We start from the raw sequence: 72,089 nt of genomic DNA, 5'->3' as shown, positions 1-72,089 counted from the left end.
TGTAGATACTCAGATCCACCTTGGGATCCCACTAGGGGTATCTTTGATAGAAAAAGATTTCATTGGATCGTGGACAAAATTAAGAGCAAGATGAGAATATGGGAGTATGTGCTTCTTCTCTTTTACAGAACAGAGTAAAGGTAATCAATTCATTCATAATCCTGTACTTATCCTTCTTCTTGACAATCTTGAAACTAACCAAATGCAATTGGAAAGAGTTCTTGAAACCAATGAAATGCTTTTTATGGAAACAATTCGAAGGATACGATACATGGCAATGGGGAAAATGGAAGTGGGTTGACAACCCGACACTATATGCTAAAGCTCGATGTGTTAAGTTTGTGGCATCAATAGCAAACCAAGATTCGGCCTATGCCATTATGACATGAGATATGATTGACAAGGTAAAACTCTCCTCCCAAGGTGGCCCATGGAAAGAGGTAGGAGCTCATGGCAAATTTCTAGCCCCACTATGGCCAAGTGTTGTGAGTGCAAAAATGTGGTGCATGTGTGGAGAGGCAGAAGGGGGGAGAGAGAGAGAGAGAGAGAGAGAGAGAGAGAGAGAGAGAGAGGGAGGATGTGGGTGGAGAAATCCACCACAGTGTGTAAGAGAGAGCCCCTTATTCTTCTATCTAGTAAAGAATAAGGTGTGTACACGTGATGAGCGGTCGGACGACTTTGATGCATCCAACCGGGGTAAGAGGAACACTACCTCTACCCCAAGAATCTCCCACTTAAAGGCAAATGGGATGATAAATGGTACTATTATAGGATCTAGTAGTATGTACAATTGCTATAGGGAGGAATCTCGTCTCAACCTAATACCCACTAGCTCTTTCAAATTTGATGCATGCCGTCGTATAGGCTCTAGGGATGTATGGAAGCATATATCCTTGCTAGAGTCAACACTCATACCCTACAGGTATCCTCCATGATGCATAATGCTAGTGTCGGTCATTGCAAGACTAACAATCCCAACTGTAAATGCTCCCACTCCAACTTCTACTATGCGAGGTCTTGACACTAAAAGATCGTACATGAGAGTCTCAAAAGCTGATGATAAACACGTAATCTCTACCATTATATTTGTGCCAATCACGTCAATGCCATGTGCAATGACCTGTGCCATCATATCCATGCCAATCACATCAATGCCATGTACAGTGACCTTTGCCAATCTATCTGCAGTAGGTATCTCAAAACTCACTGTATCACCACCAGAAGTAGTCACAAATAGACGTATCAATCATACTTTAGGGTAGTCGTCACTCCCTCATCCTCCATAGGGACTGTATCGACATGTCCTAGCTTCACCATATCAACCTCTAGCATGAGTATGTCAAAGAACTCCATGTCGTTCATCTCGAAGTAGGAGGCATCTATGTCTTGAGAGGATCAATTTATTGTGTCTCGCTAGAGCATGGCCACTGTAACTCTGCATCTACAAACATGTCGTGCACAACACTCTAAATCTTATCCATGAAAGATATGTGTCTTTCATTGACATGACTGTAATGTAATCGGAGACTATGTCAGCTTGCACCTTAGATACATGCATAGGGTAGAACAAGCCAATTTTAGCTCCCTGTGCAATGACTAGCGATCCACATTGAATTTAGAAAAATTGCTCTCTAAGCAGTACCTGACATCCACTGTCTCTCAACTCTCACTGAGATCAAACAATGTCTCATTTGAGGAACGTATCGCACATGACAAAGTGTATATAATGTGCCGCTAGGCAATGACAAACATACGTCTCTTGCACCCTCTATGTCAAACATTGAACCGTTAGCAAGATGCTTACAAACAAGGCTCCCACTAGCAAAAGTGCTAAACCACTCACAACATGATGTGAGAGGTAAACGTGACATCGCCATCACTAGCATACAAAGCCACTCTCTAGTATGTGTCAAAATCGTCGTTGCATCATGTATACATCTGCACCACTACTTCATGCATCTAAAGCAACATGATCTAATGTGTCGTGGGTGACCACAATGCCAACATCTTAAGTGTCGATGTGAACGAGACCGCTACCTCACATGAGTCATCCTCGTGGACTTAGAATTGTCACACATATCAATTACAATAAGTGAATGTCAACGTGGGAAATCAACTCAATCACTACACAATCATAACTATGATCAACGCATATGCAACTTCTAGCTCAACATAGCTCTATCAAAGGAACCCATAAAACCTGTAAGATGTGACCACCTATAATGTGCAAGCAGTAGACTCACGATCAGAATATACATCAATCAAAAATAGTGCATAACCCATAACCTATAGCCACATTGAGCATTTTCTATAACTCAACCACTATCACAAAAAAAAATGATGTCAAAATGGGATACACATGACCTATGGCTCTACAACATGTACAAGGGCAGTGTACATAAACCAATGCCGAAGAGAAATGCACCAAAGTTGGATTGAGAGGAGCTCCCTATGGAGAGAAAATGCTATGAAAAGCTCACCAACACTTGTAGTGCTCAAGCGTTTTAACACACAAAATCTCCTCCATTAGTGTAACCATAGTGTGGTTTGAAATTGTGACACTTATGCAATGTACTTGGAACCTATAGAGCAAGTGGGAGAACAAACTCAACCACTACCAAAGCTCAAATTTGGCAACCTATAGCTCGTAGCCACACATGCATACATCTCATATGCACTCTAGTGAGTGTGGGTACGTAAACACCTATCTTGTCCAACAACAATTGTATGCTTGTCAATGTGAGTGTATGGCAATCAAGCCAATACTATGGTGAGAAAACTATGGAAATTGAACAAAGTCTCCCCTATAAACAAAGAAAAATTTGAATGAAAACCGCTTTGAAAGATGCCAAAGAGGCTCCACGATGTGACATACAATGTAAATCCACACTCAAAGTACATCAATGGAGTGACCGTGCATAAACAAACACCAAAATATATGCAAACCGGAAAAATTGATCAATGTGAAAACAATGCACTCAAGAGAGCTCACATGCACTCAAAGTGCTTGACAATATGCATGTACAATGGGCATGAACCATGCACCATAACCATATGCAAATCAATCTCCAAAGACCATGAACCAAGGCACAAAATCGTTGCCAAAGTGTCTTGTGCAAACCTATGAAAGAAGCTCCACTTGTAGTGCCAATGCTGACAATTTCACCTCGACCAAAAATGGGTATCCGTTGTCGGCCAAAACTACCTGCTTTTTCTTTACCCAAATCTATAACCTCAAGCTCTGCACAAGTTGAAATTTCATCTTCAGCTCAAAATTTATGCACTCAACTTCAAGCACGTGCCATGCTTCCAAAAGTTCATCAAACTCGCACAGTGGCATGAAAATAGAGAACTTGTAATTTCTTGCATATAGACAGTCTGAGCTAAATATCAGAAAATCAGTGAGAAATTTGCAAAAGGTTTCTTTTCCAAAGTTGTATACCACATCAATATAGATAGTGGGTGAAATTTCAGATGCATTCTACAAGGAGGAAAACGACATGCAAAATAGTGTTGCTATGCACATACAATTTTTTAGGGTAGCACCTTCACTTACACACTATCTTCCACGTTCTCTTCTAAGCTTTCACAAGAGCATACATCACTCTCAACTGATCTCACAAGCTCCCATTGCGTTCTCATAGAGCTTCCAAGATTTCTCGATCTCTCCATCATCGAGAGCGAGCCATCTATTGCCTCAAAGATCTTGACACCACCATGCTCCCCACCATCAACGACGAGCCGTAGTTGTGATACCAATTGTGAGTGCACAAATGCGGGGTGTGTGTGTGTGTGTGTGTGCATGCACACACACACACATAGCAGGATGTGGGTGGAGCAACTCACCACATTGTGTGTGAGAGAGCCCCTTATTTTTCTATCTATTGAAAAATAAGGTGTGTACAAGTGATGGGCGGTCAAACGTTTGGTGCATCCAGACCGGGGTAAGAGACACACCACCTTTACCCCAATAAGTGTGAAGATAGGTAGCACACGAGTTGGTACTAAAATCTGTCAAAGCATCAGAATCACTTGAATGGGGGGAAATGTTAGCAATGGCTAACATCTATACCCATTATGGACTAAGCAAGGAATGTGCACAATCTTTCCTACTTATAATGTATAGGGTCTTGGGCTCATTGGGATTCATTCAAATGTGTTGTAAAGAGGCTTGGAGTACATGCCTATAAAAGAGCCCTAAGCTAAGAGATAAGGCATTCTTGGGTGAGCTATGCTCTTTGTATATGTGATGGTCATAAGGTTTTTAGGATTTCCATGGCCTAATAACTCTTGATTTTTTAAAATCAAATTCTCTTTCTTTTTTGTTAATTTACATTGTGCTTTGATTATGTGCAGGTGAAGTGATTTTAGATCTCTAATCTCTCTTAAATTAATCTTTCCACAAAGTAAGAGCGAAGTGATTCTAGATCTCTAATCTCTCTTAAATTAATCTTTCCACAAAGTAAGAGCGATGCCTTCCTACTCTCTCTCTCTCTCTCTTTCCACAAAGTGTGTGTGTTAGTGTTTGTGCATGCAATTAGCATTGAGTGTTTGGACCCTTGTGTCAACACTATTGCAATTAGCATTGAGTTTTTGGGCCCTTGTGTTAACATTATTGCAAAAAGTAGACATGTTGTAAGTTGAAAAGTAGATTTGTGTGCTTGATTAGAGGAAGCTCCATGGATTCTTTTTATAATGGTAAAGTGATCCCTCAAATCCTCTTATTCTATCAATCTGAATCTCATGACACTCATGCCACCAAGCAGTAGTCTCTAAGATTGACATTTTTGTTTTTCTTGGGTTATGCCATTGCCTATGCTACAACCACCCCCCATAGGGTACTACCAGATACTTCAAGAAATCTACCATCAATTGGTCCCTCTGGATGTCTTAGGTTGGAGGTGCTCTTCTAAGCCCATTTTGGAGAATAATAGCCAGAAAAGTCAACAACAAAGGATTCATACATTTTAACTCAACTTTTGGATAGAAGCAACCTGAGCAAGAAAGAAGCCAACTTGTTGGCTTCCCACTACAACCTCAATGGATATAAAAGACTTATGATCAACAAAGTAGTCAAAGATCTAAGCAAGGTTCCAACGCCCATTACTAAGGCGGAATTTGGATGGATTTTGGGGCCCCTTGGGATTGTTCATGCAATGTTTTGAAATTCTCACATATATGTGTGCAAGGTACGTTCACATAGAAATGACCTTTATGTATTTTCATCAACTAATATTCAAAACTGTCATTTGATCCAAAACACCAAGAAATGTCCGCAAATCCTTGAAATTTTGACCTCAAAAGTTAGAAGAGCCCTAAGTCGATCGTTTTTCTCCTTGATTTGAAAAATGTCATTTTGGTGTGTGGGTGTGCATGCGCATGTTTGTGCGTGTGTATACACACACTCAATTTCAAGTCATAGGAATTTATAATAACTCTTCTATCTCCCAAGTGTTATCCCAACTGCCTCTCGAGAAAGAGGTCTAGAGATCAAGGTTCATTGGAGATCTTTCTATTTTCTTGGGACTGTTCCTACTATGTTAAAGCTTCTTCATTTTATTCCTCTCTCTCTCTCTCTCTCTTAAAAATAGAAGGTGAAAGTCTTTGACTCTGTGTGTCTGTGTGCACGCGCGTGTCTATGGAGTGCCAAGTGCATGCTTTGGCTCTTCAGCTACCCCTCCAATTCAAATCTCAACTCCATATCCAATTCTCTTGCTCCTTCATGTTCACTTCTTGACTCTAGCACTCCTACTCGTTGGTCCCCCTCCACCTCTCGCTTGCAATTGCTACCATGTGGCAAGCCTGAAAATGGCTCACCATAATAGGATAGATGCTTGATAGATGGTTGACACCATGCCTGCAACCTCCATACTAAAAAATAGCAGCAACATGTAGGGAACACACGTTTCCTAAGTCCACTTATTGAAGAGGCCTTGAGTTCGAGACCTATTAGGATGGATTTTTGAGGCCCCTTGGATTGTTCACGAAATGTTTAAAGCTCTCACATATTTGTGTGCAAGGTATGTTCACATAGAAATACCTTTATGTGTTTTCATCAACTAACATTCAAAATTGTCATTTGTTCCAAGCTTGCCTTGAAAAAAACCAACAAATGGCCGCAAATCCTTGAAATTTTGACCTCAAAAGTTAGAAGAGTCATAAGTCAATCCTTTTTCTCAATGATTTGAAAAATGATTTTTGGTGTGTGGATGTGCACGCATGTGTGTGCGTATACACACACTCAATATCGAGTCATAGGAATTTATAATAACTTTTCTATGTCCCAAGTGTTATCCAAGCTCCCTCTTGAGGAAAAAGTCTAGAGATCAAGGTTCATTGGAGATCTTTCTATTCTCTTGGGACTATTCCTACTATGTTACATCTTTGTCTTCTTCTTCTTCCCCCCCCTCTCTCTCTCTCTCTCTCTCTCTCTCTCTCTCACACACACACACACACGCAAACTCTTATCTTTCTCTCTCTCGAATAGAAGGTGAGAGTCTCTGAATGTGTGTGTGGGAGATGATTTGGATCTTCATCTACCCCTCCAATTCAAATCTCAACTCCATATCCAATTCTCTTGCTCCTTCATGTTCACTTCATGACTCTAGCGCTCCTACTCATTGTCCCCCTCCACCTCTTGCTTGCAATTGCTACCATGTGGCAAGCCTTAAAATGGCTCACCATAATAGGATAGATGATTGATAGATGGTTGACACCATGCCTGCAACCTCCATACTAAAAAATAGTAGCAACATGAAGGGAACACACCTTTCCTAAGTCCACTTATTGAAGAGGCCTTGAGTTGGTTGGAGACCCGTCCGGATGGATTTTTGAGGCCCCTTGGGGTTGTTCATGCAATGTTTTAAAGTTCACACATATATATGTGCAAGGTACATTCACATACAATTGACCTTTATATATTTTCATCGACTAACATTCAAAATTGTCATTTGATCCAAGCTTGCCTTGAAAAAACCAACAAATGTCCGCAAATCCTCAAAATTTTGACCTCAAAAGTTAGAAGAGTCCTAAGTTGATCCTTTTTCTCCCTGATTTGAAAAATGTTTTTTGGTGTGTGGGTGTACATGTGCACTTATGCACATGTGTATACACACACTCAATTTCGAGTCATAGGAATTTATAATAACTTTTCTATGTCCCAAGTGTTATCCTAACTCCCTCTTGAGGAAGAGGTCTAGGGATCAAGGTTCATTGGAGATCTTTCTATTCTCTTGGGACTATTACTACTACATTAAAGCTTTGTCTTCTTCTTCTCTTCTCTCTCTCTCTCTCTCTCTCTCTCTCACACACACACACTCACACACACACACACACACACACAAGTACCCTGTCTTGAGCTCAAGCCGCACTTGACACATCACTGAGAGCTCGTGATTGTTCGAACCTATGACATTAAAAACTTGATTTTCCTTCCTTTTCTTCTATTGCAGCTTTTTGTTCTGTGTGTGTGTGTGTGTGCCCCCATCCCCATGTCAACCCTCAAGTACCACTTTGTGAGCTCAATACTCATTTGACAAATTCATAAGTTCTTGTGCGCTTGTTCTAGCTACTGCATTGAAAGGTCTCTTTTCTATTGTTGCTTATTCTTCTTCTTCTTCTCCTCTTTCTCTCTCTCCCTCTCTCCAATCACGTCAACTTACCATTCATGCCACCCCCTCGGATGTCCATGTACTAAACCATCGACAACGTCAAAAGGTTATAGGAGAACTATCTCTAGAATTTTGCCCACCAATTTACCGCCTTGAATAGCATTCGACTGTGACTTGTTGCGAGAAAGTTAGTCAAAGCTTGTCGAAGACTTGCCATCAATAATGAGCAATGACAACACGTGATATTGCATGGCCTATGGATGGAGAGAGAGAGAGAGAGAGAGAGAGAGAGAGAGAGGCTTTTCCTCTCCCCCAATGCGAATGGCAAGCAATTATGTACACCCTCAAGCCTTTTGAGAAAAACTGAAAGAACTCTTTCTCTCTATATAAGTTCACCTAATCATCAAGCAAGCAAGTGGAAGGGTTAATGGCAATGCTAATAAGTTGTGCACACAATGGAGCTACAAGTAAGCGAAAGAAATAGCTTAGGCTAGGGTTAATAGGTTATCCATTATTGTAAGCAGATAAAAGTTGGTTGCCTGGTGCAAGGTATTCAAAGCAAAATTTAAATGAGTAGAGTGTTGGCTATGGAGTCTCTTTATCATGTTGCCATTTTTCAAACCCTCATCACTCTTTTTGGCATGGAGAAGGCCATGGGGGAGTGATGGAGCAAAGGGTACACTTTTCTAGCCATTGATGCAGAGCTTGCTAATGATGGACATGCCTCTTTGGAAAATGAAGGCTTTGTAAATATTATATATTCTTTTTATATTATGAATGGATCTTTCGATCATTGTAACTTGGTCCCTTCATTTAAGTTCATTCAAGGACCTACTGACTTTCTCTTTCAACTTTTTGGTTTCAATTGTACTTCTTTGATTGCAAATAGTCCTTTCATTTATGGGCCTCAAACTTTTTTGAACTTTTCGTTTTTATTATGCAGACGTAAACCTTCTCCTTGTTACCTCAATCCCACATGTATCATCATTCTAGGGATAAGGTTTGAACCTTTCCAATATAGATAAAATTGTAAAGTAACATTTCAAAGGGGAAACTCATATATATATATATATATATATATGTGTGTGTGTGTGTGTGTGTGTGTGTCACAAGTAACACTTGATTGGGAGAATGCTGCAAGAAGGAAAATGGCAATAATTAAAGCTCTTTTCATGAAATATTATTGTTGTTGATTCAGGATTTTGCACAAAATTACTTAGTATCATCATTTTTTATTAAAAAAATTACAATTTTGTGATCAATGTCATTCAATCATACTTCAAAGTCATTTCAATGCCGATATTAATTCTAAAATCCCAAATTATACTGAAATAATAAATTAGTTTCTTTACATAGTTTATTGCAACATTTATCTCTAAAAGCAACAAATCACAACTTCAATTTGCACCAAATTTGATAAATAAGAAACTTCTTCATGATTACCACTAAAACAAAGACCTAGTAAGTCTCCTCAATGTTCATTTCGGGCTTTATTAGGAGGTATCTCCAAAGATGCTTTTGTTTGAATGGCTTTTCAGGAATAAAGAGGAAGGGATGGCGTGTGGAGGAGAGAAATATATATTTTTCCTCTGCGAACATGAAGGCTGGGGGACAGAGAGGCATGTCGTACATCAACAAGCAAAGGGAGAAGGAAATTGTCAGGTGGCCGAGGTTCCATCTCTCTCTCTCTCTCTCCCCCCCCCTCACACACACACAGTGACATACACACAATTTATTACAGCTAAAAACATTGCCTTCTTGAGGCCAACGTAAAAACTTTACCTTGTTTTAGAGAGAGAGAGAGAGAGAGAGAGAGGGAGGTAGTGTTAGAAAAAAACGAGGTCCAATATATTTCAATCGACTAAAATTATAAAATCCCTATTAGATTTTGAGCTTGCTTTTAAGAAAGCCAAAAAATTTACACAAGTTTTTGTATTATTACCGGCAAAAGCTTCAATGTTTGACCTAAAAATCGAAAGAATTTCAAGTTTACCGTTATTTTAATCGGTTAGGGAGAATTTATTTTTCTAGCCGTGGTGAGGGAGAGGGAGAGGATCTTTTTTATACATTTTTAATGCCTCACATAAGCACCAACATAGAGACATCTTTTAAAAACACTAAAATGAAAAAAAGTCATATTGTATCTAATTTGACATTGATAGAAAGACTAAAGTGCAAACAAAGTTATATTACATTTAATGTGATAGTGAACCTTTTGATGGTGAGAGATTTGCACGTTTTCTCCACCACCCCTCTAGGGCCTTCTTGGACCAGCAATCCTTAGAGAAGATTAGTATGTGACCAGCGTGATGCTGCGGCCAAGAAAAGCATATCAATTGGATATCCCTCTCTCTCACACACACACACACGTATATGAAGTCATATAGAGGTAGGTGTGTGTGTGTATCTACACATCCACATGTGAGGAGAATGGAACTCTAGTCCTTGGAATCACTCTAAAAAGATAATAATGCGTAGGTTTTCCTTCTCTCTCTCTTTATCTCTCTCATATTAGATCTTGAGATCAAGACTCATCGAGTAGATCTTTACTATCTCTTTCTCCACCTTCTTTTCTCCCTTCCTCTATTCTTTTGAGTTAAAGACTTGCTAGCTCTCTCTCTCTCTCTCTCTCTCTCTCTCTCTCTCTCTCTCATAATGAGCACATGGAGTGCTTTTAGCTGACTGGTTGCAACCGACTCATCCTTCACCACGACTTCTAATAAATTCAAACTACCCATATCTCCCTACTCATCAACCATTGACAACATACCAGATTTTTACCAGCTTGCTATTGTTGCACAATGCAAATTATGGCTTGCCCAAAGATGGGCTTCTCACGACCCTGAGCTGTTTGAATCAAGACATGTTTTGGTTAGTGCCACGCTCCATGGTCACTTTTGAAGGGCTACCAAGTTGCCAAGGAAAGTCTCTCTCTCTCTCTCTCTCTCTCTCTCTCTCTCTCTCTCTCTCTCTCACACACACACACACACACACACACACACACACATACCAAGTCTTGAGTTCAAGACTTTCTTGTTAGATTTTCAATGTTCATTTGGATTTTTCCTATGCTGTTAAAAATTATGCTCTCTCTCTCTCTCTCTCTCTCTCACACACACACACACACACACACACACATGTGTATGCATGCGTGCACGCACACACATACCTTGGAATAGATGTAAAACATCTACATGTTCTTCAAATATGTGCATCTCAAGTAGTCAGAGGCAGTGTCTCCAGAATATAAAACAACACTGCTAGCCACAGAAAAAGCCCAAATGCATCAAATGCTAGGACACTCTGCACCGTTGCATCCCCATTAAAATCTTTTCGTATTCAGCATTATAGGAAAAGAACCCATTTTGACTTTTCACTTCAATTGCATCCCTGATGATGTGAGGATGGGAGATGGCATGTAGAAGAATGTGTCCCTAGGTTCGGATAGGCGAATGGAATTTTCTCTCTCTCTCTCTCTCTCTCTCTCTCTCTCTCTCTCACACACACACACACACACACACACACACACATAAGCACAGTCTGTTGAGTCACGGCTAGAGCTATTTCCACCCAAGCCATTATCTTTTTATCCTCTCATTACCAGCCCCAACACTGAATGGCTCGAGCAAACCCATGTACACAACACCCATCTACTACTACCAAGTGCTCCCCACCAGCGAACGATGCCTATCCCCTGTTTGCCTCTGCTTCACAACTGAGTTATTGTTGCTGAACGTTGCACGCCATTGCTTGGCCAAACATAAAAAAATACAATATCTCCATGCTCCAAAAGAGCCATGGTAGCAAAAAAATTCTACAAAGTGCAAAGAATTTTAGTGCAAAAACTTTCAAATATAGTAAATTTGCCTCTAAATGTTTTGGAAAAAAGCAAAGTATAACCAAATTGTTTAGTGTAATCCCACCTACAAATTTTAAAGATTATTTTGAGATTCTAGATTTGAAGGTGAGGCAACCTACAACGTATAGAGAAATTGAGTGTAAACACCATCATAAAGTTGCCCCTAAAATTTCTCATATATAAGTTTTTGAGAGAAGCATTCTGCCTCAATTTGATTTAGTGTAGCCCCCCTTACAATAATTGAGATTTGCCTCGAAAATTCTAATTTTCCTTTAAGCGCTCAAAAAAACTTAGATTTAGAATAAACCCACCTATGAATTTTGACATTCACCTTTAAATTCCAAGTCAATTCCATTCGAAGGCAAGATCACACGCCAAAGAAATCTAGCATAAAAACCTTCAAAAATAGCCGAGTGTTATAAGAGTTGCCTCCCATTGTCCACCTTTTCCATCGCTTGAGCTCCGCTCAAACCTTGGGCTTGCCTACCTTCTACCTTGGATTAGTCGGATCAAACTTTTTCAATTACGTCAATTCTCGATTTTGTCGACTCTGGTTTCTATAGATGTCACTTTGTCGATTGCTAATTGTAAGACCAATGCTTATTCTCCCTGTTAGGTAAAGGCGATGTGCCTGATCATGCTTTGCCCTGTGTCTGTCGGTCAGTGTCCGGCCGCCCACATTTATCTCCTTATTCTTTATACATACAAAGAATAAGGAGCTCTCACTCATTCTCACATTGTGCTCATACAGTGAGATTTGGGAGCTCCACCCACATCCTGTGTACTCTCTCTCTCTCTCTCTCTCTCTCTCTCTCTCTCTCTCTCTCTCTCTCTCTCTCTCTCTCTCTCTGTGCACAACACCGCATTTGGACACTCACATCTAGTATCAGAGCTTAGGGATTGGGAACACCATTGGAGCTTAGCGGGGAAGCAGATGGAAGTTTTCGCATTTTCGTGTTTTCGCATGGTCTACAACTTTGTAGAAGGAAGTTTCTGCAAATTTTGAACGGTTTTGAACATATGAGATGATCGACTGCGGGGTGTTTGGAAAGTTGAGGATACGATGTATGGTTTATGTGGTTTGATGCTCATGGAGACTCATGTGATTGCAGTTTGAGCTATGCAATGTATGCCTCGAGCATGTTTTTTGGTAGTCACAGGTAGAGCAGGTATCTGTGTACTAGATTTGCAAGTGTTTGCAATGATGTATGCAAAGTGTGGAGATTGGTGCATGCATTTGGAGTGTGTTTTGATGTGATTTTGCTCATGGTTTTGAGTGTGCAGTCACTTTGGTTAATGGTTCGGTAGTCGTTTTGCTTACGAAACTCTGGTGAAATTTTTCCAGTAGTTTTATGCGCATCGTTGGTGCGATCGAGATTGCGATTGCTTGTAGCACTCAAGATTTGTGGACAGTGTTTTCCTTTTTTAGTGGTGCATCGGGAGCATGTTTCGCTTTGCATTTTTTGTCTTGAGCTGTGAGTGCTCGGCCATTTGGAGCTTCCAGTTTTGACTCCCATCTATAGGTTGAGTCTAGTACTCCCATAGGAGTTGCCACTTGCAGTTGAGGACATCTTCTGCAGTGTTTTGACTTGCATACCAATTTCAACACAGCAGGTGTCTTGAGCTTTTGCTTTGTGTATGCTTTTGTGGGATAGTGGCTGGAGTTTACTCGCCATAGTTTGTGATCGAGCTTAGCTCTCACATTGACAGGTTTTGTCAGTTTGGTGTTCTTGTACCCACTCTCGCAAGAGTGAGGAGTTGTGTATGCTACGGTTTTCTAGCACATTGTTCATTCATTGACACATTTTGGCAACAGTTTTTCACTCACATATGTATGTCATTTGTGGCGCCGTTGAGTGCTACTCCGGCTAGAGCGGTTTGGCTCAGTGTGTGACTTTGTGAGGTGATTCTGGATGAGTACATTCCCGGATTGGCCATTTGGGCATTTGTTGTTGCCTCCATTGCGATTTACTGTTGAGTTTTTTGCTCCAGTTCAGGGGAGACTCTGCCGAAATTTTGCCAAATATGTGCGCTTATTGCAAAGCCTAGTGAGCTTGACCATTTGCTCACCTTCTTTGCTTGAGATAGTGGTTTGCTCTCCGGTGGGAGAGTCTTGTGATCTTGAGCATTGTTTACCATAGTTTTGGCATGGATATGGAGACACTTCAAGTTAGAGGTGATTCTCGCTCACAATTGCGACTGACATGTTGGCATTGCGGCCACGATGGGCATATTAGGTGTCATTGCTTCAGGCGTATGAGGCAACGAAAGAGGCAGACGCGTGGTGCTACTATGAGGATAGATGCTAGAGAGTATGCATGTGACGGGCATGTCACTTTTGAGTTTAGCTTGCCTTTAGACTACTTTATGTCTTGGGATAGCACATTGTCTACGCATTTTCTACTAGATGAGCATGTAGTTTTTCAAGTGATCCCACGTCAAGATTTGTTTTGCTCTTTCTCTAGTGGGAGACTTGGTTGTGTTTAGTTTGCTGATGGTTCAACATATGACATAGAGGGTGCTAGAGATGTATGCATGTCTTTACCTAGCGGTGCATTGCTTACTCTACAAGATGTACATTATGTACCAAGACTCAGCCAGAGTCTCGTTTCAGTGCGTCACTTGCAGAGTAGTGGACATTGTGTACTGCTCGGAGAGCGGTCATTTCACATGCATAGGGGATCACTGGTGATAGCCAGAGGTGCCAAGTGTGGTCTGGTATACCCTTTGCATATATTTGACACATGAGGCGGTGTAGTCTCTATGTATTTACAACCATGTTTGGAGCGAGAGACGAGGCGTGTCTCTTTTGCAGATATGCTGCATGGAGAGCAGGTTGTGCATTTGTCTTGTGGTGACGTTTACGCATACAGTGGTACCTCTGGAAATGCATAGCTTGGTCAGTCATCAGTTGAGATGACATCAATTCAGCCAGAGATCGATGCATTGTTCTATGATGCATTTGATACGTTTGAGGGCGACACTGTCCTTCAAACAGTTGTGTGTGATTGCAGTGGTGCTGATTTTTTGATTCTGCAGTCATTCTCAGCAGATATACCTTTGCCAGACGATGTTGACATGGTGATGCATAGTAGGGTGGTTCCTGATTAGGATGCATATGGCACTGAGGTTGCTGACAGGGATAGGTTGGCACACATGATGCATGTTTCGTCAGCTTTTGGGTCTCTCATGTCTGACCTTTTGGCCTTGAGACCTGATCTTGCTTATGCGGTTGGTGCATTTGCAGTGGGAGTTGTCAGTCGTGCGATGACCGACACTGTCATTGTCCATTGTGGAGAGACATGCAAGTCATCACTCAATACCTACATCAGGAGTGTCACCGTAGCTCTAGCCCTAGTGTTATGCATGTTGCATCTACACTAGAGCGGTTACAGAGTGAGCCAGTGGACATAGGTTGAGAGCCGTCTTCTCTCACCTCTTGTATATACTAGTTGTAGGCTAGTCTTCTCGCTACTTATTGGCACACAACCTTTAGTGGGAGAATGTTAGGTAAAGGCGGTATGCCTCACCGTGCTTTGCCCGTGTCTGACCGCCCACATTTATCTCCTTATTCTTTATACATACAAAGAATAAAGAGCTCTCACTCATTCTCACATTGTGCTCATATAGTGAGATTTGGGATCTCCACCCACATCCTGTGTACTCTCTCTCTCTCTCCCCTTCTCACTCTCCGCACATGCACCGCATTCGTGCACTCACACTCCCTCCCCTCTCTCTATTGTAGGTGTGAGAACCCTCTTACCCCCCTCCCCTCTCTCTCTCTCTCACACACACATACACACACACACACACTCGCATATGTTAGCGAATGGCGCTCTCTCTTACTCACTCACACATGCTCTCTCTCTCTCTCTCTCTCTCTCTCTCTCTCTCTCTCTCACACACACACACACACACACACACACACACACACAGAGGTTGAATTGAATGGACCATTCTCTATTTCTCAACAATCTCACTCACACACAAGAGCTTGTAATCAGCAACATCGCATTCTCTCTCTCTCTCTCTCTCTCTCTCTCTCTCTCTCTCTCACACGCGCACGCATGCACGCATGCACGCAATGTGTGCACCACAACAAATCACTAGACTTCCATCATTGAGCCGTCGAGCTCATTGTGCTTCATTAATGCAATGTAAAAGTGGAAGGCCTTCATGCAATGCTCTAACACCTCAACGAATGGCACGTCGACTCTGTTTCTCATACATATTAATCGCTAGACTTCCATCGTTGAATCGTCGATCTCGTTGTGCTTCATTAATGCAATGCAAAAGTGAAAGGACTTTGTGCAACGCTCTAACATCTTAACGAATGGCACGTCGACTCCGTCTCTCATACACACACACACACACACACACACACACAAAGGTAGCGGGTCTCTCTCTCTCTCTCTCTCTCACACACACACACACACACACACACACACACACACACACATAAACACAAACATGTGTATGCAAGTGTTGGCATCCAAGCATTGTGATCGAAGATCACTTACAACATGGAAGATTCGTGCAAGCTTCCAAAGAGAGGTTTATTGGGTGACGTAGAGGGAAGTTCTTTATAACCTTCAAAATTGAATTGAAGCCACCCCTCAAATGGCTTTTATAAGTAAAAGTAGTCAGAGTGATCTGTGTTGAAATTTGAGGGCTCGAGTGAAACTCCATGGCCTCTCCATAAGTATGATAAATGTAGTACTAAGCTCACTTTACTTTACATTGGCATGACTTGAAAAGCCTTTTCATTTTCTACCATCTTAGTACTTACCCTTCACTTTTAGATTTCAAATTAAATTTTTCAAAAGGATCTCTTTGAAATGAAATGAAGAAGAGTGTGACATGTGGAGGGTCTCTCATTTCTTGAAAATTTAAAGCTCCATTATAAAGAGTATAGAAGTCAGTGAGACATAGATTTGAAGATCTATAATCTCTTAGAATGATTGGAAATATCTTTTCATGTGAAACATTAAAATCTTATTTACTTGTTAGCTTTTTAAAAAACGCCTTAGAGGAGAGTTCAATTAGGCATACTTTCAATGTTTTCAGTCATGATTGAGACCTACCTTAAATGCTATTTCTTTTCAAATAAATTAAGTAGATCTTTTTATTTCACCTTTCATTTTGCATCCTCGTATGGCTTAGACTTTTCTTGCATTCTATTCTTTGAAAACACTAAAGTGAAGCTTTACCTTGCATAATTCTAGTAAATTTTTATAAATACACACACATACATACATACATACACACACACATTAATGAGAAAACCATGAAAAATCAGTCGCTTAATAAGAGAGACACTCTCAAACAATTCTCCACCTTATATAATTGAGATCAAACTTAACCTAATGATTTTATCTCTCTCTTATTGTTTTAGAAAGCTATCCTTTGCAACAAGAAACGAGGGCGTGCATTGATCTCTGGATCTATAGCTTCGAGGCCAATAGTATAACCAGCTGATCAATATAATATCACTCACTATTGTGAGTTCAATGAGAAAAAACAAGGTGAAAATTCAATATGGCCTACATAAGGCCATGAGAAGAATTTAATAACAAAAGGTTTCTTTGTGAAAGAAAACAAGAAAGTGATATTAACTTTTTAAAACATTTATTATTACAATAGAATATTATATTTTTTGAAAAAAATGTAATAATAAACTATTTTAACTACAATATATTCAAAATACATAAAGAGTAATGCTTGAAAAAAAACGCTTGGAAGCATTGTAACAAATAAGAAGCAAAAAAAGTGAAAGGGTCATGGTGGCTTTCTAAGAAAGTGATAAAGTCATTAGGTTGAGTTTAAGTAGAATCAATATTTGGGAAAGGATTGTCACAACTTAGCCTTGAGCCGGTTGAAAACCGAGACTAGCCGGTTGCAAACCATGGTAAAGGCAATATAAGGGAAGTATGTGCCACTTCCCCCAACTTGCGAGCCCCGTTTTCATGTGATTCTTCGCGTCTTTTGTATTCGGCACTTTCTTATGATATTGATCATTCGTTCGCGTCCCTCACTCTCGTGTCCCTCCTGCGTTCAGTTTTCAAGTTGCGTTCTTGTGTATGCGTTTGCTTGCCTGCAGGTCCCATTTGCAACGCAGGTGAGCCGATGCGGCCCCTTTTCACCGACGCCCCGAACGAGGACGTCACACTTGGTATCAGAGCTTCGGCTCGAGTCCCCGCCGACCCGACGTCGACCTGTGGCCCGTGGTTGTCACCACATTCTCGGCCCGTTTGCCCCGTTTGGCCACGTTCCTCCGCGTTCTTGGCCCATCCCTTGCGTTTTCTCCACGTTCCCCACCGTTTTTTGCCGTTTTGCCCCGTTTGACCCGCGTTCTCCGCGTTCTTGGCCCTTTTTGCCCCGTTCCTTGCGTTTTCTCCATGTTCCCCATCGTTTTTCGTCGTTTTGCCTCGTTTGACCTGCGTTCTTTGCCGTTTTGCCCTGTTTTGCCCCGTTTCTCCACGTTGTTCACCGTTTTTCAACGTTTTACCTCGTTTTGCCCCGTCTTACACCGGTTTTCATCGTGTTTGAACCGTTTTTCACGGTTTTCGTCGTTTTGGACCCCGTTTTGCGCTGTTTCATAGTTTTCGACGTTTTCAAGCCGTTTTCTCGCAGTTTCTCAGTTTTCGACATTTTTGAGTTTTCTTTTCGGCTTCGGCCACAAAAGTACAGGAATGGCTGGAGATCAAGAATATGACGACGAATACAGGACCGAGCCTGATTTGAATAAGAAGGAGAAGAAGAAGAAGGAAACGAAGACACGACAAGATGCCCAAGACACAATAGAAAAGAGACTGGAGGCACGCATCATGGCCTCCGTGGAACAACAGATCAACTTGATGTCAGCTAACCTGGGCGACCTGATTCAAACACAGCTAGGCCAGCGATACGAAGACCGCCTAGACACCAGTAATGTCAACACACGACGTAACACACAAAGACGACCGCGGCCCGAAGACGAAGATTATCAGGATGATCAAAGTGAAACACGCTACTACAACCCTGACAGACATCTAAAAGATGAAAACAGACTGGAAAAATTCAAACCCATTCCCCCAGAGAAATACAAAGGCCACCACACCTCACTGTAACTCAACAAGTGGTTCAGCGAGGTCGAAGACTACATGCAGTGGAACAACATAGGCAGACGCAGATGGGTGCAAGTGGCCAAAACCTTCCTGGCCGATGACGCCTATGTATGGTTCCTCAAGGAACAGCTATCAAAGCACTGGGAGGACCTACAAAGAGACATGCTCAGCTACTTTGTCCAAGAGAATGAGGGCAACAAAGTCAGAGATTCGTGGCGCGATCTACGCCAGGACGGCCACATATCAGAATACATTGTCAAATACCGTCAACTCATGCTCCAACTCCCATTAATGCACACAACAGACAGGCTACATGGGTTCCTGTACGGCCTTAAGCCCTGGGCCCGTCGAGAGGTAGAAAAACAGAATCCCAACACCTGGGAAGTGGCCGCCAATATGGCAGAAAAGCTACGCGACACAAACCCCACACCAGGTTTGCCTCCAAATAACCCTCGCCCCAACAATTTTGCCCCCAACAACTGGTCTAACCCACTCGTCGGGCGAGGTCGCGGATTTGTACACAATAACAGAAGCAATGAACCACGCCCACCACCACCCAATTCCAACCCGGGATTAGGCCGCGAAAATGGAGCCTTAGCCCCCCGTAGCTATTTTGCTAACAATTCTTACAGCACCACATCCACCAGTTTTGCCCCCAACACTTACCACGGCAATAATAACAATCCGCACCACGATCGCATCTGGTGCAGTGACTGTCGAATTGCTCATGGCCCCAACTACGCTTGTGTGCGCAAGCGCAATCATGCCTCATCATCATCTAGCAGGGCCAACACCATCCAAATTGAAGAACCACCCTCCCCCCCCCAAAGAAGAATCGAAGAAATGGATGACCCTGCGGCTGACCAACAACTTCGGATTGGAGCAGTATCCCTCCATCCTCAATGCATGGCAGCAGCTATCACGGACATTCAGAACTTATATGTCCAGGCAACAATTGAGTCCCAGCAGCAATGGATCATGGTAGACTCAGGCGCTACACACAACTTTCTATCCCCGCAGTGCGCCGCTCGCCTGGGCCTACGCCTCACCACCGTAAATGAAACCACTGTCAAGTTTGCCCAAGGAAAGGATAGCAATGTCAAGGCAGCCCGTCAAGTCAGGATTGAGATGGGTGAATTCACATGTCGACTTGACTTCATAGTGGTACCAATGGACGACTTTGAGGCAATTATTGGTCTCTCCTTCAATGATAAGTATCTCATTGCACTCCTAGGCATGAAGGTGGATCAATTACTGCTGAATAATCAAGGCAAAGCAGTGACAGTACAAGGCGCCAGACTCACAACGAAGCAGGCATTCACACGTCAGGCGCATCTTCAAACCAACCCCCCCCCCCCCCCCCCCCCCCCCCCCCATCAACCGCCAAGACCCTGCGCAGTTAGCAGCGATGAAAGGTAAATAGAAAGTCCCAGAACACTCGTCCCCCAAACTCAACCTCATGAGTGCAAAGCAAGCAGAGCGGGCTCTCAAGAAAGGAGCTCAGGTTCACCTCTGCATCATGCAAGCAAAGGAGCAGCCCACAGCAAGGCTCAACTCTATCACCATCGAGCAGGCCAAAGTGGGTGATCCCTCACTTACCCCCATCCTCCAGAAGTACAAGGATGTCATGCCCCCAGAACTCCCCCCTGGCCTACCCCCTCCCCGTCAAATTCAACACGAAATTGATCTCATCCCAGGGAGCACACCCCCGGCCAAGGCCCCCTACCGCATGAATGACATCGAGCTAAAAGAGCTCAAGAAGCAACTCCAGGAATTGGAGGATCAAGGTTTCATCCGGCCCAGCAGCTCTCCTTTTGGGGTCCCAGTCCTATTTGTCAAGAAGAAAGACGGCTCGATGCGACTATGCGTGGATTATCGGGCCCTCAACAAGATAACTATCAAGAACAGGTACCCAGTTCCCCTCATGGAAGATCTTCTGGACAGACTACAGGGTGCCCAATACTTCACTCGCATCGACCTCCGCTCAGGCTATCACCAAGTCCGCATTGCCTCTAAAGACATCCCGAAGACCGCCTTCCGCACACGCTACGGCTCCTGGGAATGGATGGTCCTGGGGTTCGATCTCACCGACGGTCCTGGCACTTTCTGCAGAATAATCCATGACAGTTTCCGCGACATGATAGATGATTTCCTCATTACTTACATTGACAATCTACTCATCTACAGCAAGACTTTAGAAGAGCACCAGAAGCATGTTGCCGCAGTCCTCCAACGCCTCCGCGAACACCAGTTGTATGCCAAGCTGGAGAAGTGTGAGTTTGCTGTCCAGAAAATCGAGTTCCTTGGCTTCATCGTCACGTCAGAAGGTATTATGGTGGATCCCAAGAAAGTCGACGCCGTCATCAAGTGGGCTCTCCCGACATCCATCAAAGAAATCCGAGAGTTTGTGGGCTTCTGTCAGTACACACGTCGCTTCATCCGCGACTTCAGCAAGATCGCTGCATCACTCACAGAGATAACCAAAGGCCACAAACCCTTTCAGTGGACCTCCACAGAAGAAGAAGCTTTTGAGAACGTGAAGATAGCCATGTGTAGTACACTCGTCCTCCGACTACCCAACTTCACCAAACCCTTTGAGAGCTCTTTAAGCTGCTAGGCACCCAGCTACGCTTCTCCTTCGCCTACCACCCCGAAACAGATAGGCAAACTGAAAGAGTCAACCAAGGCATCAAAGACTACATCCGCAGCTACATCAAGGTAGATCAGAAGGACTGGTCCGAATACATGGACGTCCTGGAATTCCACTACAACAACTCCATCCACAGCAGCACTGGCTATACCCCATTCGAGCTCTCCACAGATAAAGAAGTCATCACCCCTCTAGCACTGGCAATCGGCGACGTGCATGCCCAAGATCTAGAATGTGAGGAATTTCTTCAACAATGGCAAACGCGCATGCAACGCGCAAAGAAAAGCCTCGAGCAAAGCAAGGTTCGAATCACCAAATACGCCAACCAAAAACAACGGCCTGCCGAACTCTTCCAAGAAGGCGACCTGGTCCTCGTCAGCTCCCAGAATATCACCCTCCCTCAAGGCCTCTCCCCGAAGTTCAACCACCGCTACTATGGGCCATACCAAGTGCTCAAGTCCTACAACGATATCACCTACAAGCTGGATCTCCCATCACACATCAACATCCACAACGCCTTCCATGTAAGTCTACTCAAAAGGTTTGTGCCGGATAACACCTATGGTAGAAACCTCCCCGAATATGTAAAGGATGGCCCGCCACATGAGCCGGAGGCCATCCTAAAGTCGCGTTTTGGGCGCCGGGGACAACTCTTCTATGTCAAATGGCGCAATCGCCCCATGACGGAATGCACTTGGGTACCTGAAGAAATCATGCTTCGACTCGGAAGACCCCTTGTGCTGTGCTTCTACAACTTGCCAACTGAAGAGGAGGACAACACACCACATGAAAACAACATAGAGTAGTCCTCCCCCCTCCACTTGTAACTAGCATCACCCTAGGTAGCTAGACATTTTTGGCAACACTTCACTCCCCCCTTGTAAATATCCGCCCCAAAACCTCGGCATCAACTTTTGTATCGGCACCTCTCAAAACCCTGGCTTGACATGGGCGTCAAGCACTCTCAACCCGGGGGTGTATATAAGGGAAGTATGTGCCACTTCCCCCAACTTGCGAGCCCCGTTTTCATGTGATTCTTCGCGTCCCTTGTATTCGGCACTTTCTTATGATATTGATCATTCGTTCGCGTCCCTCACTCTCGTGTCCCTCTTACATTCAGTTTTCAAGTTGCGTTCTTGTGTATGCGTTTGCTTGCCTGCAGGTCCCGTTTGCAACGCAGGTGAGCCGACGCGGCCCCTTTTCACCGACGCCCCGAACGAGGGCGTCACAGGCAAGAAAAACACAAAAAATATGTGAGAAAATAGTTCAAATTTCTTGCAAATTTTAAATTTATGGTAGTAGTTTCGGTTTGCTTCTTTGTGAGGAGGAAACTTGGCCAACAGCTACTTAATAAAAGAGACTTTCTTATATATTGACTAGACTTAATTTATAGAATGCAAGAAAATCAAGTCATGTGAAGCTGTGAAATGAAAAGAACTCATCAATATATATGTGTGTGTGTGTATAGAATTTACTAGAATTACGCAAGGTACAGCTTCACTTTAACATTCTAAATTAGTAGAAAGCAAGAAAAGTCAAGACATGTCAAATGTGAAATGAAAGGTGAAATATAAAGATCCATTTACTATTTTAAAATTGAAATAACATTTAAGGTAAGTCTCAATCAACACTGAAAACATTGAAAGTATACCTAGCCCAGCTCTCCTCCAAGGCTTCTTTTAGAAAGCCAAAAAAGTGAAAGAGGACAAAAAAGATTATGTATTACCCAATATTCATTGGCCCTCTTTAAACAGAGAAGTACACAAATGTCAACACCTCTCATAAACACCTAAAACACTATTAAAAAAGTATAGCTTTTACCATGTGACACTAATCTTTAAATTTTATCGAATGATCAATAATTGCACCAAAAATCCAATGCTTTATTAAGGACTCCTTATAGTGTCACAAAGAAGTCTTTTATTATTGAATTTCTCATAGTGAACTTTTACCTTGTTTTAAGTTTGTCAAAAGATCGCTTCATTTCATGGTCTTACAACATTACTCGATTTCCTTTCCATACAATTGTTTTAGAATGCCCGAGTGAACCTTCATCTTAAGTAATTCCTTTTTGTATGATTGTTCTAGAATGCCCGAGTAAAAGTTCACCTTGTTTCACTTTTTCAATGTATCCCTTCATGACTTGCTTTTCATTATAATGTTTTAGAATGTCAACGTGAATCCTTTTTTTTGCTTTCTAAAAGAAACCTTAGTGTTGTGTTGGGTTAGGGAGACTTTCATTGTTTTCTGCATGATGGACACTTACTTTAAATGTTTATTTCACTTTCATTTCATATCCTGACATGTCTTGACTTTTTTTGCATTCTATTGTTTTAGAATGTTAAAGTGAAACTTACTTGCATAATTCTAGTAAATTCTATGAATACACACACACATATATTAATGAGTTTTTTTAATTTCACATTTCATTTCACAGTCTCACATGGCTTGCCTTTTCTTACATTCTATAACTTAATTCTAGTCAATATTCAGGAAAGTCTATTTTATTAAGCGGTCGTCGATTGAGTTTCTTTCCCACAAAGAAGCAAATTGGAAATACTAACATAAATTTAAAATTTGTAAGGTTTTTGAACTATTTCTTCACATATTTCACCAGTTTTTCTTCCTTATACCATTTGCAACCATGTAGTCTCCATTTTCAACCGGCTCAAAGCTAGTTGAGGCAATCCTTTCTTGAACACTGATTCTATTTAAACTCAACCTAATGATTTTATCATGCTCTAATTATTTTAGAAAGCCATCGTGATTCTTTCACTTGTTTTTTTGCAACTCACAATTGTGAGTGAATTATATTGAGCAGCCAAAAAAATTACAAGGTCATACTCTTGTTGAGCCATGACATCATCCAGAAACTATAATTACATTAGGACAGCCTTCCCCACCAACCCGCTGCCTCTTCCTCGATACACATGGTCCAAAAAATTATCCTTTTGAGATCTTTACGCCGTCCTAGGCATTCCATCTGCTGACAACAATGCACAAGTAGTCCTAGACCAATCCTCTGAGTTTTAGAATGTCAACGTGAATCTTCACCTTGTGTTTGATATTTTCGTTGTAAACGAGGAATCTCATTTAAGAGTCTCAAATGGCAATACACTTATTTTGGTAAAGACAATACATCCAATACTATTGTGAGTTTGAAAAAAAAAAAACTCAAATGGTTCCATTTCATGAATTTGTTATTATTTCCTATGCTAATTAGGCCTACCTTATTTTAGTTTGTGAGAGGGCTCTTACACTTAACGGCCTCTAGTATTACATATTTTAGTTATAGGATCAGCTCAGTGTCCATCTCATTTTGTCTTGCATAAGAGGCAAGGCCAATCATTACTTTGACTTTTTGGCTTAGCTAAAATTAAAAATAATTTCTTTGCCTTTTTGGCTTAACTAAAATTAGAAATAACAAATTTTAACTCTATGCGATTTCCCATTGGTGGCAGAAGAATGTTGTCCCTTAGCATTTATTCACAACTTTTTAAAAGGGAAACTTCCAAGGCAAAATTCTTGGAACTTGAAACATTGAAAGCACTTCATTATCTTTTCAAAGGGTAAAAGTTCAAGCATGAAAAGATGGTTTGTAAAAGTGCTATATGTTCCTGTCCAAAGGAGCTAGTTTGGTTGGTTGAGCACTCATCCTTCATGACCCTGGTTATGGGTTCGAGTGTGGTTAGCGACCCTGACAACGCTCACAAACACTCATTGTATCATGCAAACGAGAATGCTTGTGTTGCTACAAAAAAAAGTGCTATATATTCATGTAATCTCATTCTTTCTAAACCACTCATTGGTATTTTCCTAAACTTATAGAACACCATCCAATCAATTATAAAAAAATCATAAAATAAATTGCATACAAATGCCTATAATCTTTCACATATTTTGTGGTGATATGAAGATGTGTTGCTACAATTTGAAAGATTGTAACATGGTCAAAAAAATATATTACAAAACTAATGGTCCAATTACAAATTATCTTTTCAAGATATAAAAATTCAAGCATGATTAAAATAGTATGTAAAAGTGGCATATGTTCATGAGTCTCACTTCTTCTAAACCACTCAATCTTTCCTTCCTAAGCATATGGAATAACATCCAATAAATTATAATTGATTGATCAAATAAATTGCTTACGAATGCCTAAAACCTTTTACACTCTTTGTGGTGATATCAAGACTGTGTTGCTCTAAATATAAAAGCTTTTTTTTTTTTCAAAACTCACAATTGCAAGTGACTGTATTATAAAGTTACCAATAGATATACAAATCAACCTCAAACTCAGGCCGAGCTTTGAGGGATAGAAGGTTACATCCGAGCTTAGTTACAAATACCTAATAGCTTACTATTGCGAACAACTCAATCTTTTAAAAAGCAAGGCTCGATCGGATGGCGAGGGTTTCCCTAAGCCAATCATTCAAGCTATGCCTTTTCCTATAGCCACCAAATTTTACTAATTATTACATTTTCATGAGTACCAAAGTCATTGTGATGAATGCACATGTTTTTGTATAGGTAAGTTTAAAAACTATGGACGTGTACATAGATAAGAAACGTCATTCATTCAAACAATTCTTCTCAATTTAATAAATTTTTCTTTGATAAAAGTCTACACTTTGTTTTGTTTTTTAAAACAAGCCTTAGTGATTAGCCGGTGTAATTCAGTTCTGTGATTTTCGTGGCACCTCTTGGTTAGTTGGTGATCTATTTGGGTTGTATCTATGTTCTTCTAGTTGACTATCTGTCGGGTTTGAGATGCCCTGGCTCGAGTGTTAGTGAAGAAGGGAGTTAATCATAAATTTGAATTTTGCATGTGAAGCATCAATTCTTTAGTTGACAAATGGGTCCTTTCAAATTTTATTTTATTTTTTGTGGCTTCCCCGTAGCATTGTTGTGCTTTTGGAGGCTAACTAAAATTATGAAAAACATACTATAGCTCTATAAAAGATTCTATTGGTGGTTGAATAAATTTTCCAGGGAATTTTGAAGGCAAAATCCTTGGAACTTGAAAGGCTTGAAAGCACCATATTATTTTCTCAAAGTGTAAAAGTTAAGGTACCATAAAAAACAATATGTAAGAGTTCTATATGTCGATAAAGTTGCATGTGGTTTTGCTCATTATAGTGGGGCGACAAACGTTTTCATGGTGGTAGCTGCAATCACTCGGTGGCACCTCGACATGCATGGTGGGTTTGATGTTCATTTTTGCATGGAAACTTGTGATGGAGCTTGGCTTTCCTCCCTAGCCTGCTTCTCTGTAGTTCGGTCCGATTTGGTTTTTTGTATGCAAAGAAGGATCATACTCAAGGACTCCTACCCGGTTTGTCCTTGTTGAGGTGATGCTATGAATCTTTCTATGCATTTTTTGTTTTGCTGGCTGGTTTGGGCATCGTCGATTTAGTGCGAGGGGATCGGTTGTGGTGGCAATCTCTCAGATCATGCTCAAAATTATGTGTAAAAGTTCAGCTCTTTGGACTCATAAGTGTTTGGTTTTAGATGCTCTGGCTCTTTTTGGTTTTTAATATAATCACCCACAACGTGTGAGTATTATATATAAAAAAAGTTCTATATGTTGATGTATTCTCACCTCGTTCAAAGCACACATTTATTTTTCTGTAGTTTTATAGAATGTCATTTATTAAAATATCGAAGGTTCATAAATAAGTTGCATACAAATGCTTTGTAGTGATCAAGGTTACATTACTACAATATGAAACTTAGATGATTATTTCAATTTTACGAATACAAACCCATGTATTCAATTTGAATCAATTTCATGAAAACCTCCCATCTATTCAATTTGAAGTAGCTTAAAATTTTCAAAGAAGAAGAGACCCTCCATGTGTCACACAAACCCATCTATTCAATTTGAAGTAGCTTAAAATTTTCAAAGAAGAAGAAACCCTCCATGTGTCACACAGTTAGTTCATTTCAAAAAGAACCTTTCAAAAACTTTTAATTGAAAATGCAAAAGGGAAGGGGAAGTACTAGAATAGTAGAAAATGAAACGACTTGAGGGAAAGTCAAAAAGACTTTACTACTCTATCTAAATTTATAATACTTAAGTTTATAATTTTTGGGAGGCTATTTCACTTAGCCCTACATTTCAAAACTGACCACTAATTACTTTTATTTGTGAAAATTATTTGAAGAGTGGTTTTCCTTTACATTTTAAAGGCCATAAATATTTTTTCTCCATGTGTTGCTCAATACATCTCTTTTCAAAGGTTTGCATGGACCTTCTATGTCGTAAATGATTTTTGACCTCGATGTTTGAAGTTCAAAAGCTAGATGTATGTGCGTGTGTGTGTGTGTGTGTGAAAGAGAGAGAGAGAGAGATAAGAGACAAAGTCGACATGCCACTCCCCGAGGTGTTGGCGCATTGCACGAAGGATTTTCACATTTGCTTTACATTAATAAAGTACATTGAGCTCGACAATTCAACGATAGGAGTCCAACAATTTGTTATGGATGTCCTGCATGCATTGTGTGTGTGTGTGTGTGTGTGTGTGAGAGAGAGAGAGAGAGAGAGAGAGAGAGAGAGAAAGAGAGAGAGAGAGAGAGAGAGAGAACGCACGTGTAAGTGAGTGCAAGAGAGAGAGCACCATTCACTACAACATGTGTGAGTGTGTGTGTGTGTGTGTGTCTATGAGAGAGAGAGAGAGAGGGAGAGAGAGAGGGAGAGGGTAAGAGGGCTCTCACACCGGCACTAGAGAGAGAGGGGAGGGAGAATAAGCATTGGTTTTACAATCAGCAATCAACAAAGCTAAAATCGATGAAATCCACAATCGAGAATCAAAAATAAAAAAATTGACATCGACATCTACGAAATCGAGAATATACAAAATTGAGAGTTGAAGCAATTTAGAAAGTTCAATCCGACAAATCCAACGCAAAAGATGTGCAAGCCCAAGGTAGGAGCAGACCTCAACAAACGGCAAAGGTGGATGACGGAGGAAACTGCGATAATTCTCGGCTATTTTTGAAAGTTTTTACGTTAGTGCTCTCGCCTTTGGGTTGACTTGGAATTCAAAGGTGAATCTCAAAATTTGTAAGTGGCATTATTGCACTAAATCTAGGTTTTCTCAAGCGTTTAAAGACAAATTAAAAATTTTGACGCAAATCTCAAAATTTTGTAAGGGGGGTTACACTAAATCCACTTGAGGCATATCGCTTTCTCCTAAAAACTTAGAAAACTTGCATACGAGAAACTTTAGGGGCAACTTGATTATATTTGAAAGCTTTTACACTGAATTTCCCTATACTTTTAGGTTTCCTCACCTTCAAATCTATAATTTAGAGATAAATTAAAAAATCTACAGGTGGAATTATACTAAATTGAGGATTTATCAAGCATTTGGCTATAGTATACCTTTTTTTCAAACATTTTAGAGGCAAACTTACTATATTTGAAGGTTTTTGCACTAAACTTCTCTACACTTTGTAGCTTCTTGAAACATTAATTTATCTTCTCTAAACTTTGTAGTTTTTTTTTTTTTTTTTAATGCTCTTAAGAGCGTGATTTGAATTAACTCGAAAAGAATACATGTAGACCTTGGCATATCCTTTGCACAGGGGTCTTCAATCAATACAACATATTCACATTGTGACCCAAAACATACCCGAACATTTTTACAAGTACACTATATTTCTATTAAGGACCTATCTTCTTCTTCTTGAAAAGCTGCTTCCTCCTGCTTAATAACAGCCATTCACAATTAGACATAAAGCTCAAAAAAATTAGATGGGATTATACTTAACGTAAGTTTTTTCCTCCAATCGTTGTGGGTGTCCTAACATTCAAATTAAAACTTACGAGTGTGTGGTCCTTCCTATGGATGGAGAGAGAGAGAGAGAGAGAGAGAGAGAGAGAGAGAAAGAGACCCTTTCTTGGCACCCAATCCACTCTCTTTCTTTCTTTGCTTTGGTCTCCCCTCCCCCCCTCCTTTTCAAACCCTTTCCTTATGTCACGTGGCAAGGGCCTCCAAGGTGCATTAGGTATATTTGCAAAAATTTGTAGGTGGGATTATACTAAACCTAGGTTTTTCTTGAGCACTAGGGTACACAATAGATTATTGTTATTATTCAATAGTCCATTATCTATATTCTTTATAATGGAGTTTGAAAAATTAGAGGAAGAAGAGGGCCTCGAGGTGTGTTTTTTTGGTTGATTTGCATAGCCTGTTGGATCGACACCAAAATTGAGTTGTTGAGTCCCTATTGGGTCGTCCTCCTTACAATGGACACTTTAAAGAGCTTTTGAAAATTGAGTGAACTACTTCAGATTCTATGCGATTCCATCCTTTTTCAATGACCTACAATAGTCAAAATTCTACGCCTAACAACCTGTTGTCAACGTGTGTGTGTGTGTGTGTGTGTGAGAGAGAGAGAGAGAGAGAGAGAGAGAGAGAGAGAGAGAGAGAGAGAGAGAGAGAGAGCACTCTGCCACTAGCAAGTAGACATAGAAAGAGAAAGAGTGAGGTAGGTCATTGGGACCAAGACCAAGACCTTGATGATGATAGCTACTAATGAACATGTAGAGGTGAACACGGGACAAGCATTGTCCATTGGTGGGGAGTGCTTGGTAGTAGAAAATGGGTGCTCAAGGCAAGAGGTGTGCATGGGTTTGCTTGAGCCACTAGGAGTTTGGTCTGGTAGAAAGAGACTAAAGAGCTAATGGCTTAGGTGGGAGCAGTTATAGCCACAACTCGGATAGACTCTGTGTGTGTGTGTGTGTGAGAGAGAGAGAGAGCATAATTTTAAACAACATAGGAACAATCCAAAAAGGGATATTGGTGTGTGTGTGTGTGTGTGAGAGAGAGAGAGAGAGAGAGAGAGAGAAAGAGAGAGAGATTGTTATCTTCTTAGAGTAATTCCAAGGACTACAGTTTCATTCTTTCCACACGTGGGCACGCAGATACACACACACTCTTACCTATATATGATTTTGTGTGTGTGTGTGCGTGAGAGAGAGAGAGAAAGAGCACGAGCCAGTAACCATGCTTTTCTTGGTCGCAGCAACGCGCGGGTCACATACTAGTTTTAATGAATGCATATGTTTTCATATGAGTATCAAAATAGTATGGACTTATATGTTTATTTATTCAATGCAGTTTCTCAATTCGATATAGCTTTCTTTCATGAATATCTATAATTTTTTTTAAAATTCTTTTACGATTTTTTACCAAAGAAGAAAGGAACATATACTTCATATTTTTTTGCGAATACATAGATGGACTTGGCAAATACACCAAATTATGCTTCCAGAGTTAGAGAAAGAAAATACATTTCATAGTTAGTTGGCTATTCTTTTTAAACCCTTCAACAAACTTAGATTAGAAGATTAGCTTCAACTTTCTATTCCCAAAAGACAATATTAATCTACCTTTTTGATAATGACAAAAGGCTATAAGTTTTAACGAAAAATAAGAGGCCTTGAAAATATCAATTAAACAAAATAAACTTTGTATAAGCAACAAGGACAATAATACGTTATAAATGCTTTTCTCTCTTCAATAAAAAACTATAAAAGCTTCTCATTTAAAGAGAAGTTCTTATGTTAGAGTACCTTTCCATCACTTAAAAAGAAGACCATAAAGCAATTGTCCAAATTGATTTTCTTTATTACTCATCTTTTGTCTGCTATTATGTAACCTCGTGGTTTTAAATGTTCTTTGTTGTAGAATGCCAACATGACCCTTCACCCTCTTTTAAAAAAAAGCAAGTTTGACTTTTCAATTAAAATTAAACCACTGACGGAAGTGAATATAAGGAATCCTACGAGATTCTTATTAACCAAACAGTAACTTGTTAATCATCTATCTATTTTTTAAAATGACTCGTTTTTCCCTTTTCTCATTGGGTGGAATCTTTCCAAATACTATTCACTCGACCCTTTGCCTCTGTAGTCATTCTCTAAAATTTGGATTTCACGGATGATCCTCATTAGCGCTTGACTTGAACCTGGACAAGTTCTAGCAATGTCCTTATGATGGTGATCTAGACCAGTCGGATGAACGCCCTCTCTACTCATCTCATTGCACACCATTTTGTTAAAAAAATTACATGGCCAAGCCCCCACCTTGCCCGTGTGCAGCTTCATCAACACTCATTCCTGCTATCTGTGCCACCTATTTCCACCAACGTAGCTCATCCTCCTACCACCTACACTGTCCTTGCTCACGCCAGCTGCCCTCCTTGGCTTTCCGCAACACATACGCTTCTGTCCTTTCCTATTTTCCTTCGCTTTCTCACATCGCATCTTGCGAGATATCATCTTCTAAACTTTAGGCCCAAAATTGCGACCACTTAATGATATGTGGGGAATATCTTATAATGTGTCCTATATAAGATGAACCACAATCCCACTGTACTCAGAACGCTAGTTTAAAGCATTTTAGCAGGCCCAAATTCAGGCTTAGTGCAGTGACTAAGTGGGCGGGAGTGGGTTTTCCCGCTCAAAAAGGGTTTTTGTGTGGAGCGTGCAGAGGGAGAGAGCGGGAGTGATGGCGGAGCTTCCGTGTGACGCAGATGGCAAGTGCATGGTGTGCAAAGTGGTTCCAGAGGACTCGCAGGTCATTCTGTGCAACAGCTGCAGCAGTCCATGGCACATGAGTTGTTTGCATCCACCGATGACCGAGGTGCCGCTAGGTGATTGGTCCTGCCCTGATTGCGACCCTTCTGCGGTTGCTGCTACTTCCACTGCTCCCGTCTCCTCTGCCCCTCCCACAGAGGATCATGACAATGTGGTAAGTCAGATTCGGGCCATTCGGTCTGATCCCACCCTTTCCGAGCAAGAGAAGGCACGTAAGTGCCAGGATGTCATGAGTAGAGCAGACACAACGACTGCTAATGGTGCGGAAGACAAGAAGAAGCACAAGATGCTTGAAATCTTTGATGAGAATCTCAACTGCATATTTTGCATGCAGCTTGCTGATCGACCTGTGACGGTATGTCCTTTGTTGGGTGCACAGTTACGTCCAGTTTAAAGGTTTAGGCACTGTGTGTAGAACAGGTTTTATTAAGGCTTTTCTTTTCTCTGTACTAGTCTGTATGCATAACTACCTTTGTAGTACATGCTCTGCTCTCCTGATTGTCTTTCATAATGTGTAATCCCCTAGCAGTAGCTTTGTTTTTTCTGATTTGTTGTTACATCGAAGACAATAGCCTTTAACCTTTGTCCATTTTGTGCAGACACCTTGTGGCCACAATTTTTGTCTTAGATGTTTTCAGCGTTGGGTTGCTCAAGGGAAAAAACATTGTGGAAAGTGTCGCACTCCTATTCCATCTAAAATGGCCAGCCAGCCTCGAATCAATTCTGCACTTGTTGTGGCTATTCGAATGGCTAAGTCCTCAACAACCCCCTCTACAAACGGTCCTGCAAAGCCATATTTGTACATTCAAAACCAAGATAGACCTGATAAGTGCTTCACTACTGAAAGGGCAAAAAAATCAGGCAAAGCTAATGCAGCAAGTGGCAAGATATTTGTGACTATCCCCCCTGATCACTTTGGTCCCATAACTGCTGAGAATGATCCGGTAAGAGGTCAAGGTGTCTTGGTTGGGGAAACATGGGAGGATAGGATGGAATGCAGGCAGTGGGGAGCGCATTTCCCACATGTTGCAGGCATTGCTGGGCAGTCTGACCATGGAGCACAGTCTGTTGCCTTATCTGGTGGTTATGAAGACGATGAAGACCATGGTGAATGGTTTCTTTACACTGGCAGGTAATAACCAATGACGACCTAAAGACATATTTTCTTAGACATTTGTGAGTGCTTGACTCAATATCTGTTTTGGACAGTGGTGGAAGGGATCTAAGTGGCAACAAGCGAACAAATGATAAGCAATCTTTTGATCAGAAGTTTGACAAGAGTAATCTGGCTTTAAAAGTCAGTTGTAAAAGAGGGTATCCCGTTCGTGTGGTAAGGTGAGCAGCTGTGTGGAACTACATTTTTTCTAGCAGTAATGATTGTCGTACAGCTGAAGAATCCCAGACCTGGTTATTAGGCACTTTTACTGGTATCAAATGCTGGCACAGGATAATCTTAAAGGTGAGTAGTATGGGCTTGATCCGGTTTATGGTGTTCGCAAAGAAATGGTTAAGGAGCTTATGTTTAGTGCTCTAGACAAGGCATCTGTGCACAAGAGACCAGTTGATTTTTTCTTTATGAGTTATGATTTAGCTTTCATGAGAATTGGAGCATGGCACACCTTTTCCTTCTTTTGGTCAGTAGTTCATGGTAGGAGTGTAGTATAGCCATTATTGAAGTCATGGCACCCTTGTTGTTGGTAGAAGCGTGCTAATCTTATAGCTTAAATGTAGTGTAGCCAGTATTTAAGTCACAGTACTTTTGTTCCTCCCAGCTAAGGCAAGAGCATTCTGTGTATTGTTTCAGGTCACATAAAGAGAAACGTTCCTCTTATGCTCCAGAAACAGGAGTAAGATATGATGGAATTTATCGCATTGAAAAATGTTGGAGAAAGAATGGCATTCAGGCAAGCATGCTGTTTTTATTGCAAACGGTTCAAGTGGTTGGAATTCAACGTACGAGTTATTTCAATTTGTGTGTGTGGTTTGCAGGGGTTTAAAGTGTGCCGATATCTGTTCGTAAGATGTGATAATGAACCTGCTCCTTGGACAAGGTATGTCATCCTATGTCTTGATTTTGATGGCACTTAGGACATGCTAGCTTACTGATGAAACCCTATACTGGCAAATAAATTGATGTTTTGGCTTTCAACAATTAGACATAAGATGAATCTAGACCTTGAAAGGTTTAGGCCCTGAGATAATATCCTTTTGATAGTGAGTGATTAATTTTGGTGTGTGTGTGTGTTTTCGTTTTGTGTTTTCCGGCCTTTCTGCTGGTTTGTGTGTTTTTGTGTTTAGTGGTTGTCTCCTTGATTGTGAAATGGTAGGTCCTTGTCCTTCTCTCCTCCAAATTGGCAAGCATCTTGTGTCCATCCGAGATTGTCACAGCTCCTCTCCCCTTGAGCAAGTCGACTACTTAAGCGTTTGAGAATTGTTCTTGTTAAATTTGTCTGTGCTTTTCTTTTGAAGATTGGTTGTTTGGTTCCTAGTGTCTCCCTAAAGCTTCTTCACCCTCACATGCGACTCCTTGTTTTGGCTTTGGCCTTCCGGTGATAGCAGCTTACGCTGGTCGGAGCCTTCTAGCCTAGATTGTGGATCATTGTTTCTACCAGGGGCAGCTATCACTACTCTCACTGATTGCTGGCTGCTTGTCATTTTTGCCACCACTATAGTTTATTGAGTACTATGTGTTGTAGCTCAAAAGTGCCTCTTTTAAGGATGCTGCCCAGGGTCCCTCTCTCCTTTAGGTGGCTAGGATACTTTTTGCTTTTTGTCGGAGAGTTCTTTTCCCTTTGCGTTTCAGTTTTTCTCTTGGGGCTCAATTTGTATTTACTCTATAGTTTCTAGTCTATGGGCTTGCATTGTATATGGTTTTGAACTTTCTTCTCAAAGATTGAAACCATTTAGGCACCTTGAGAGGATTTTCAATGATAGAATGCAGCCTCTATAAATATATACAGTCCATGAGAGAGGGGGAAATGAAATGTTATGTCAACTTCTCCAAAAGGCCAAAATGACCTATGAGACCAAAAGGTTACATCCATGTTTGACAAGTACAATGTCTGAGGAATATAAAAATAAAACAAATGAGGGCACCTAGAGTGGGTAGGTAAGCCTATTGAAACCGACCCGTAGGGCAAAAGACTTTGGCTTTCACCCGAAACTTTACTCTAGAATTTAGTAATCAGAGAAACTTGCAAATAAAACATGTGACGAGAATTAACACTTCAACATACACGGCTTGAAAGCTAGAGTGCTACCAAGCAGACGCCGACACTTGTTGGCCCCAAAGATTGGCGTCCCTTTCGGTATTTCTTTATTGTATTCAAAGAGGGAATAAAACTTGTGATTTCCTACAAGCTGCCCCAAATAATCTGGGCTGAAAATGACTTGATCTGGCGTGATTTCGGCAGCATAATTGCACTAGGACGCTTCACAGACAGTATCCCCACACAAAGTGACTTTTCTGACGCATACGGACACTTTGCGAAACCTAGCGAGAATCTGCAGCACGCTGAATTCTCTGTTTTCTGCCCTGAAAATGCGTTAGATCACCTGCAAAGCGCATAGCGGTCCCCTCGCGTCCTTGGACCTCTTGGGGGTATTTGGGATCGTTTAGGGCTGAAACCCTAAACCTGCAAAAATACACAACAGGCTGTATTTCCCTGTTTTGGGCTCCGTTTCGCGAGCCGGTCGCATCCGTAGCAAGTACTCGAGCTCCCGCACCTATAGGGCTACTTGCCTTTTGAATCGGACGAGATTTCTCGTGTGAAATCTCTTCGAATTCACCTGTACCTGCGGGGGATTAGCAACTAGCTAATTCGGTATCTATGCAAGAGGCTCTTGCCTCGGCAATCGTGCATGAACCCACACAATTGTACATAGGTTAAATAAAGAGCCCTCTTGTGGGGCATCACATAACTACATGGAGGGGGGAGAGAGAGCAGTGAATGCTGTGCAAGGCTTCAGTTCTTGCACTTCACTCTACATAGAGGGTAGGCAAGCACACAGTAGCTTTGGTACCTGCAACAATCCACGTTCGACAGAGTATTTTTTGGGACCTATAACAGACTTGGACATAAGTCAAGAATCTACCACGACAGCACCAAATAACCACTTTAAAACAATTCACAGTTCACAATTTAATTCGACACTGGCCCGACGGAGTTCCGTGCCTAGAGATATTGGCCCCAAAGACTGGCGCCCCTTTCAGTATTTCTTTTTGTATTAATCTAAGTTCAAAGTACAAGAGTACGGGCATGCACTCACACTCAGACTCTGCGTCCAGATGCTTTGAGTTGTGAGAGGCTTGCTCACATATTTAAACTTACAAGGGATGCCAAAAGTAGAGCCCCAAAAGCTGAAAATCAAAAGCCCATAAATATAGCAAAGGCTCTTTCTCTCTCTTGCTTATAAAATAAAGCAAGTTTCAAAAAACTGTCTAATCAAAAGCTTTTAAAGTAAAGCAGAAGCTTTTTCTCTCATTCTTTAATGCTGTTATAAAATAAAAGCAAAAACTTCTCTGTCTCTCTCTCTCTCTCTCTCTCTCTCTCTCTCTCACACACACACACACACACACACACACACACATCTCTTGCGTTGTGTAAAAGCAAAAGCCAAAATCTGTATAGCTTTCCGTAAATCACGTTGGTATTCGTACAGCAGGCCACGTGTCAATCCGCCACGTAAGCAAATTAGGGTTAGGATTAGGGTTTCAATAAAATTAGGGTTGGATTTTAGGGTTAGGGTTTCAACAGAATTAGGGTTTTGGATTTGAGGGTTAGGGTTTCAGCAGAGTTAGGGTTTTGGGCAGCCATGTCATCACTTTGTGACATATCCCCCTCTTGAAAGCATTGTAATCGCACTCGATTACGCTTGCAAAACAGACAGAGGCCATAAACCGTCTTAGCAGATACTGACTGTTAGTACCTACGTACTAGGAACACACATCTAGCACATGTATCAATCGACAGTCACATCATACGACATCACAGGACATCACTAGACATTCAACATTCATTCGGATCTTAGACCACGATTTATCGGCAATGTAGTTAGCAATCGCATCTAGGTCGAGTTGGGACCTCATAGATGCTTGATTGACTAATCTCTATTGCAACCATGTCTATTCGAGAGCATTTAGACCTAAATGCTGCAGTCATTTCGTTTATCACCGTTCCTACACTTAAAAACAAGTCAAGAACAAATCAGTTTCTCATTCCGGAATTCCATTTCATAAAGTCATCCAGTAGAATACTGGCAGCTCTCAGTATCCCTGAAGCTCAAAGAGACATCAATGGCTCTAGTATTCAAAAATTCGAGGCATCTGTTGACAAAGGAGTGGAGTAACTCCCCTCTTGTGCAAACCCATTGCACCAGATCTCCGGCCAAGTTGAATTTTGGGTTCCATTTGGAGTAGACTATGCTAAACCAAAAGCTTCAAGGTAAAGATTCACATTCCGAGGAATATCTTCTAGGTCTTCCTTCTCCATTTGCTTCGCATCCAATGCGAAGTAGGTCTTGAATTTAACCAAGATCCGTCAGTTCGCTTTACCTTCTTTCTTTCTTTCTGTGCCAATTTCTGTTCTGGAACGAGTATTTGCTCGTGTTCGTTCAATTCGCGGGTTGCACATCTAGCTTCCCATCATCGGGCACATCGCCTTCAAAAAGCTTTAAGAGACTCACATGAAAAACATTGTGAATCCTCCAAGTATTCTGGAAGCTTCGGTCCAAAGGAGATATCATTATCTTTTCGGAAAACCTGGAAAGGTCCACACTATGTCATGCTAAGCATACAATGAAGCCGCTCCTTTCCCTTTTGTTTTCTTTCTCGGTCGTGCCTTCCCATAATGTAAGAGCACCCAATCCTTCTCCTTCAATTTCAAATCGCGACAATGGCGATCTGTTGCCTTTTTCTGTCTTTCCTGAAATTTTTGGAAAGCCTTCCGGACCAAGTCCCTCGTGAACTGATCGGCTTCAAAGAAAAATCTTATCTTTCGCGCTAAGGAAGGGTAGAACCTTCGTAGCAAATTCAAAAATCTCAAATGGCATCTTCTCCATCAAAGAGTCAAACGTGTTTCTGTAGGCATATTTCACCAAAGGTAAAAACCTTTCCCAAGTAGTCTTTTGATCCAACCAAGAAGACTTCAACAAAGCCAATACCAGTGAATTAGCAATCTCTAATTGCCCGTCAGTCTGCGGGTGGAACGATGACGACAACTGCAACCGGGTGCCTATGTTCTCCCCAAATAGTTGTCCGAAAACAAACTCGTGAAACTGGGGTCCCTGTGAGACAATCGTCTCAGACATGCCATGTAATCTAAAGACCTGGGCAATAAACAATCGTGTCCACGCTGTGTTCTCAGGACATGAAATGCATTGCAATACTTTCCCAGGGTGGGTGGTATGGGTAAAAAGACCGTTACAATCCTTGCGCTTTATGCCTGTCAAACTTGACCTTTTGGCATACCAAGCAATTGCGCACAAACTCGTCCACATTCTTCTTGAGTCTTGGCCAAAAGACGTATCTCTCTACTTTCAAGGTGGTAGCAATGCCGCGGTGACCCGTAAGAGGTGTACAATGGCATTCGGTTAGAACCTTATCCCTGTTTAGTAGACATCTCGAATGGAATAGTCCGCTACCATCTCCCCTTTCTGTATTCAACTGAATACATCTGCAAAATCTGTTCTGTGGTGTACTGACCGATCATATCCTCGAAGTTCCTATGATATATCGTGGAAATAGCCAGAATCAACGGCTTTCGAAACAAAGTATTTGCCACCAGTTTCTTCTGTCTTTGCACATGGACAATCCGAAAGTAAACTGTGACAAGATGTTCGTCCACCGCATTTACTTTTCTGGTAGTTGCTTCCATGACAAGAAGTAGCATAAACTCCCATCATCTGTGAAAAATCGTAAAATCGGCTCCGAGTAGGTAATGTTGCCACTTAATAAGAGCATGGATAGCTGCCAAAAGCTCTTTCTTACATATTTGTACTGTTTATTCCGGCCTTGAAAAGAATCGGCTCTCATAGGCATGACATTGGCCTTGTTGCATTAAGATCGCATCCAAACTTACGACCACAAGTATCACAATATACTTCAAATGACTTCTGCAAGTCGGGCAGAGTCAAAATTGGTCTCGTAGTCAATTTCCCTTTCAAAGTGTGAAAGGCAGTCACCTCTGTGGGTTCCCACGAGAAAGGGACTCCTACGAGAAAGGGACTCCTTTTTGTGTCAAGATATACAAAGGGGAAGCAACCTTTGCAAACTTTCGAATGAACCGCTTGTAGTACAAACACAGTCCCAAGAAGCTTCCAACTTCTTGGACATTCTTCAAATCGGGCCAATCACGGATAGTCTCTATTTTGGCCAGATCTATTTGCGCTCTTGCTATTGAGACAAAGTGTCCCAAAAAGTCTCTCTGGTAGGAAAAATTCACTTTTCTTTGCATTAATCACTAACTTGTGATCATGTACTGCTTGAAAGACTTGAAGCAGATGATCTCTATGTTCTGCCTCATTCTTTGAGAAAACAATGATATTGTAAAAAAAAAGTGTCAACAAATAGCTTGTACTCTCGAAAAATCCTGTCCATCTTGATGATATCCACTCTTCAAATCGATCTTGCTAAAACACGAGGATCCTTGTAATCTGTCGAGTATAACATCAATCCTAGGAATTGGAAATCTGTTCTTGATGGTGATTTTGTTGAGAGCTCTATAATCGATGCACATTCTCCAAGATCCGTCTTTTTTTTCTCTTCAAAACCAACAACACTGGAAGGGGCGCCAGTCTTTGGGGCCAATACCTCTGGGCACGGAACTACGCCGAGCCGTGTCGTCTTTGTGAACTGTTTTGAAGTGAATCTCTATTGTGTCGCGGTAGAATCTTGACTTGGGGTGTCCAAGTTTCTTACACCCGTTCCCTAACTTTTGCCATCCCCTCTCTGTCCTCGTTCCCAACCTCGACCTGCCGTTCCATGTTACTATGGCATACATGCCCCACTATTGATTTGTAAAGAGCCATGTTCCCCCAAATCAACTCTTTTAACCCCCATCTCTTGCAGTTGGCGCATCAATCTGGCTTTGGGCACTCTATCGAAGGCTTTTCAGAAGTCCACAAAGCAACAATAGAGTTGTCTCCCACGAGAGAGAGAGAGAGAGAGAGAGAGAGAGAGAGAGAGAGAGAGAGAGAGAGAGAGAGAGAGAGAGAGAGAGAGAGAGAGAGAGAGAGAGAGAGAGAGAGAGAGAGAGAGAGAGAGAGAGAGAGAGAGAGAGAGAGAGAGAGAGAGAGAGAGATGAAATGAAATGATATATTAACGTCTTCAAAAGGCCAAAGTGACCTATGAGACAAAAGAGTTTGCAAATGGTGAATTTGGTACTATGTTTGTGTAAAAGACTTGAAATTGAAAAATTGAAACTGAACTGAGCTAAAGTGAAATGGAATGAAATGAAAGTTTGAGATGCTAGAATCAATATCCTGTCCTATGATATCCAGCATCGGTCTTTGGCAGAGCTCATCAATGTCCTCTTGAGTGAGTACTCTTATTGGGCATCTCCCATATCGTGCTAGAATTGTTGAGACCCTTTGGTGCAGCTTCCATCAATGTCTCGATGACCCTCGTCATCGTGGGCGTCTGGATTTTCCCAGCTCAGTGGCCCTGACAGTCAGTGTACCGCTAGTATAGGTGGACTCTGAAGTCTGCTGTGATGCCTGCTCATCTGAATGTCGCGCATGTAGTTTGAAAAAATCAGTGATCTTCCTATGTGAGACTTGAGTTTAATAGGCTCTCCATGTTTGCGCGGCTCTAATAAAAATAGCCCAAGGCATCTCTAATCTTGGTGTCTCAGAACTTTGGCTAGTGGTTCAAAACCCTCTCTGAATAGTAGTGGAAACGACCTCGTATCTCATAGTAGATTGGGCAGTGACAGATGTGATGTAACTCCGTCTTTGGCTCTATATGGCATAGCTGACAAATGTTGGCCTCTGTTGGTACTCTTCTAAATTTACCAATCTCAATCTCTAGTTGATGTGACGATGTGTGCATCTGTCCAATAGCACATTGTAATCCATGGGATAGATGAGTGTCCATGGAGGCGGGTCTGATCACAAATCCATCCTCTGTAAGCTCAAGGAGATTCTCTCTGTAGAAAGCCATCTTTGTGCCAAGTACCCACATAGGTTGTATCCATGTCCTAGTGTCTAATTGAATCAAGTCCTGTTTGATGAGTTGAGTGATCTCGGTCTGTGTGAGAGACTAGGAGGGTGCGTGTAAGGGGAGTAGTGTCACAAACGGGAGCGCACACGAATAATCAACAAGATGAAAATAAATAATCTTTCATCTAAAGAGAGTTGAGGGAGAAGTTTGACACAGTATTTGGGACCAAAAGATGGGCTAGTCTCCCCCCCTTAAAGAGAATCCTTTATTAGAGAGAATCTTTTTACAAGCACAAGAACCGGAACAAACACGTGACAACAATTCATATGGCAAATCCACAATAGATACCTGTTGCTCTTGTGCGGGAAAAGCGACTTCCGTGCTTTGTAGTCTCGCGATCTCTTGCGTTATCTGGCGGCAGAGTCTTCTCTTGCTGATGTTGGTAACTCCTTTTCAGTGAGGGCATGTGGTGCTTTTACAGCTTCTTGGCTACGACACGAATAGCTGCTCGCGGAGAGATCGCGGCCCTCCCTCCCGCCCCCCTTTTTTTTTGTTGCTCTACCTGAAATAGGGAGAGAGAATTTGTTGGTTGGTCTTGTTGCTTTATTTTCTAAGTGGCTGCCCACTTATTAAGTGGGTGGTCGGTATATTTTAAAATTGGTCTGAACCTGCCCAAAAACTCAATAAAACCTTATAAGTTTAAAACAATGCTTTTCACAACACTTTCCAGGCATCCCTGGATGCAACCGCATACACAAATGCAATGTAGACATAGATTCCTCGCGGAAAAGCGTCTGCTCTTCTCGGAAAATTTGTTAAAATATTCCGCTTTTTAAGAAAAGCTTCTCAGAACCCATCTTTATTCTTGTGCTTGCGTCTTTACGCGCATTCCTCTTTCGAGTTCGGGTTTCCTGCTAGACCAACGAGATATTCCCTTTTCGATGCTTTCGTCACCCCATCACCTGACGCATCAAGAATATTTGTTTCTCGGTCTCTCCCACTGAACTAACGGTAAAACCCCTTTGCGATGCTTAATGTCACCCATCATATGACGCATCAGAGTTTTCCGTTCTTGATGGCTTTTAATAATTCCAGTAGATCTATAGTTCCTAACCTTACGGTTCAAGTGCACATCTTTAAACATCCTAATTTCAATAAAAAGAAATTACTCGAGAAAAAAAGAAAATAGTCTATTTAGCAACAAGTAGTCTATCCATGTCAAAACCATGCAGCTTGAACCAAGCTGTCATCTGTGTATACCAACAAGAGGTGTCTCCCTGTGAGGCAAGCTGCTGAGAAGACTCCAAAGCTAGATAGGCATATCTGTCTTTGGGGAGATCCCAGATATTGTGCATGAAAGAAACGGATCTAGTGAGTGCCTTGATGACCAGTGGTGGAGCAACGAGCTTTGCACGAATAATCTCGTGTGGTATAGAGGGCTTGGCCCTAATCATCCGAGAAATCATAGATACTAGAGGTCTCTCCATGCACTTCCAGCCATCAGTATTGCTAGCTCGCGGTTGTGGCAGTCCACTAATGGCCCTCAAATCTGCACCCCATAAAGCATATCTGATGTGACCAAAGCATCGAAAAGCCATAGTTTTGTTTGAGGTTCTTGAAATTGAACTTGCGAACACATCCTCTTCATCTTCCCTAAAGCTGCATACACTCTCGTTAGCCTAGTCTCTGCCGCTCTCCTTAAAGAAAACACTGGGCCACTAAATACCACACCAAGGTAAGTGTATGCATCTGTATACTCCATCGTCTCCTGACCATACGCAAAGAAGGGTGTAGATCGCCTGACCCACTGTGGTGTGGTGTTGAACACCATAACCTTGGTCTTGCCAAGGTTCATCGATAAGCCGCTATCACTAGCAAATGTGTGCAATGTATTCAAATGTCGTTGCATTCCCTTTGGTGAATCTGAGATCAAGTTTCAACACAATATCATATGCATATAGTAGCAATGAGATCCAGGTCCTTGCTAATTGTGCTCCTCTGTCGCCTCTCCTCTCAATGTATTCTGAAACCTCATCCACATAAAACCTTACCTAGGCCTATCTCAATCTATTGAGCCCTTGCCTATAGCTTGTAGTTGTGCAACCCTCAACGTTGTGTCTCTCCTTACAACCGATCCTCCACTGTTTATCACTTCATGGCTTGATACTGTTTAGTCGCCTACTTCTTAGAAGGGTGTAGTCCTCACCTTGAAGCTTGTAATCTGGGCGCCTCAACCTTGCGTCTCTCCTATCAATCGGTCCTCCACCTTTATTACTTAATGGCCCAATATTCTTTAGTCGCCCACTTCTCAGTAGGGTGTTGAAACCGGCTTGTAGGGAGGTAGGCTTTAGCTTTCACCCGATCTTTAAACTGTTAAACTTTACTTGAACTTTACGACACAAAGGAACTTCATGAATAAACCTGTGATTGGAGTTTTAACATTTAAAATAAAAACACGGCTTGGCAGCTAGTCTGCTTCCACGCAGACATCGACACCTTGTAGGCCCCAAAGATTGGCGTCCCTTTTGACATTTCTTTTTTCTTATTACACTTGAGAAAAACTTGTAAACTTCTACAAGTTGTCCCACTTTTATTGGGCTGAAATTCCTACTATAACCCGATTTCGGTAGCATAACCACAATAGAAGTCTCCACAGACAAAATCCCAAGTAAACAGTGACTTTCCACGCATTGTAGAGCACTTTACAAAACTTGGTGAGAAATTACAGCACGCTGAAATCTGTGTTTTTGGCCTCCAATTTGCACCAAAACACCTATTCGGTGATTCCCTAGCTTCCTCGAAGCTCCTGGGACATGTAGTCATCCTGGCCAAAACCCTAAACGTGCAAAAAATCAGAGCAAGTTGTAATTCTCTATTTTGCGCTTTGATTCGCCTGTCGATCACTCTTGTGGGTAGCCCTCAAGCTCTTGCACTCGTAGGGTCACTTGCCCTTTGAATTAGATGAGATTCCTCGCGAGAAATCTCTCTAAATTGTCATGTACAAGCACTCAAGGCTTTCTTGAGGCTCCCTTGGTATTACTTTGCAGTTTAGGTACGAAACCCTAAACCTGCAAAAAACACAACATGCTGTAATTTTATGTTTCGAATCATTTAGAGTGGAGCAAACAGGTCTATGCATGTCTCAAAAGCACCCGTACGCAATGGGATAGTTCCCTTTTGAATCGGACGAGTTTTCACGCTAGAAAACTCTCAGTTTTCGCAATCCTTCACGATTGAACCATGCGTAGTTGTAGGGGATTAGCAATTAGCTAATCCGGTTCTTGTACAGAAGGCTCTTGCCTTGGCAAACGTGCATAAAACCCCAAATTTGTACATGGTTATCTGAGAAGCCCAACTAGAGGGGCATTACCATATGTGCAAAGGGGAGAGAGAGAGATGCGCGAGGGCAAATCATTGCGCTGCATGAGATAAGGGAGAAGGTAAGCTTCCCATTAAAGCAATGATCACCTTACCCACTACTCACACACACACTCATTGCTTTTGGAGAATGAGAGTTGACTTGCAGGTTGCTCTCCTACTGCCATGTGTCCAGTTTGCTCCTTTTGGTTAATTCTTAGTACCCACCAACTTATAAAGTCTTGTCGAGGGGCTTGAATAACTTTAATTGAGGCTTGATCGGCCCAACCATCTCATGGCTTTCTGGCCTTTGACTCTTGCGACTGAAACTCTTGACCAACGGCCGTTTTACACTTGCCACGCAATGTTCGGGCATTTGTGATTTTAACAAGAGGATCCCAAAAATGAAATAAAAATTAAGGGAAAGAAACCAACAAATATATATAGTGGTTGTCTCATGGCTTTCTGGTCTTTGACTCCTGCGGTTGAAACTCTCGACCAACGGCCGTTTCACACTTGCCACGCAATGTTCGGGCATTTGTGATTTTAACAAGAGGATCCCAAAAATGAAATAAAAATTAAGTGAAAGAAACCAACAAATATATATAGTGGTTGTCACAGTCTCGTGACATACCCCCCTCTTAAAATCGCAAATGTCCTCGATTGCATGCCATACATACATGCCATAGATGATTTAGTGTGGTAAGCACTCTTTTATCATCGCATGTATCTGCAAGAAAGACTGTCAAACATGTGTACAAATGACTTAATGAGACCTTCATACTGATGTACATATGAAGTGCTAGCTCTATCATCAGCCCTCTTTTGAGCATGTGTCAAGCCCTTTGACCTTTGCTCTACTGAAGTGATCTGAGTTGGAGAATTACATGGGTTGTAAATCAAAAGCTTCAAGGTAAAATTGCAAGACATTTGGTGACTCTATGAGTTCACTTTCTTCCTTCCACTTTGCATCCATAGGTGGTTAGCTTTTGAACTTCACTAAGTAACATCTTGCAACTTTTCTCTGAACTTCTCTCTCTTTTGTCTTGTCCTTAGAAGACTCGGTTGAGTCTTTAACCTTCTCTACATTTTCTGACCCTTGGGAAGGTTTAAGAGTCGCTTTTGTGAAGGATCTCTTTGTTGAATTTTTCTTTGATAGACCCCTCTTTCACGTTGCCTTGGAATCTGTTAGATTTACACCACTCTACTGCTTCACAGGTCTAGAGCATACATGTACGGCTAGTATGTCTCCGGGTTGGCCACCCATAGTCTAGGTTGTATTGGTCCGCCGGTCGCCCGAGTTTGGGACTGGCCACCCACTTTGTCCGGGCGTCCTCATATATTTCTATAAATCATTTTCTTGTTGGGTCGCGGGGATTTTTCTAGGCATTGCCCTACCTCCCCTTGGGCACCTATTTATGGGGCCAAGGGGGTACCCACTTCCACACTATCTGGTTGTTGTATTGGGTCTTTTGCTCATGGTAGTCATGGGGGGTTGATCGCCCCCTCTTCACCATATCTTACGTTATTGGTCTCTCTCTCTCTCTCTCTCTCTCTCTCTCTCTCTCTCTCTCTCTCTCTCTCTCTCTCTCTTACGCTTCCGTACACGCGTACTCTCTCATGGTATGAGCACCGAGCTCTTCATGGTCTTGGACCTGGCGCTCCACCATTGCTTGCATCGTTTCTCCCTCCCAAGATGATTTCAGCCAGCGATGCAGCCAGGCAAGCGAAGACACAAGGATTGTTTTTGTCGCGGAGATTCACCATCCACCTACGTTTTTTGCTGTTCAAGATGGCGATCACTTCATTTGCAGCAAGCGCTGGCCTCTACAAGCCTTTTCGTCGCGGAAAACCCCCTCCCTACCACTTGCGTTTTTCTGCCAGCACTTGCGTTGCCTTGGCATCTAGTGCCTTGCTTGTCTTGTTCCTCTCCATTCTACACAGATTTCAGTCAGCATACACCTGCTGTTTTCCATGTTTTCAGCCCACCCGGGGTTGTGACATTGATTACCCACCCTCCCCAGACCCTCTGCACCGCTCCAGACCTTGCCGGGAACGTACGAGCACGCTGAAAATCACTGGACAGCAGCGTTCTCATCACCTTGCAGTTGCGTTTTTGGGTGGACAGCAGCCTCTTGGCTTGTGTTTTTCATAGAGTATGAAGTTACCTCTTGCTAGGGCACCATCCAGTGGTGGTCCATGTGGTCTCTCAGTGACTGTTGCAATACACGGTATCTTCGACATCGGCTTGATCATCTACGAGCATATGATCCTTGGGAGATCCACTCATTCCAGCCATCATTGGGCGGTTGCACACTCCAGAGGGGTGGTGACTTGTGGTTTGCTTTAGACACACCTATGCACTCATCAAAGAAGTTCATGCTAGATATGGCCATGCTTGATGAGCGCGCGGCGGTGTGTGCAAGTGAAAGAGCACGCGAGAGTGTGCGGGGTGTGCACCTTGGAGAGGGGCGAGTGCTTGCAGTGTAGGAGGCGCTAGCAAAACGAAGAGCAGAGAGAGAGCGCTCGTTAGTTTTCAAGGGGATAAGTGAGCGAGTTGATAAAAAACTCACTATCCCTTTATTATTTGTATAAGGACCAATTTAATAAGTTAGTGGCCAAGTTTAATGTGAACTTTGCCAAAGGTTAGTAACCTTTAAAATATACATTAAAAGGGGGCCATTTGGGCCTTTAAGCCAACAACCTCCCACTTAAAGGCATAAATGGTGCCTTTAAGCTATGTGACTCCCACCATCTCTATGCATAGATGATGTTGTGCTTTGGGTAAGCACTTAGTGAGAGCATCGGTTGGATTTTGTGATGTATGGACCTTAACCTATGTAATAAGGCCATCCTCAAGCACTTCTCGTATGACGTGATACTGCACATCAATATGCTTTGTGCGTGCATGAAACATGGCGTTCTTTGCCAAACATATAGTACGCTGGCTATCACAACCAAGCATAGGTGCCTTGGCAGGCAAACCAAACTCACTGCATAGGCGTGCTAACCAAATAGCTTCTTTGGAAGCCTCAGTAGCTATTCAGCCTCTGTCGTAGACAATGCAACAATCTTTTGCAATCTAGAACACCATGAAACAACACCTCCCGCAAGAGTAAATACATAGCCACTTGTGGATTTCTGTGTATCCACATCACCAGCCATGTCAGAGTCCCAAAATCCCTTCAACTCCATTGGTCCTTTACCATAGCAGAGGCATTTATTTTTTCCCTTTCAAGTACCTCATAATGGACTTCACTGCATCCCAATGCAACCTGCCTAGATTAGCCATAAATTGGCTCACAACTCCCATTGCATGGGCCATAGTTGCCACGGAGTTTCGAAACGTTTCGTTTGAAACGAGTTTCAGAAGTTTCGAAACGGTTTCGTCCGAGAAAGAAACGCCAAAACAGAAGTTTCATGCAAACTAAAGAAATGTACGTAAGTTTAAGTGGTGTAAGCTGAGATCTTAAACATGAAAAAGAGGGAGAATAGGACTAACTTTCATCATTAGAAGCAAGACAGAAGCTACATTCATGACATTGAGGATCTCATGACATAAAAAAATCAATGTTGCACCCTGACGTGCGAAAACTTACGAGCCTTGACTTTACCTTTGAAACGTCCAAACTCATACAGAAACGTTTCTGAAACGTTTCGTAGGTTTCATGAGTGAAGAAACGCGTTTCTTGGCAACACTGGCATGGGCTATGTCAGGCCTAGTAGCAACCATAGCATACATAAGTGAACCACAAGCTGAAGCATAAGGCACACTTTGCATGTCATTGGCTTCTTCCTTTGACTTGGGACAATCATCCTTGGAGATTTTGACATATGGCTGTAATGGCACATCGAGAGGCTTTGCTTCAGCCATGTTAAATCTGTCCAGCACCTTTTCAATGTACTTTTCTTGCGACAAATACAATAGGTGCTTGTCTCCTTGCCGTGTAACACGCACTCCGAGTATATGTTCAGCTGTCCCAAGGTCTTTCATTGAAAACGCAGATTTCAGTTGCCCTTTAAGAGCATCAACAGTGCTTCTTTTCTTTGTAGCTAACAACATATCGTCTACATAGAGAACAAGAATGATAGGGTTGCCATCCTCATCACGTTTGGTATACAAACAATGGTCTGCGTGGCTTCTTTTGTAACCATGTTTAAGCATGAAGCGATCAAACTTCTTGTACCATTGTCTACATGATTGTTTCAGCCCATACAAGCTTCTATTAAGCATACATACCAAATGGTCCTTGCCAGGGATAACAAAACCCTCGGGTTGCTTCATGTAAAGCTCTTCTTCCACATCACCATGCAAGAAAGCGGTATGTACATCCATTTGGTCCATTTCAAATCAAGCATCGCAACGAGAGCAAAAAGGACACGTAAAGTTGTAAGCTTTACAACGAGACAAAAGATTTGTTGAAAATCAATTCCTTCTTTCTGTGCATATCCTTTTGCAACCAATCTTGCCTTGTACTTGGGTTTTTCATCCACAATCTTAATCTTGTATATCCATTTGTTAGGAAGAGCCTTTCTCCCTTTAGGCAATGGCACAAGATCCCAAGTATCATTTGCATACAAGGATTTCATTTCCTCTTGCATTGCAAGCTCCCACTTATTGCTTGACTCACATGTCTTTGCCTCTTTATACGTAAGAGGCTCTCCCTCATCTGTCAACATAATGTAATGCAAAGTGGGATCATATCTACTCACAGTCCGTCTTGGACGAGTAGACCGCCTCACCCAATGATCCACATTATCCGGTAATGGGTCTACATCAAGTGGCATAATAAAATCATCAACAATGGGCTGCTGTACATCATTTTCAGCACCATTTTCAGCATTGTTTCGTGGTTGCAAATGCTCTTCAAGAGCCTCAATTTGTTGTCCAACATCATCTGGCTCAAACACCACTGGATCATCTACATTTTCAGCCATATGTGGTGCATCCTGAGGGTCAAAAATAGGCCTAACAGGTGGTTGGTCATGTTGAAATTTGACCCTTTTATGGTCATGCTTTGAGGTTCAATTGTTTTGAAGCAGCCTTGTCTCATTAAAAACAACATCCCGGTTACATACAACCCTTTTGAGTTGAGGTAACCAAATCCTGTAATCCATTTCGCCTTCTTTACCATATCCCATGGAAAGGCCTTCAATGGATTTGGCATCTAGTTTACTCCTCAACTTAGGTCTAACATGCACAAAAGCCTCGCAACCAAAAATGCGTAAGTGATCATATGAAGCAGGCTTGCCAGACCAAACCTCTTCAGGGATGTCACCTTTCAAAGACATGTGAGGGGATTGATTGCATGTATGCACTGCAGTTTTCAAAGCTTCTCTCCAAAATCCATGAGAGAGATTAGTTGTGGGCAACATGCATCTCATCCTCTCACAAAGTGTCCTATTGAATCTTTCAGCCACACCATTAGAAGAGGGGTTGTATGGCACAATAAGCTCTCTCTTAATGCTCAAATTTTCACAAAATTTGTTGAATTCAGCACTTGTGTAACTCTCTCCCATTATCCATACGGAAGCATTTTAGCTTTCTACCTGTTTGGGTGGTCACAAATGCATGAAATCTCTTAAACGCGGCAAAGGCTTCATTCTTAGAGTTAAGCAAATAAACCCAAATTTTTTTAGAATGATCATCAACAAACGAGACAAAATAGCATGCACCTCTCATAGACTTAGTAGGCATTCTACACACATCAGAATGTACAAGATCAAGTACACAAGATTTACGAGAGACACCAGAGTAATAAGAACGCTTTACTTGCTTGCCATATTGACATTCATTACAAAAGTCAAGCTTTGTGCCTTTAGCATCAAGCTTGTTCAAAGTAAGTTTAGAAAAGCCCTTTTGGCTCATATGGCCAAGCCTCTTGTGTCACAACTCCATGTGAGAGTTAATTGCAACCAATGCAATAAACTTGCCCAACACGGCCTTTCCATGCATGCAGTAAAGTGTCCCTTTCTTTGTGCCCTTTACAATCAGCCTTAGCCTTTAGTCATTTTCCATGATCCTCTCTCAAACAAGATGCTGTAACCATGCATATCCATCTGACCAACAAAAAGCAGACTCTTCTTGATTCTCGGCACATATCTAACATCTTGCAAGACAAGCTCATTTGTGCCATCTATGGAGAGATGCACAGTGCCAATACCCTCGATGGAACATGCATGATTGTTTCCAAGGTATACATGGCCACGCTTGCTTGCATCAAAAGTAGAGAAACACTCCTTGATAGGAGTCACATGAAATGAAGCACCGGAATCAACAATCCAAGTCTTGGATAATGCATCATTGACAATCAACAAAGCATCAATAAGATCACTCTTGGTGATTTGCATGTCCTGAGGCATCAATGTCATAAGCATTATCATCTGACAAAGTGGCACATAAGATGTCCTCTACATCTGATAGCTCCTCAATCACAACACTAGAAGCCACATTGGCTTTCTCTTTGTCCTTTGAGCTATCCTGTGTATCTGCCTTGACTTCCTTCTTCTCTTTCTTTTTGTCTCCGCCATTCTTTTTCTGTTCTAACTCGGCACATAAGATGTCCTCTACATCTGATAGCTCCTCAATCACAACACTAGAAGCCACATTGGCTCTCTTTGTCCTTTGAGCTATCTTGTGCATCTGCCTTGACTTCCTTCTTCTCTTTCTTTTTGTCTCCGCCATTCTTTTTCCGTTCTAACTCGGCTTTATAGTACCTGCAATCGGGTTTCTTGTGACCTTTCCTGCCACACTAATAGCAAGTCACATCACCCTTGCCTTTGCTTGCATTTCTCTTTCTTTTTGTCTCCGCCATTCTTTTTCCGTTCTAACTCGGCTTTATAGTACTTGCAATCGGGTTTCTTGTGACCTTTCTTGCCACATTGATAGCAAGTCACATCACCCTTGCCTTAGCTTGCATTTCCCCTTTCCTTACTCTTACTCTTACTCCTTTGTGCATAAGCATTTTTTTTTTCTGTCCTGCCTCTAACCATGTTGGCAGAGTTGCCTCCCTCTCCACTTGCTTTCCTGTTGATTTCCTCATTCAAGATAGAACTCCTAACACCATCAAAGGTCAAATTGGGGTTATTGGACAATGAAACCACCAAAGTTTCCCATGACTCAGGTAAGGTCATAAGCAAGAAGATAGCTTTCAGTTTATCATCAAAAGGGGGCAAGCCTTAATCCTGTAACTGCGACAAAGTATCTGCGAACAACGGCAAGTGCTCTGCAGCGCTCTTGGACTCGCCTAGTTGCATGCCAACAAGCTTTCGCATCAAGTGCACCTGGTTGACAGGCGTTGTATTTTCATACATTCCCTTTAACTTCTCCCACATCAAAAGCAGTTGTGAGACCTTTCACATCAATGACGATCTCATTGGTCATGGCGATTTTAATGTATGTAACGGCCTTCTTGTTCATGCTAACCCATGCTTCATCCGTCATATTCTGTGGCTTTACCTGTTCAAGTGCCCCTTCGCAATCCTTAAGAAATAGGATTCCTTGAATCCTGTCTTTCCAAAGATCAAAACCTGTTCCATCGAACCTTCTAATCTTGAAGAGGTTCTTCACATCCGAAGAAGATGAGGCCATAGTTACACGAAATAAGAGGGATAATACGCTGAATTTTTGGACGAAATGCGCAAAAATTGGAGTATAGCCTCATAGAGATGTGCACTACAGCTCCAAATGGTCATAGGAGCAATTTGGGGCAAAATAGGTCGATTTGGGCACAAAAATCAATTTCTGAAATTTATGTGTAGGAAATTTCAACGAGCGAATTTGTGCTCGAAAACAACAAATTTAGTTGTCTTTAGCCTCACAGGACATATATACGACTAATACGTAGCCTTTAGAAGCATGTAAGAGCAAAAGCCTCAATTTGTAGCATCAAAATTGCATGAAATTGAGCCACAAATGGTCATACATTGCCAAAATTTGTCAAATGTGCGTGGATTGCATCAATTTGCACTTTCCCCAATGTAATCGCACCATAAAAACACTTGTAAAAACCTGCGTAAATCTGAAATTTGCTTAAAACACTTGTTTTAGGGCTTGTTTTTTGGCAATTTCAGTGTTTTTGGGTAGCGGGGACCTAGCAAAAGTATTCCCACACCTTAATACATCAATTGCAAAACTTGTATTTTGCTGTCATAACCTGTAATTTGCTGTTTTTGATCTATTGTCAGTCTGTTTTGGGTCAATTTGGGTTGTCAGGAGCTCTCTAGTGTCCGGGGACGAGTCCTTTGGCGACGAAATTGCAAAATCTCGTGTGAAAGTTGACCTTCTTGGTTGAAATTCAGCGTTTGCAGGTTTGGGGGCAAACCCTAATCGGGCTCTGATACCAATTGATGAGCGCACGGCGGTGTGTGTAAGTGAAAGAGCACGCGATAGTGTGCGGGGTGTGCACCTTGGAGGGGGGCGAGTCCTTGCAGTGTAGGAGGCGCTAGCAGAACGAAGAGAAGAGAAAGAGAGCGCTCGTTAGTTTTCAAGGGGATAAGTGAGTGAGTTGATAAAAAACTCACTATCCCTTTATTATTTGTATAAGGACCAATTTAATAAGTTAGTGGCCAAGTTCAATGTGAACTTGGCCAAAGGTTAGCAACCTTTAAAATATACATTAAAAGAGGGCCATTTGGGCCTTTAACCCAACAATGCTCATGGCATATGGGATTCCGACATTCCCAAAGAGGACACCACCATCTTGGGTGGACAGACACTTATCACTCGACCTCGATAGGTAAGATCACTTGCTTACATAGGAGCATCTACATGAACTCAGGGAGAGGATCTTGGATCTCTTCTCGGACAGGTTCATTGCTTAGATCTATAGATTGGAGGGGGACTTCAGTGCTTTGGACTCTCTTAGAGAGTTTACTTGCGAGATGCGAGAGATCAGGCATCTCGCGACTACAGCTTAGCCACCTGGCCACACTGGGTTGCAGGTTCATGCTTGGCTTTCGATCATTCTCATGACGACTCCTAGGCTTTTCCATTGTCTCCAGACGGTTTGACTACAAACACCACAGATTCTATTGGGCAGGACACTTGCAGGTCTATGGACACTTATTTCACGACAAGGAGTTGTTTTCACATTCAGTTCGGGAGCTTTACGTAGTATCTTCAGCCTATATCGGCAGAGTATAGCAGTTTGCTACATTGCTCATGACGACACTTTACCATGGAGATTTCTTGGCGGTAGAGACACCCTAGGCTGTTGCTGCTCTCGGGAGTTCGGCGGAGTATTGTCCTTCAGTGGACATCGCAACAGACATCGCAACAGACATCTTCATCATTTGTCTCACATCTTCGACTTCATAGAGTTTGTTCAGCATCCGATGCTAAGAGGGGGTGTTAGACTTACACCACTCTGCTGCTTCACAGATCTAAGGCAATACATGTACGGCTAGTATGTCTCCGGGCTGGCCACCCATAGTCTAGGTTGTACTTGGTCCGCCGGCCGCTCGAGTTTAAGGCCGGCTGCCCACTTTGTCTCGGCGCCTTCATATATTTCTATATATCATTTTCTTGTTGGGTCATGGGGGATTTTTCAAGGCATTGCCCTACCTCCCCTTGGGCATCTATTTATGGGGCCAAGGAGGTATCCACTTCCACACTGTCTGGTTGTTGTATTGTGTCTTTTGCTCATGGTAGTCATGGGGGGCTGATCGCCCCTCTTCACCATATCTTGTGTTTGTGGTCTATTGTCTCTCTCTCTCTCTCTCTCTCTCTCTCTCTCTCTCTCTCTCTCTCTCTCTCTCTCTCTCTCTCTCTCTCGATATGGGAACCGCACACAGATTGGCCATTGTGAATGGCCTACAAAGATTTTCGATCGTTGGAGGTTTTACTTGCTTTCCACACCGACATGGTGCCATCACAATGGATTATGTTATGGCCAGCCAGGTCTCATTCCATTCTTTCAGGATTTCATGGTGGGCACTAGGCCAATTGGAGTAGCATTTGATCATGCTATCGTGTCTTTCCCCTTGACCTTTCAACTCAGCACCTCTCCATTAGGAGAGGTCGCCACACACTCGGTATACCTTCATGAGGGAGACGGATTCTGTGTATATGGATGAGATATACAGGCAACTATGCACCCAAGAGCCGAGACGGCCACTAGATGAACTCACTCAGATACTAACAGAGACGCTCCATGATGCAACATTAGAGGCATATCCCCACAGCCAACTCACACGGAGGCGATTTGGGAGCATGTCCCAGAACAATTGGTATGGTGAAAAGTGCAGAGAGACGAGGATCAAATTACAGAGGGAAGTGCTCATGGGTATTACCACACATAGACAGTCACGGATTATCTTTCGCCGCCTAGTGCGATGAAAGAAAAGGGCCCATCTATCTCAGCTAGAGCGGGATCTATATCAGCTATTTATAAGTCAGGACTCAAGCGAAGCATGGAGGCTATTCCACGAGCATTCACCACCACCAACGGTCACCTCCACTGAGACATGCCCGGGGGCATGTTCTTTCTTTACTGCCAAGAGGTTAAGGAAAGCCATTGACAGGATGAAGACAAGGAGGGCACATGATCATGATGGTATGGTAGCAGAACACTTCATCCATGCCAGAGATATGCTTGCAGATCTCATGGCTATGATGTTTAATTGAGCCATGTATGAAGGCTTCCCGGAGACTTGGAATTGTCTACGATTGTGCCTATTTTCAAGTCGGGAGATCCCATGATTCTCGTGAATTATCGCACCATCATGGTTGGTCACACATTAGCTAGGTTGTATGCATCCGTTCTTGAGCAGGAGCTGAGTAGATGGGCAGAGCGAGAGGGCATAAGAGCACCAGGGCAAGCATGTTTCAGGAGAGGTTTCTCCACTCTTGACCAGATTCTAACACTCAGAGCTATTATTGAGGAGGGTAGACACCATGGCAAGAGGATCTATTGTAGCTTTGTGGATTTCTGCAAAGCTTTTGACACAGTGCCGAGAGCCAGACTTATACGCAGACTATAGGACATGGGTGTGCCTACAGAGTTGATATGGGGTATTCTGGCTCTATACAGGACATTGATGGGGCGGGTACGCACCATTGAGGGAATGTCTGACATGGTCCACTCCACTATTGGAGTAAAGCAGGGATGCCCCCTATCCCAAACTCTTTTTGGGATGTATGTGGATGAGTTTTTGGACTATGTAGAATGTCAGGGGGGCACAACTAGCAGGGACATGGATTCCGTTGTTACTATACGCTAATGATATTGTGCTGATTTTTGACTCTCTAGAAGGATGCATAGTCATTTGGATGCTCTGCATACATTTGCTCGTGAGAGTGGATTATTTGTCAATTTGGGGAAAACGAAGGTTATGGTGTTTTACACCACACCACAGTAAGTCAGGAGGTCGGCACCCACATTTATGTATGGCCAAGAGACTGGAGTACACAGATGCATATACTTACCTTGGAGTAGTCTTTGGTGGACCGGTGTTTTCATTAAGGAGAGCATCAGAGACCAGATTGGCAAGAGTATATATAGCTTTGGGCAGACTGGAGAGGATGTGCTCGCAAATTTTGTTTCAAGAACCACGAACAAAGCTTTGGCTTTTTGACACTTTGGTAACTCCAGCTATGCTCTATGGAGTTTAGGTATGGGGACCCTCACCACCATGGGAGATCTGGCAACACAAATGGATGGATGGAGATGTATGGAGAGTCAAGAGGCCTCTGGTCTCTATGATCGCTCGGATGATTCGGGCTAAGGTGTCAATACCACATGAGATTATCCAAGCCAAGCTAGCCCCTCCCCCCCCCCCCCCCACCCCATGGTGGAGGCATTGACGAGATCAATATCCTTTATGCACGGTCTATGGGATCTCCCCAAGAACAGATACGCTCGGCTTGCCCTTGAGTCATCTCGACAACTAGCTCTACAAGGCGATACAACATGTTGGTATGGACAGATGACAACATGGTTTCAGTCGCATGGTCTCAACATGGATAGATTACCTCCACTTCAATACTCCCTGGATGCACCCTCCTTGTCTCTCACACGGACAGAGATCACCAGACTCATACGTCAAGATCTGATTCAACTAAATACCAAGAGCACATGGATACAGCCGACACAAGAGTTGGGCACGAAGATGGCTTTGCTACACAGAGCATCTTCTCCAACTCACGGAGGACGGCTTTGTAACTAGGCTTGCATACATGGATAACACACTTATCTCATGGGATAAGATGCGCTATTGGACAGATACGCACATCCTCACATCAACTCCAAATCGAGACCGGCCGATTTCGAGGGGTGTCGGGAGGAGCCAGGATACGTCACCTATGTAACTTAGAGCCAGAGACAGAGCTGCACTACACATGTCACTGCCCGACATACTGTGAGATACGCGGCCGCTTCCATTGCTTGTTCAGAGAAGGGTTCGGGCCTTTTTCTAGAGTCATGAGATACAAGGATCAAAGGTGTCTCGGATTGTTCCTGCTAGAGTTGCGTAGACTTAGGGAGAGCTTGTTGAGGACATCTGGGGAAGACAGCCTCAGAGACGAGTCGTAGATTTCTTTACACTAGCTAGAGGAGAGCCAACGGAGCAGTCGTTACAAGAGATCTCAGAGCCTACTCATACCAGAGGTACACCGCTTGATCTAGCTACTGAGCTTGGCAGATCCAGACGTCCACGACCTGGGGGGGTCTCCCACTATCGACGAAGGCTGCAACAGAAGATACAGATCACTCTAGCTCGACATGCAAGATGCCCAACCAGAGTACTGTCCATGGAGGAGGTCGATGAGATCTGACAACGACCAATGAGAGATTTCATCTGAACCCACACAAAACTCCCCCCCCCCCCCCCCCCCCCCCCCCCCTTTCCTTTTTCCTTTCTCCTTAGTGCTCTAGTGTCTTAGTGATAGTTCTATGTAACTTTGTAATTTCCGTACTCAGACATGGTATCAGATTCACCAATTGTAACTTTTTGGTCTCATAGGTCATTTTGGCCTCTTGAAGACGTTAATATAACATTTCATTTCATTTCATTTCTCTCTCTCCGCACACCCGCACTCTCACAAAATCCACTGTCTTCTCCCTTCAACAAGGCATGACCAGTGTTGTCAACTTCCATAAGCTGAGTAGTCATGGTAGTCAAGGAGGGCTGATCGTCCCCTCTTCACCATATCTTGCGTTTGTGATCTGCTCTCTCTCTCTCTCTCTCTCTCTCTCTCTCTCTCTCTCTCTCTCTCTCTCGCTTCCGCACATGCGCACTCTCCCAAAATCCACTATCTTCTCCCTTCAACAAGGCATGTCCAGTGTTGGCAACTTCCAGAAGTTGAATAAGGGTGGCCACTTTATGCAATAATTCTTGAGCTCTCTAGGCAGTCCACAACAATACTTTTCTATCTGCTCTGTCAATGGCACAAACCTGTAGGAAGTTACTGAGAGCAATGCTTTACAGAACTTTTGATTGTACTCAGCTAAGCTTATGCAAGAAGCCGCATTGAGTTGGTGCTAATGTCGCAAAATGATAACATGACACTGTTTGTCGTGGACAAACAACATGGATTCCCGCGATATGCATTGACATGCTGACGTGGCTGTCGTACGGCTTCTCCGCAAAAAGCGTTAACATGTTGACATGGTAGGTTGTACGGATTTGTGCCAATTGCATTGGTTGCTTATTGGTAGCTTTTGGGACAAATTGCTTTTGAGTTTATTGCTTTTTGGGGCATCCCTTGGAAGAATAAATACTTTTTTGATCATACAAGTAACCGTTTCAACAAGCCTGTGGACTCTGATAGACATTTCACCCCGTGTAAAACCAATTAGAGTGGGTCTCAAAGATTCCATTTTCATCTCAAACAACCTCAAAGATATTCCAAACAGACTCAAACAATTTCAATGCATATCAAACAAGTTCAGACAACTGCAATAGTATTCCCAAATAAAAAGTACATTAATTATTCACAAAGACACAATTCAGGTTATGTGGAAGGTTCTTTGGCTAGCCGAACTTGAAGATTGATGGGTTTTCTACGGTATTGTATGACTATGTGCCTTTGTTGTTATGCCAAGTTATGCTCAACAAAGCATCAAAATTTTCTAGCTTCAAGATGGGAAATGGGACTTGTTTGTGGTATCTTTGATTTCTCTGTGACTTGCCAAGAGACTAGAAGCTGTCAAACTGTTCTAGAAGTTAAAGGGCATTCTTTGTTGTCTCTAACGCTAGTGAAGGTGAAGAACTTGGCTGTAGATTCACCATCCCTAAAAGTCTTCGGTTGAGAGGAGGAGCCACTTATTGCGAGTGCTAACCATGGCCATTCAGGTCAGAAATGGTGGTGGTGGTGGAGGAAGCGACAGTGGTGGTGCCACTAGCAAAATTGGTCCAAGTTGAGGTCCTCCTACCATCTTCTAAAAAACATCGCCTAGAGGCAATGGTAGCAAAATCTTTCCTATTTTGTGTTGAAGGTCTCAAATTGCTGGAGAAATTTTATTATTAAGAAACTGTTGAAAGTGTTGTAAATGCAGTAAATTCCCTTGAGGATGCCTCGAATGGAAGTTCTGTAATTTGTTGATGAGAAATCTTGTGTGTTCTTCGGACTCCATAATTCCACTTCGCAACACTGCAAAAGCTTCAAGCTAGAAGATCTGAATATGCACGTTTAGGTTTAAGGATGCACTCTTACTTCTTGTTAATTTAGAAGCCTGGTTGATTCATTGAGGATGATTTTGTGAGGCGTGAAGTGCATGTGGGTATAGCAAATGGAGGGTGGCTACATTGTGGTTCTCACCCCTTTACCAGGAGAACCCAAAAAATGGGAAAAAGGGTTTATAACTACAAGTTTTGATAATTTTTGACTTTGCCATCCCCTCTGCTGTCCTCAGCACGGCCACCTTGTGACTCCATTGTCTGCTCGTTTGGCTGAGCGTCCCTTCCTGCCCCCCTATGTCCTTGACCCTGGGTTGGTATCCTCCTGGCCCCTATAGCTCCGTCTCCTCGTCCACTTGTTTCTATGACGGTCTCAGCTTTATCAAACAAGCTGCTTCTCTCTTGGAGCATATTCTTCATCTACTGGTTATTAGAAAGGTGGCCACCTCCTCTGGCCGTGTCCCCACACACACATTACACCCCAAAATACACAGTCCCTTTTTCACTTCTTGTGCATGCCTTTCGTGTGGCTTTCATAATCGATTGTATAGAGTCTCTCTTTAGTATTGCCACAATGGACACGAGGGTTTTTTTTAAGGTGCTGTGATGTGGGCCTCTAGTGATCAGATTGGAGACCGGCCACGGCCTTTGCCAAAAATCCCTGAGCTCAAAGAGGGCGTTGATTTGACAGAGAGAAAAGCACAACCGGCATGGGACTGGAAGGTAAAGGATTTTCTGCTTGCATTCAGCCTATTTGTATTTAATTTTTGCTAAAAAATTACTTTTGAAAGGAAGAGGAAGGAGTCTGGAGTTGGGTGAATCCTCCACCAGCCAGTAGAAAAACAGAGGAGAATGGCTCCGGATCCAGATCTGGAAGCCGGAAGTCATTAACGATTGGACAACGCTTGCTCAAAGGTACTATAGCTGGATCCCTTGTTTTGAACGAATGCATGATGGTTGGGAGGAGACTTTTGTTGGCCATTTACTTTGATTAAAACATGGTAAACTCGTAATAATGCTCAGAAGAAATGAACACTATGTGATCTTGTGACACCTTAATTAAGTTATATTCTTTGAAGGATTTAAAATAATCTGACCTTTTTTGCTGTGATTTAGCTTCAGTTTTTTTCTTTGCTATGTAAATCCATACTGCAAAACCTTTTATCAGATGCTTTCAAGTAAACATATAAATGTATCAATTTGAAGATGTGACTTCTTTACTTGCTTTGAATGATTTGTTATTCAGCATGACAAATTGTGCCTAATCAAAAGCTTTGGATCGAAGTCTTGAAAGTGTAATGGAGATGTTTTGTTTGCTGTTTTGATCAACGCGAGAATCGAAAGTGATTGTTATGATGCGTGACTCGGTTACTGCAATTTTTGTTGAGTTTTTTTTGGTGGGGTTATGTGTCATTGCCTTTTCCAAAACCTCTTTTGCTGGTTTTCTTTTCCTGATCTTGGCTTGATTTGAAGTGCATTTGGTAAAACCCTTGTCAACTTGATGAATTTGCCATATTACATAGTGAGATATATCACGTCTTAGAGCCTTGTTAGGCTTATCTGGCATGGTTTCTTGTGTTTCCTTGTTAGGCTGCCAGGACACTTGTACTCGCATTGACTTTTTTTTCCATTGATTTTTCCTGTGTCATCAAATGTAATAGAGAGAGTTTCTAGAAATTTTTCCTCCATTATATACATATACATATATACGTATATATATATAATGTGACAAGTACTAGAAAGTGAACAACTAAGCAATAAGAACGAGCCAGCTGGTAGAAAAATTGATTTGCTACGAGTACCATCGTATATATATGAGAGAGAGAGAGAGAGAGAGAGAGAGAGAGGACTTCTGTTTTCTGGTTACAGAATTTGGATGTGGTATATGTAAGAAGGTGCTGAAATTGCCCCTGTCTACTCCTTGTGGCCATAATTTTTGCAAGCTGTGTCTCGAGTCTGCCTTCTCTGGCCAGAAGGATGTCCGTGAGCGGGTGGGTGTTGGTGGCCGTTCTCTACGTGCTCAGAAAGTGGTGAAGCGTTGTCCTACATGTCAAGGAGACATCAGCGAGCTTCTGCAGAACCCACAGGTGGGATATCTTGGACTGTTCTTGACACATGCTTGAGGGAGGCTCGATGATGTTAGTGGGTATGGCGTACCTATGCATGATTGAGCTTGTGGTTATATTGTCTTGCAGTGACTACCATGAGTCTATACCTTGCACTCTCCTTTGAAAGTGAATTTTGGATTCATATATGTATGTAAGATGTCATAATGTGCATGTGAACAGGTAAATCGACAGATGGAGGATGTGATTCAGTCGCTGAAGCGGAGCTCCCAGGACGACTCGGATGAGGAAAGTGCTGAAGGTGGAGATGAGAAATATGAGAAGAGAGGGGGTCAGGCGGATGCAGCTGAAAAGGAAATGCCCAATCATACAGAAGATAACAATGGACCGTCTAAATTACCTCAAGGAGCCCATAGTGTTCTTGCCCAGAGTAGTAATGGAGTTCCCAAACTAAAACTAGACCCTCTCAAGGAAGAGCAATTTATGAAAATCTGTGAGAGATTTCCAGAGTATTCAGAGGACCTCCTGCGCAGTATGTTGGTAAGTAAATGTTTGAATGCATTGGTGGGCTATGATCTGGTGCTGCTCGCACCTCATGTGTTATGTTAGTGCAGGCGGATCAAGATGGAGACTTGGATGAGCTTGAAGGGATGCTAAGAACATTGCAGAAAGAAGAGAGAAAGAGGACCAGGAAAGAGCTGCAAGATGCAAAGAAGCGGGGTAATAAAAATGGAGGCGTGAGAGGGGAAGAGGAGGAAGAGGAGAACGATGGCGAGAAAGGCCGACCGAGGAAGAAGAGGAAGAAAGAAAAGGAGGAGGAGGAGGAGGGAGCCTAGGCATAGGCTCGTAAGGAATTCTTGCAGGAGCCCTTCCCCCCCAACCGAGTTTTGTTGTTTTGTTGCCTCCATCCCACATTTTTTTTCAATTCTTCAACGTCTTGAGCTCCAAATGTGGATTGTTTTTACATCTCCTCTGGTGTACAAGATCCTCAGCTCAAATTTTGGCTTTGGATAAAGCATGTAGGTCAGCGACTTGCAGTACTCCTTCCGTCAAGTCGTCACAAGGAGGAGAAGATTCTCTGTCGGTAGCTTGAGCTGCACTTTCCATGTTCTTATTTATGCCTTTTGTCATTCATCAAATTGCGAAAAAAACATTTATTTCTGATTTAAGTTCGACAAGGAAATTCTTGCAGGAATGCTTTCATTCATTAAATGTGCCTGGATTCTTTGTCATTGCCTCTCTCGGCATTGTTTGCATGTGTATTGCGTATATGTTTATGCGTGTGCGCTTATGTGTGCAGATGGGGTGCGGCCTCGTCACTATATGGCACGGCTCTGACCGGGGGGGGGGATCTAGGGCCCAAATTTAGGGGCGGCAAGCAGCTTTGATCTCGGTCGTCGGATCACGTAGTGAAGTGGGGGTGAACTCGGGGCAAAAATGGTGCCTTGAGTTCACTCCTAGTTCACCTGCCTTGCGAGGTGTGGGTCGAACCTGGGACATCTCGGTTGCCACACGAATGCCCTACCACCACGCTAGTGTGTGTCGTTGTCCATGTTGGCATGGCACATGATCATACTCTAGTTTAGGCGCCCCTAGTTCACCCTTAGTTCACCCCCAGTTCACCCACCTCAAGCTTACTTGCCCCTAGTTCATCGTTAGTTCACCCACCCTCAGTTCACCCCTAGTTCATTGTGTGATCTGATGGCAGAGATTAAAGTCGTCTCGTGCTCCCAAATTTGGGCCCTAGATCCCCTCTGACCTAGAACCGTGCCATATAGTGACGAGGGGGGCGCGGCGCTCTTGGGATAAGTTCGGACATCAATTGATGTGAGCACCAATGATTTTCGCCTGGGTGCACCTATGAATAGTGCTTATGCGGGACTAGCTTTTGGGGTGGGTGGGTGTGTGCTAACAAGATCATCAACGTACGTTAGCGTGCGGTAGGGCTTTCATGTGGCAACCAGGAGGTCTCAAGTTCAACATATGTCTCGTACGATCGGTAAATTTCGGGTGAACTCAAGGTGGTGAACTCGAGGCATCGTTTTTGCCCCATGTGTCCCTCGTCAACTTGCATCCTTGACTCTCTTTGGATCGACCTTGTGATATATAGTGACGAGGAAAGTAGGGTGCGTGCTTGTTGCAGATACAGATAGTAGGGGGCATCAATCACTATATTTGAAGATAATCACATTTGGCAAAGTTAATAATGCATTACAATGCATGTATGCTCCATTTGCGAGAGTCGATGATGACAAAGGGAAATATTATCATAGTACGTAGTAGGAACAATCCCAAGAAAAATTGCAACATACGTGTGTATGTGTGTGTGTGTGAGAGAGAGAGAGAGAGAGAGAGAGAGAGTCTTTAGAAGGGTTGTGTCGGAGTGGGCTGCATTGTGAGTGTGTGGGGGGATTGGAGAGGAACCTTTCCATCCTTGGTTAACTTGTTGGTTTGGAAAGCTCTTGCTATTGTTTTCGAATCCCTAAAAATGCAAGGTATTAACAGTAGTTTGGTACCAAAAAGAACGCTTATGTTACCATATACATGTGGTTGTGATGTGTGTGAACACACTTAGTACCATCGGGGCATTTTTTTTCTCGCTAGGAGGTATTTTGCTCGTGCTTTGTATATACGCCCATCACTCTAGGGCTATCTTATCTTTCATTGTGCACTAAACAATTCTACTCTATATTGAGTGCCTTGAGATTCCTTCGTCTTCTCCAAGTTGTGTGTTTCCTTGCAATCCTCTTTTCAACAAATGGTATTAGAGCAGGTTGCGTCCTCTCGGGCTTGGTCACCAGCATCACCGACACGCTTGCTCACTTTCTCCAATTTCAGTATGCTTTGGTGAGCGTCGGCAAGTCGATAACTACTTCGGGCTCATTTCAACCTCCGACTTCTCTCCAGGCAGTATTGCGTAGGTAATTTCGTCATTTTGTGAAGAATTTTTGTTAGTGCTATTTTTTGCATAACAGGTCCCTTACAATCTTCTACGAGTTGTGCTATATAGCATACATTGGTCTCGCTTTGTTTCTTCTCTTTTCAGACAATTTTCATATCAGGTGCAGGCACTTGCCATGGTTGACAATAACACACATGTGTTCAAGATGTTTGTTGTTGAGGATAAATTGGATAAGAACAATTACTCAAGGTGGCCTTACATTATGCAACATGTACTTATGTCAAAGGGCGTTTGGAATGTTGTGCAGGGCATTGATGTACGCTTCGATTCTAAGAATACAAGCGATGTTGAGGATGTTGTAGGTTTAGGTGGCAAGGTTGCTATTGCTAGAGCTGTTTTGCCTACAGGTGAGCAAGCTCGTTGGGATGTTAGAGATGCGTAAGTTCATGCATTGACTGCGTAATCTGTGAAGTATAATTCGCTTAGCTAAATGTACAAAATATGCTTGGGATATTTTGGCTGGTCTTTATACAAGTCGCAATGAGACTAAAATTGCATTGTTGTAGAAAGAGCTGAGAGTCGAAGATTATGCATGAGGAAGATGGAATCGACACTTTTCTTCTTGATATTAAGGATATCAATGTGCAACTTATTTATGCAGGCGAAGTCATTTCTAACAATTCCCTTGTATAGACTGTTCTTGATGCTTTGCCAGATTCTTATCAGACTTTTGCTAGTACTTGGAGACTTATGATCCAAGAAAATCCAGAATTTGTCAAGTTTGATACATTACGCACATTGCTGTTGGAAGAGTCACTAAAAAAAAAGGGCTAAGCAGCGTGCAGTTGAACATGTCTTTATTGTTGCTCAGAGGAAAAGTGGTAACAATAATGTAGCCACTTCTCCTGGTCCTTTTGCGAGTGGTAAATCACATGTTCCTAATTCTTCTATCGGTAGCACTTCGTATGGGAATTCTGGTGAAAAGGGCAAAAAGAAGACGTGTTGCCATTATTCTAAAGCTAATGATCACTTGATCAAGTAGTGTCCTAGGTTGAAGGCAAAAGAGGTTGGTTTCACTATAAGTACATCTATTGTAGAGTCTTTTATGAAAAGAGATTGTGATGGTGATGTAGAGATAGAATGGGCTTTTAGTGCAGAGTGCACTTATGGATGACAAGTGTATAATTCACGATCTTAGTTTTGGTAATGAAATTGTTGAATCTTGCATTTTATGCCATTGGCTGTATAAGATCGCTTTGTATGACAAGCGTTGGCAAAATTTTGCAAATGTAGTTGTGTATTCAAAGGTTGTTTCAGATGCAAAACTTTGGCATGCACGTTTTGGACATCTGAATTTTGTCAGTTTGCTGCGTTTGCAGAAATCAAATATCGTTGCTTCTTTGCCGCCTCTTGAAGCACTTGTGAAACATGTTTATGAAGGCTGTATTTTGGGCAAAATGCAGCGTTCAAAGTTTTCAAAGGTTGGTTTAGTTAGGGCTACATGTAAGTTGTAGCTTGTGCGTAGTGATGTTTGTGGGCCATGCAAACTCCGTCCTTGGGCAATTCCCTCTACTTCGTGACTTTCATTGACGATTCTTCCAGGCATGCATGGTGTATCCGCTTAAAGCCAAGTCCGAAGTGTTTATGTGCTTCAAACAATTTTTGTCTATGGCTGTAAATGTCTCTAAATGTACTCCGTTTACATCGAGGGGGGAGTATATGTCTCTTGGGTTTATGCATTTTTAGTTAGTCGTGGATAAAACACCAATGTACAATGCCGTATACACCTCAACAAAATGATGTTGCTGAAAGGAAGAACATGTCGTGTACAAGAAAATGACACGATGTATGGTCAAGAGTGAAGCTGTTCCACATTCATTTTGGCTTGAGGCATCATGTGTCCTACTTATGTACCCTACAAAAGCTTTGCAGTCTATGTCTCCATATGAAGCACACTTTTTTGGTCGTTTGGCTTATGCTTTGGTGCCACAAACGCAACGTAAAAAACTGGATGCTAAGGTTGTCAAATGCATTTTTGTTGGTTATAATACTAAAAGCAAAGGTTACAGGTTATACCATCCACAAACAAAGCGTGCAAGATTCTGTTCAACCTTTGTTGTCATGTACTAGAGACTGTAATGTAAGCTCACATGAAATTAATGTCAGTTTATTGCCTCTTTTCAGTGGTGGAAGTTCAAATGTAAATACAACCTATGGGGGTTTTTGAAAATGTTACAGATAAGCCAATTTTTAATGCAAATGTGCATGATGTACTTGATGAGGAAAGGAGCGAGAATGAGCAGGCTAGAGGTATGCCAAAATGGTTGGTGCATACTTTGCGTGACAGTAAATTGGATGCACCTTTGTCTAGTCGTACTCGTTCAGGTTCCCGCCATGCATTTTCTGCATCAAATTGTTATGCTTTGGCTGTTACTAACTTATGTGATATAGAGGAACCTCTGTCTTTTGATGAAGCACATAATTCAAAAAATTGGATGGTTGCCATGCAATCAGAATATGATGCACTTATATAAAATGAGACATGGAATTTATGTGATTTGCCTTCTAGAAAAGAGGCCATTGATACGAAGTGGATTTACAAAGTTGAAGCGTAACCCAGATGGTGAAATCGATCGCTATAAAGCTCGACTTGTTGCAAAAGGCTATGCACAATAGAAAGACATAGATTATGAAGAGGCTTTTGCTTCCACTTTTTGTATGACTATTGGCGTTTTATTGTTATTGCTTTCGTGAATGGTGACATATTTGAGGAAGTTTATGTAATGCAACCTCATAATTTTGTTAAGAAAGAACAAGAGGATAACGTGTGCAAATGTAAGAAAGCTTTGTATGGGTTTAAGCAATCTCCTCGTACTTAGTAGCTGTGTCAACGTAAAAAAAGCGAAAATCCGTACGGCAGGCCACGTCGGCACTGTCAGCGCTTTTCACGCCGCAAAATCCAAAACTTGCCACGTCAGCCTGTCGACGCTTGTCCGGGTCTGTTGTCACTCTGTGAGTGTCCAGGAACATGCCACATCACCCATTTGTGACATACCCCCCTCTTGAAAGCATTGTAATCGCCCTCAATTACACCTGCAAAACAGATAGAGGCCATAAACTGTCTTAGCAGACACTAATTGTTAGTACAGACGCACTAGGAACAACACATCTAGCACATGTACCAATTGACAATCACATCACAGGACATCACTTGACATCTCAGGAGATCACATGACAAATCAAATTCAAATATCATTCCAAATCTTAGAACCATGATTAATCGGCAACGTACTTAGCAATCGCATCTAGATCCAGTCGAGACCTCATAGATGTCCGATTAACTAATCCTTATTGCAATCATTTCTATAGAGAATTTATCAGATCGAAACGTTGCAGTCATTTCGTCTATCAGTTCCTGCACTCAAACAAGTCAAATGCAAATCAGTATCATATTATTGGGAATTCCAAATCTTAAAGTCATCACAAGAGAATACTGTCAGCTCACAGTATTCCTGAAACCCAATAGGAACATCAGTGACTCCTCTCTTGTGCAAGTCCGCTGCACCAAATTTTGCCCAAGCTGAAATCGGGGTTCTATCGGAGTAGACTATGCTAAACCAATTCAAGTCAAGACTTCTCGTCTCACTTTAGTTCCCTGGTAGCTTGTGTAGCATTGGCTTCTAAGCTACCTCTTAATTTGCTTAGACCTTCTAATTGCAAATTTAATTAAGGATAAAATAAAGCTTGATGAGTTGCCTTGTCAGAGCTCCAAAAGGTTGTTTTATCTGATTATTTTACTTCCAGGACCACTTTCCTCGAGGACAATTTCTTGCCTAACGAATATATCATGATCAGTAAACAAAAACATTACGACCTAGAGCCAAATGCAAGTTCTTCTACACACGGAAGGTCGAAGATTTAGGTGCATTAATTACTTGCTGGATGAAGAGATAAACTCATGAAGCAACAATTTCTTAAAAATATTATGAGTGCTGCTCTCACTGCCAAAAACACCCAAGGTCCTAGAATATCCAAGTCAATATTGAAAAGAATCTTTCAATCCTAGCTCATATAATGGCAATTTGCAGCTTCCAAAGCCTGCCAGATCTTTTGCAACAACATGCAAACAAGAGAAACCACGTAGGAGCAAAGTTACAATAGAGCGGTTTCTTCTACACGTCGATGTTGATAGTTGCTTGCAATGTCGGAGTCCTTCAATCATGAAAAAAAGCCATCGCATTGCTGGTGCATCATTGCATGTGTATTTGTACAATTGTTCACCATCGTCAAATAGCTCAACCGTCTCATCATCGTTCGCCCAAGAGGCACATAGTTGAACTTTCCCTGTTGTGAACCGAGCATGTGGTGCTTTCTTTGACGCCATGTGGTCAGGTGCATATCATTTTGGCAAATTTTTTTAAAAAAATAAACCTACCCGCATGACCCTACCCATCCCTGGTTTGATGCTCCAACTAGGGATGGGTAGGTCATGCACGGACTGGTTGCAGCATCAAACCAGGGACGGGTAGGGTCATGTGCGGATTGGTTGCAGCAGCAGAATAGGGATGGGTAGGGTCATGCGCGGACTGGTTGCAACAGCAGACTAGGGATGGGTAGGGTCATGCAGGTAGGTTTTTTTTATTTTTATTTTTTTGGGTCAAAATGATATGCACTAGACCAGGGAGGGGTAGGGTCAAGCGTGAAGGGGTAGGGTAAAGATTGCACAATGCAAGGCGACATACACAAGTTACTTGCAAAATGGTACTGTCCAAACAAATGGTGCTTGCCTTTTTCCTCAACATGCTTCTTCTCATCATGCTCTTGTTTTGCATACACTCTAGATTGAGAATGCTCAGGGTCTTTATTTGCCTAATGCTTTTCATACATAGCCATGTCACCTCCAAGCATGACACCAGTCTCAACAAGATGCTCCAAGTGGACGCGTCTCTTAATTTTGACATTGGTATCAATAGGCTTACTGCCCACGACAGTGGAGAAGGTACTGTGTATCTTTATGATGATCATAATGACTACTTCCTTATGCACACCATAGCCAACGACATCACTTACTCAGATCTACTTTTGCTCAATGCTAATTCACAACTTACTGCAGATTTGGACATGGAGTATTTTCCTGAAGTAGACAAAGGGTAGTTGGGTAATTCACACAGGATACCAAGTATTTGTAGTGGCGGCATCGATGAAGCTCTATAGCCAACTCAAGCTTTTGTAGCTGCACCTGCACACACTCGCTTATGACCACACACCAGTGTGTGCTCCTATTTGAAGCTTGAGAGATAGATAGAATTTACTATCATCCTCGGAGGTCAAATATAACATATGGGACCAAAGCTACATGTGATGTAGTATGGTATGTGTGTGTGTGTGTGTGCGTGTGAGAGAGAGAGAGAGAGAGAGAGAGAGAGAGAGAGAGAGAGAGAGAGAGAGAGAGAGAGAGAGAGAGAGAGAGACATAGATAGTTCTATTATTATCTTCGAAGGTCAAATATGCCCTATGGACCAAATGAACATCACATGGTGTGAGTGGAGGTCATAAGTGACTCTCGATGCTCAAAAATGGTTGAAATGAGCATCGCAATAGAGAGTTCACATCATGGTTGGGAGAGGAAAGTATGTAGGGAGAGCTCATGGCTGAATATATGGGGAAAAGAGGACCTAATTTGGTCAAAAGATGAGCACTTAAGTAGTGTGTGGTACTCACTCTCGCACTTGACAAGGGCATAAGGTGCAAAGTCGATGAGACTCCTCGCCAGTGCCCCAACGTCCTGTCTTGCAGCGTAGAGAATGGGAGCTAAGACAAATGGAGGCAATGGTGGGCTCAAGAATGTAGGGATGGGTTTTGGTTACCTTGTTCAGAGAAGAAGAGAGAGTAGTTCGGGGCAATGTGTGTGATGTAATGGCTGAAGCGAGAACCTCCAATATCTCCCAAGCCATGATACATTGGCGTTGTAAGAAGGCCTCATTAACTTGGGAGTCGATCGACGCATCCTTGACCAAGTGACATGCATCCCATCTTCCAAACCATTTCTTGATGTCAAGCATCCACCCCGAACTTAGTATTTTGCTATTGCATGTCTTTTGGACCTTTTGACTTGCTTCATATGTGATTCTAGGAAGTCGATACAAAGGGCTACGTTGTGTCTTAAGCATGTACTCCACAACCCTTTGCATGTCCAAGACCTCAATGGGAAGCGATCTGGACTCAAGAAGTAAGAGTATGTAGGGTGTTTGTGTCTTTACTTGGAGAAAGTGGGTGAGAAAATGCTTTTGGACATTCTCAAACTCTTTCCAGTAGACTTCCCGATGCTACCACCCCACACCTCCACTCCATAAAGAAGCACCGATGTCACAAATGTGTCAAAGAGGTACTTTTTGAGAGCCCGACACTTGATCTCTCCAGCATTGCACATGTTCTCAAATGCATAATAAGCGTTCTTTCCGGCTTCCAAGCGATACATTGCGCAATCCTTCCATTTATGATTGGATGGAACCTCAAGGCCAAGGTACTTGAATCTATCTACCACTTCAAGTTGCTCATTGTTGTATACAATGCATGGATTTTTGTCATTGACGGTCTTTACAAGCATAACCTTGGTTTTGGATCCATTCACGATCAGCCCGCTATGTAGGCAAAAGCGTTCTAAGACACTCATAAGCTTTTGTGCATCTTCTAAGGTATGTGCCAAGAGCACTATATCATCGGCATAAAGCAAAAGCATGATCATCGCATTTCCGATTTTAACCTCTTCTATGCCTTCGTGTTGCATAAAATCAAGAACCATGCATTCCAATTCATCAATGAGTAGCCCAAAGAGGGCTGGTGAAAGTGGGCATCTTTGTTTGACACCAATGGTGCTTGCAAATTTTATTGAAATTCCATCTCCCATACGTAGTTGATATATCACTTTTTGGTAGATGCGAAAGACTGCATGCATAAATCCTCTCAGCTCTTAAAGGCTTTGCATACGTCTCCAAAGATTTTCTCGTGGTACCATGTGAAAAGCTTTCTTGAAATCCACAAAGCAACAATATAACTTTTTCCTTTCAATCGAGACGCTTCCATAAGAACTCGAAGAGTGACAAGGTGATCAATAGTGCTATGATGCTTTTGAAAATCTGCTTGGCCAAGTGCACGTTTGCCGTTCTTTTCAGCCCATTCACTTATCTTCATCTCCATGATACATCCAAATAACTTTGCCATCAAACAACCAACCATTATAGTGCGATAGTTGTTCACATTGTTTACACTCCTCCTTTGTGCAAAGGTTTGATCCAATTTGCACTCCAATCATGAGACATGCCATGCTGAAGTGCAAGGTTAAATATATCACGTATCCAATATCGTGTTTTCTTGCTTGTCCATTTAATCATTTGAGTCTTGACACCTTGAAGGTCCCCTGCCTTGCAAGTAGAAAGTTTCTCAAGCGCGTGGCATACATCTTTAGTGGTAAAGAAGGGAGGCATAAACAGAAGGGAGCTACAACACTCCATCTTATCAACATTCGGTTTCTCATAGAGGTTCGTACAATGCGTATACATATTCTCAAGAGTCAAGTCACCAAAGCTCTCAACATGCTTGCCTTTTAGATTTTGCCAAAACTTGCCACGTGCATGTGCGTTCTCTTGCGCTAAAAGAAGTTGTTTTCTGACTTTCCACCTTCTCCTCATTTTTTGAAAAAGTGCATTGTATGTGTGTGAACGTTCCAAGTAAACTTCCTGTCTTTGCTTGCATCCAACCTTAGCAAGTGTTTTCGGGCTTGACTACATTCCATGTCAAACCATTTCTTCTTGGTGCTACACTTCTTAGACCTTTTGCAAGACATGTGTTTCACCGAAAAGCATTCCTTCACACACGAGAAAATTACTTCTTTGAAAAGTTTCCACTTAAATTCTAATGTTGGGCTCTCTTGATGCTCTATCATGCTTAACATTTGGTCCACCATATCAGCATATATAAGTGCTTGTTTGAAGTCTAGATGTAGGTTTAAATGATTGACATCATGATTGGAGGCTACATGCTCGGGTCTTTTACCACACTTGAGGTCAGTACATAACATCCTATGATCTGATTCCGGGTTCCATTCACCAAGTGTAAAGCTTTGTATGCATTCTAGAGTGGCTTCTAGAAACA

General features: G+C 42.3%; 2 protein-coding genes across 2 annotated transcripts; both read left to right on the top strand.

Annotated features, from left to right (window-relative positions):
* The first annotated feature begins 18,611 nt into the window (after window positions 1-18,611).
* LOC147428759 (uncharacterized) lies at window positions 18,612-22,031 on the top strand. The gene is made up of 3 exons (XM_086496893.1): window positions 18,612-19,899; window positions 20,009-20,992; window positions 21,193-22,031. The coding sequence occupies exons 1-3, from the start codon at window positions 18,612-18,614 to the stop codon at window positions 22,029-22,031; spliced, it is 3,111 nt and encodes a 1,036-aa protein (XP_086353019.1).
* A 9,600-nt stretch (window positions 22,032-31,631) lies between these two features.
* On the top strand, window positions 31,632-62,227 carry VIM1 (Zinc finger (C3HC4-type RING finger) family protein). Its single transcript, XM_086496471.1, has 10 exons — window positions 31,632-32,189; window positions 32,434-32,966; window positions 33,044-33,169; window positions 33,639-33,738; window positions 33,824-33,885; window positions 59,591-59,693; window positions 59,762-59,885; window positions 60,840-61,057; window positions 61,259-61,576; window positions 61,651-62,227. Exons 1-10 carry the CDS (start codon window positions 31,746-31,748, stop codon window positions 61,870-61,872), a joined length of 2,250 nt encoding a protein of 749 aa, XP_086352597.1. The 5' UTR covers window positions 31,632-31,745; the 3' UTR covers window positions 61,873-62,227.
* Window positions 62,228-72,089: the final 9,862 nt, after the last annotated feature.

This window comes from Adiantum capillus-veneris, chromosome 23 (genome assembly GCF_014529385.1).
Source record: "Adiantum capillus-veneris isolate H3 chromosome 23, ASM1452938v2, whole genome shotgun sequence".
Lineage (NCBI taxonomy): Eukaryota > Viridiplantae > Streptophyta > Polypodiopsida > Polypodiales > Pteridaceae > Adiantum > Adiantum capillus-veneris.
This window is presented reverse-complemented; position numbering and strand designations above follow the sequence as displayed.

Coding starts and splice junctions, on each gene's coding strand:
- LOC147428759 (XM_086496893.1), top strand. CDS start 18,612: ATGCAGTGGAACAACATAGGCAGACGCAGATGGGTGCAAGTGGCCAAA. Junction 19,900..20,008: donor AACGAAGCAGGCATTCACAC/GTCAGGCGCATC, acceptor AGAAAGTCCCAG/AACACTCGTCCCCCAAACTC. Junction 20,993..21,192: donor CCGAGAGTTTGTGGGCTTCT/GTCAGTACACAC, acceptor TTAAGCTGCTAG/GCACCCAGCTACGCTTCTCC.
- VIM1 (XM_086496471.1), top strand. CDS start 31,746: ATGGCGGAGCTTCCGTGTGACGCAGATGGCAAGTGCATGGTGTGCAAA. Junction 32,190..32,433: donor TTGCTGATCGACCTGTGACG/GTATGTCCTTTG, acceptor CATTTTGTGCAG/ACACCTTGTGGCCACAATTT. Junction 32,967..33,043: donor TGGTTTCTTTACACTGGCAG/GTAATAACCAAT, acceptor TGTTTTGGACAG/TGGTGGAAGGGATCTAAGTG.